The sequence below is a fragment of the Alosa sapidissima genome, chromosome 5 (genome assembly GCF_018492685.1).
Source record: "Alosa sapidissima isolate fAloSap1 chromosome 5, fAloSap1.pri, whole genome shotgun sequence".
In the NCBI taxonomy this organism is placed as follows: Eukaryota; Metazoa; Chordata; class Actinopteri; order Clupeiformes; family Clupeidae; genus Alosa; species Alosa sapidissima.
The window spans coordinates 23941806-24005462 of NC_055961.1; the positions used below are offsets into that span (position 1 = coordinate 23941806).

The window sequence follows — 63657 nt, forward strand, 5'->3', positions numbered from 1 at the left end:
TTTTGAATTCCCTAATGTTTCTATTCCAGGTCACACCAAAACAATCCGGAGATAAATCACTCAGCTGTAGAAAATATTGTTTCTCTAAATGCAGGTCCAGTCTAGTTATCACTAACAGGATCTGCATAGGCTACATCAAATTCGAGTAGGCCTACTACAAGAGTAGCCTAGCCTATGACAAGAAAGAAAAATAAAACGAATATTTAGGCTGCAGTGACAAAAATATATATTAGGCTACAATGGCCATTGTGTGTTACAGAAGTGTACAATTGTCAAACACAATCCACCTCTACCAACACCCAATAGTAGTTTAACCATTACAATTAGGCAACATGTATTATTTTGTAGCTGTATTCATTTGTTTTATCCAAAGCGACTAACAGAAACTGTTCTACCACTCTATTGAAAGCGACTCGCATGTAGTCTACCAACTGCATGGGACAGTCTCCCTGGGGGAATTGGTCAAGTGTGCTCAAGGGAACAACAGCCAGGAATCGAACCCATGACATTTGAGTAAAAACTGCATGTTACCAGTTTCTTCTTCACTATAGCTGCCTCAATTGTTCAATGTTCTATATGAAATAGGCTACCCCTAAATATTATTTCTTAGGGGAAACTGTTGTCCATAACCTAGGAGCGTTCAGCGTGTGATGTGGTCTTATTGCAGAAGCTTACCACAGGTCCAGCTAACTTAAAGAGTTGAACAACCTCGTCCTTAAAACCTATGGGTGTCCACCGTTGCAGTCGACTCCGGCAACTTCCACAGACAATCTGTGAGCTTGTGGATCCCGCATCATCGGATTGTTTGTCATCACTTTTGGAGTCTCCATTCGCGTAAGAGCTTGTTTTAGTGACCTCCATTCTCAGAAAAACGTAAGTGGTTAAACACTGTCGCACTGCGCTGGTCTCTGCCCAAATTCTTCCTTCCACAGAAGTGCTGTCAGGCTGACTGTATAGCTACATGTAGATCTTCTTGTAGCGGTACACAGGGAAACCGGCAGCTGTGATTTGGTCCTGCCCCTTCTGCCCACGAGGTAGGTACTTACTCAGACTTGAAGTAAAAACCGTCTTTGCTCTCGGCTAAGCTCGGTGCGCAAATGGGACAGGCAATCATAGCTGACAGATAACTGTCCGCGTGGCTTTGCAAGAACACTTGGTTAACATTTTACCCATCTCAGATCGCTTAAGGTTGTTGTACAACCTAATGTCCCAAAAATAAATGACTCGCAGCTCGACAGAGCAGCTGCCAGAATATTTCATCACCCATTTGATCATCCGCCTGTCCTTGCCGAATCACCAACCTTACATTATAGCACGACACTATTTCATCAGAAAAGCTGTGTCGATATGCCATTGTAAAGATAGATGACTACAACTAGGCCTATATGGTGGCTTAGAGGAAGATAAAGAAGAATTTACCGGTACAAACACGCAGACATGTTAGAATGTTCACTTAGTAGGCGGTAGCCTATATTCCTTATAGACAGGGTGAAGCCCAGTGGCGATTCTAGACATTTTTAACAAGGGTGGCACTAGTGGGGCACTGATTAATTCAAGGGTGGCATGAAGCAAAACATACAGAAACAGGTTCAAGAGGTTAAATTAGGACAAATACATTAGGAAAACCATGCAGCAAACACCATATCATCAATTGAAGGGCAAAGACCATACCGTCACATAAAATGTATTTGTATTTGAATAAAATGCAAATACAAATAAACAAACATATTACATCTAAGTTGTCTATCAATGGGTTATGCTGTGCTAAAACAAATTCCATCATGGAGACATTAAAATATATTCTATTATATTATATGGCTATCTATGGCCATCTATTTTTGTAGCTGTTAAAATAATTTGACCTACTTTTTTTGTCTGAGCTGGCAAAGATCTATAACAAAGTCATCCAAAATCAACAAACACCTCTCAACTAAGTGCTTAAAATACTTTTGTATGAAAAATGAATTAAATAAACACCAATTAAAGACTAACCTTAATCTAAACATAATGTTACATTAATAATGCTACAGACCCTAAGGCTCAATCCCATTTGCCATTCTTCCCCTTCCCCTAGCCTACCCCTTGTCCCTCGAAACAGAGTAGCAATACATAGGGATAAGAATATTCTCCTTGGATATAGGACACCACTAGCTATAGGGGACAGCTGGGACGATCAAAATACTTTTTAATTAAACGTTATTTACAAACAGACCACACCGAAAGTTAATATTTTGTCACTAGCAATAACTTACATCTGTCTTTTTTTAAATACAGTTGAACTTTCAGCTCTGAACAAAACCGTTCAGGATATATTTAAGCAAAAGTGGAATGTGCGCAATATTTCATTTATCCCTCCTGGTCGGGACGAATAAAACAGGCATGGGGGACGAAAGACACATACAGTTTAGCCTAAGCTACGTAAACTTCCCAAAATTAAAATATTTCACAACAAATCCTTGACTGGTTGAATGGTCACCAGAATTCATATCGCTACCTGTAGCCTAGCCTATGCGACGAGTGTTTATAATGAGTGAGCTTGATGAACAGTACACTGTACGAAACATGACAAAAACATGAAACATGACATATTACATAGAACTGTAAATCATCTGATTTTAATATTTACAAATATCTAGGCTATATTTAACATTTATTTTTTATTTGGCCTGCTTTATGAAATGTAAACCCCAAAGTGGAGACATGGAATGGCTATTTGTACAGGGGGATGCTTTACACCTTTGTGTTCGGTAAGGTCCGCTGTTTATTCTGATATATGTTTGTATGTATTGTTTGTATATGGGAAGAGTTCGCAAAGCATTTCACCGATATGAATAGGTAGGGAGATGGGCGCAGAACTGTATAATAATATGATTAAATTAAAGATACTTTTCTTGTGAACCTTTTACCACAGCAACTAGTGGCTAACATCGTTTAAAAGCCGAGAAAAAGCTCTTTCATGTGATTAGATGTGATACATGTAATGTCTGTGTGATGAGTAGGCTACTTCGCGAGTACTGTAGTTCAACAGAGAAGAATGGGTGGATGGACGCTCTTTCTTTCTTGTCGTGCGCTGTCACTTTCTCCACTGCGTAAAAGACCAAATTAATTTGCGCTGTGAATGCTAAGATTATTTTGACAGGCCATAGGTTAAATGAAAATCGCAATTAGTCGGATGCAAAGAATATTGAAAGAAGGGGGCACAAGGTTACAGCCTGTGAACCTCCGATTTTCAAACCTTGATTAGGACAGTATTATCATTAGCCTAAACGCCTTTTAGGCCCACAGTTAACAATTAATGAGCTAGCAAATGTTGGCTGGGTAGGCTAGGTAAAATAAGCAGGTAGGAAAATTAGTCTAGGATGATGTGATTCAACAGACGCAACTTGTGTGTGTGATTAGATAAATAGGCACTAGCAGATGCGATAGTAATATATATCTTTGCGTGTTGGCACAAGCAGTAACAGACCTAAACTCACATGCTAAAAACAATAAGTCATGTATAATGGCAATAAGCTGTTTGCCACTTTCCAGTGTCTGTCTGACATTTCAAACTAGCGCTGCAAGTGCATCAAGAAAGGTACCGCCTTAGACAGTCATAATGGCCAACCGTAGACTAGGATTTTGGGGTGGCACCTGCGGTGGCCAATCGAATTTCAAGCCACCCCTCTGGCTCCGCCCCTGGTGAAGCCTACAACGATCTGATTAGTCAAAGTCAAAGTCAAAGTCTGCTTTATTGTCAATTTCTTCACATGTCAAGACATACAAAGATATCGAAATTGCGTTTCCTACTATCCCACGGTGGAGACAAGACATATTTTACCAATTAGGTCCACAGACAAACATAACATTCAAGTAAACAATATAAAAAGTAAAAATAAGAAGGCACATACAATGAAGAAATAAGAGCAGCAAAATTTGGTAGAAATTGTGCAATTGTGCATACAGTAGACAGTCAATATAATAGTGCAAAAGTCAGGCCATTAAATGGCTGAGGTAGTTTTGTTTGACCTAAGTATGCAAGTGGCATAGTGGTGCAAGTTATGTAAGAGCAGCAGAAGTGTGTTCAGAAGTGTTCAGGACAACAGGACAACAACAACAAGTTGCAGGTGTGCAAGTGTACAAGTGGAGTAGTGCAAGTGGAGTAGTGCAAGGCAGCCATTTTGGGTCTAAAAGTCCAGGATGTTATGTAGCTGAGGGTGGAGGGGGGAGAGAGTTCAGGATCCTAACAGCCTGGTGTATGAAGCTGTTGGTGAGTCTGGTGGTGCGGGAGCGCAGGCTTCTGTACCTCTTCCCAGAGGGCAGTAGATCAAACAAATTGTGAGCGGGGTGACTTGCATCACTCACAATTTTGGTCGCCTTGCGGGTGAGGTGGGAGGTGTAAATGTCCTTCAGGGAGGGGAGAGAAGCACCAATAATCCTTCCAGCTGTGTTCACTATGCGCTGCAGGGCTTTCCTGTTGTATTCAGTGCAGCTTCCGCCCCACACAGCGATACAGCTGGAGAGGATGCTCTCAATGGTGCCTCGGTAGAATGTGGTCATGATGGCTGGTGGAGCACTTGCTCGCCTGAGTTTCCGCAGGAAGTACAGGCGGCGCTGAGCTTTCTTCGCCAGTGATGCAGTGTTGGTGGTCCAGGAGAGGTCTTCACTGATGTGCACCGCCAGGAATTTGGTGCTGCTCACTCTCTCCACCACAGCACCATCAATGGTCAGTGGCAGGTGTTGGGTGTGACCTCTATGGAAGTCAACAACAATCTCCTTGGTCTTGCTGACGTTCAGCAGGAGGTCGTTGTCCCTGCACCACGTGATCAGAAGGTCGACCTCCAACCTGTATTGAATCTCGTCGCCCTTGGTGATGAGACCCACCAGAGTTGTGTCGTCAGCAAATTTCACTATGTGGTTGTTGCTGTAGGTTGCAGTGCAGTCATGCGTCAGCAGGGTGAAGAGCAGCGGACTGAGTACGCAGCCTTGGGGGGCCCCCGTGCTCAGTGTGATGCTGCTTGAGATATTGTTGCCAACACGTACTACTTGAGGCCTCTGACAGAGGAAGTCCAGTAGCCAGTTGCAGAGGTAGGTACTGAGTCCCAGTTTGTCAAGTTTGCAGATGAGTTGTTGTGGTATTATGGTGTTGAATGCAGAACTGAAGTCTATAAACAGCAATCTCACATATGAGTCTGTTTTTTCCAGGTGGGTGAGGGCTGGGTGGAGGGCAGAGCAGATTGCATCCTCTGTGGACCGTTTGGCTCGGTATGCAAACTGGAAGGGGTCCAGGGTGGGGGGGAGAATGGATTTGATGTGTGACATGACAAGCCGCTCAAAGCACTTCATGATGATGGGTGTCAGTGCCACGGGGCGGTAGTCATTGAAGCAGGATGGAGCAGTTTTCTTCGGCACAGGTATGATGGTGGCAGCTTTGAAACATGATGGGACGATGGCTTGCTTCAGGGAAGTGTTAAAGATGTCTGTGAAGACATCCTTAAGCTCCTCAGCGCAGTCCTTCAGCGCACGACCTGGGATGTTGTCTGGGCCTGCTGCCTTACGGGTGTTGATAGCAGCAGTGTCCTCTTCACGCTGTCGGCAGAGAGGCACAGGGGCTGCTCGTGTGGAGGGGGAGGGGTCTTCTGTGGGCAAGTGCTGTTTTGTGCTTCAAAGCGAGCAAAGAAACGGTTCAGATTGTTGAGCAGAGGGATGTTCTCACAGCTCTGTGGCGCGGGCTTGTAGTCCGTGATGGCCTGAATGCCCTGCCATAGGCTTTGTGCGTTCCTGCTGTCTTTGAAGTGGGTGGTTATCTTGCGAGTGTATTCCTTTTTTGCTTCCTTGATGCCACGGGACAGGTTGGCTCTCGCTGTTCTCATGCCAGCTTCATCCCCAGCTCTGTAGGCTTTGTCTCTGGCCCTTCAGCAGCCTGAGGACATCCCCTGTCAGCCATGGCTTCCAGTTAGCCCGAGTGATGATGTCTTTTGTGTGGGTCACATCATCAATGCACTTGGTGATGTAAGAGGTTACAGTGTCTGTGTACTCCTCTATGTCTGTCTGATTGTTGTAAGTGGCTGCCTGCTTAAACATTTCCCAGTCTGTTGTGTCAAAGCAGTGATTAAGGTCATTAGCCATTAAACTTTTTCAGTTGTCTATGGTTGATCCTATGTCTATGGTTGAGGCTTAGCAACTTTTCGCGCAGAATCAATTTCTGCTTGGGACACTTTTGTAGCCTACTTTTGTATTGCACAGTTAATGAGATAATTTGCATATTTGAATAAATTAGCAAAAATAAATATATCTCAGTAGAGATATATCTCACAGAGACATGTGATAATTTGACTGTAGGTAGACAGAACCATGTCTTCTGGCCTCAGTATATTTAAATGTTATCGTAGGCCTACAAAATGATGGTTTTCATGTGTGTAGCCTAGACGCACAGCTGCAGTCTGGTTTGTCAGGCTAGTAGGCTTGCAGATACAGTATGCAAATTAGTGAAATTTAAATGTTATTTAAATGAATGAGTTTTATAATTAGGGTAGAGTGAGGGGAAACGCTTAAGGAATAGGTTATGTGATGAAACAAAAAGCTAAATAGGCTATGTGTAGAATATCCTAGTTTTGAGTGACAGTCATGAATTATAAACCAAATATTTATTCAGACTCATTACTTTGTGAATGAGTCTGGATATTTCCAGGCTAGCATTCCCCCCCTGTATCGTTTGAAACATGCCCCTTAATCACGTTCGAATGGAGCAGTAGGCTATCAGACTCAAATTCTGACCATTGCATATGATGACATCAGGCTAGGGCCTATGATGTTAAGATGTTGGTGATTTCTAAATTGCAGATTTTTTTGATATGTTGTAATGTGCTGAAATTGTAAACGTGCTAATTACCAACCATTTCGTTCGAAAATGTTTAAAACAACAATGTTTTTTTAATACTTCAAAATAACATTTGCTAATGAACCTTACTTTTTTCAGTAGCCATAGTTGTGTAGATTTGAACAAAATCTAGTTTGGTATTTACCGGGGCTTTTACTGCATGAACCATCCGATTTTGTTTACCACGCTCGGATTTTAGTGCTGGGCTGGTGGGTAGGCAACTTATTCCCAACCTTTCTCACGGCACATCAACGGTTAGGCCGAGAATTCTCGTCGCAATTCAAAATTCCACTGGAGCGCCAAGCGGATTTGTGCAGCCTTACAACACTGTTTACAGCTCTTCGAGTCACGATAAAATGTAATTTTTGGTACATAGCTAATTCTTGGTGTGGGTGCTTGCGTTAGGAATCCGCCATCTTGGTTTGTATAGAAATTAATATTAAGTGACACGTAGTAGGCCTACACGTAAGAGGTTGGGCATACCTGACGGTTTGTTCCGATACATACCTCACCACATAAACAGGAAATGTGTGATAAATTTGCCATGCATTGCTTGGCATGGCTCAAACCGTTATTAATTATTTATGGTAATGATGATGGTCACATGCCCACAATGCATATTGGCACATCAACATCTGGCAACAGATAGAATGGCTTTTAGGGGCACCACTTTGTACATAATTCACAGCCAGCCATTACGTGTTCACTTGAATGGTATTGTTGTAGTCACAGCCTGCGTTTTATCTGTTGAGTTGTTTTGTACTGTTTACTGTGTCGTGTTCTGATGACGTTTGTGGCGCGACTTGTGTGTACCTTTAAACTGACACATGCGAGCTAAGTTTTCGGTGATTAAAGTTTCCCCGAGTTCGGGCTTTTAAACCTATTCGCTGTGTCAGTGTCTCCTCATAGTGTCGGCTCCTTTACAGGCTATTACACTAAAAATTGTATCAGATTTGTTTCACATTTGGTGTATGAGCACGCAGGTGTCCTGATTTTATATTGTGGTGGGGTGATTGGGGGGGGGGGGGGGGGGATAATGCCAGGTAGCACACACAACAGGTACCGGACAAAGGCGTGGTGATATTGCTGATTGCTGATGACGTTCACATGCCCACAATGCATATGTGGTATAGCGCCACCATCTGGCAACTGAAAGAATGGCCATTACACTAATGATCAATTTTGATGCATGTAGCGAAGGGAGAGAGCAGTGACCCCACCTGGTCTTGAACCCGGGTCTCCAGGGTACTAACCCTGCAGCTTGGTCGCAACGCCAAAGAGACAGGCCCGTTGGTATGGCGGTCAGAGCGCATTCTTGAATTTCCCCTAGGGATCAATAAAGTATCTATCTATCTATCTATCTATCTATCTACTCAACTGTAGTGATGGTACTCCGTCACACTGCCCTCCCTTTCGGGAAGCTTGTCCATGCACTTCACGTACACTGCCATCTCTCCCGCAACCACCAGCCGTACTTCTCCCATCCCAGGGTGCCCCACACACAAATGCTTCACCCACCTCTGGGGTCCCTCACACCAGGGTCAACCTATCCTGGGGGTCCCTCATACGGCTCACACACTGGGCATGCTTCCGATGACCTCACGGCAAGTCATCCAACTTCTGACACCATATGTAGCGATGGGAGAGAGCAGTGACCCCATCCGGTCTTGAACCCGGGGCACTTAACCTGCTGCTTGACCGCAACGCCAAAGAGCCAGGCCCGTTGGTATGGCAGTCAGAGCGCATACTCAACTGTAGTGACTGTACTCAGTCACAACGCACTTTTCCTTGACGGTTCATCCGATTCATGTCAGATTTAGTACATAATGTCAGATGTATGTAGCCTGATGAGCGAGACCCACATTAAAATGTAGGGTCTGGGCACTCACCGTTCGCAGTGCTCAGTCCGAGGGGCGGGATAATCGGTTGTCTTTCAAATTCCCTCTGCACACAATAGGACAGCTATGAGTCCCATGCGTTTCCCACCAGCGGAGCTAGTTGGCTAGTTCAAACTTTTGCCAACTTAATAAAAGCTTAATTCGTGTCACACTGTTCGCCAACAGCAACATCCATCTTATTTGTTTTCAAGTAGCAGTGAATTCAAGCCAAACCGTTGCAACTCTGCCATCAATCATTATGTTAAGCCCGCCTAACGACTCTATACACGATTTGATTGGCCTGATAGAAGTTTAATTTTTCGAACTCACAAGCCAACGGAGAGTTGCTAGACTAGCCCTGGCAGCAAATGTAATTGTAATTGTAATTGTAAATGTAATTTGCTGCCGCAAGGGTGCGTCTAGATTTCTAGGCTAAGATGTATGTTCAATGTGAAGGAATTGTTAATATGTTGAAATGCGTCAACATGGTGATACAATTAATTAAAAAATCTTATTGGTAATTGGAAATGTGTTGAAGAGACACAAAACATATGGTTGATTTGGATAAAAATTCCCAGGGCTACTCACATGCCGTTTACAGCTATATTTGTCTTATGTCTTTACTTGCATTATCTGTGATGGTTGTTTTACATTGTAAGGCAAAATCCACTCTGAGAATGACACATTCAAATGTAAATGTAAATCAGGTTTCTCGGCCAAGTATACTTGCGTATACAAGGAATTTGGTCTCTGCATTTATCCCATCCGTGAATTAGTGAACACACAGTGAGGTGAAGCACACACTTACCCGGAGCAGTGAGCTGCCTTGCTACAGCGGCGCTCAGGGAGCAGTGAGGGGTTATCTGTCTTGCTCAAGGGCACTTCAGCCGTTCCTACTGGTTGGGGATCAACCGGCAACCCTCCGGTTACAAGCCCGAAGCCCTAACCAGCAGGCCACGACTGCCTTCTAGTAGGCCACAACTGCCCCCTACCCCCAAATGAATGGACCATGCTATTATTTTAGCCCTGTTGGCCAAAAGGCAAGTCACACCACTGCTTCCGATCATGAACTGTTTGCCTGTATGGACTGATTTTATCATGAATCCAGGGCCTGGCCACAGTGCTGCTAATGTTCATGCATCCTTTTATCATGTGGCTCAGCCATTCTCCAGGGACACAGAGAGACTCAAGATGAATATTTAAAAATCGTGCAGTTGTACTGTGTATTAATGGAACATATTCATGATTGGTCTTTAATTGATCATGTTATGTGGGCAGTATATAGTCTGATCATGGTTTCATTATAATTTGATATAATGTATCATTTATATTTATATCCCAATCTCTGCTGGGCCTGGATTACTGGGGGGTAGAGAATGTATGTTGTATGTTGTTTCCCAAATGTTGTTTGCAAACTTGCAGAACTGGGGCCTATTGCACAAAAGCAGAATTAAGACATCCGGGATAAGTTACTGAGCTGCGCTCAATGAATCCAAAACAAGAGCGTACAGGCTTAATTGGTTGCACAAAGACCAAGCCAAGATGAGCAGACACGGATTCATCAAGCCAGGTGAACCGATCCTGGATAAGTGCGCGCTCACGGCTCCCTCAAATAGACCCCGCCACCGATCACAGATTTACTGATTTACCATGGCAACTAGAGCGGCTTCATTGCTTCTTCTCTGCTTCTTCTACGGTGTAACGTAGGTAGCGCGACCACCACGCGCGAAATGGTTACGGCGCTCCCATGACGTCACATTGTGGCATGACAGGTCAGGAATGGCGAGTATGTAAAAGTTAATTAATGATCACAAACGTTTAAATAATGACAGTGGGTCTAGTTATATGTGATAACAATGTGTAGTGGGCAGTGGAATAACTATTGGTTTCCCTGGTGACTGCTGACTGAGATAACCCAGATAGCAATTTCCTTATTTGGGCCGGATCCGCATAAAAGCCTTTAGATCCGCCTGTAGTGGACATACGGTATCTGACTGTGGGCCAGGTCTGCTCCTGATACAGGTTTCAGCTCTGCTAGCAATGCTGTTTTATCACCGGTTTACAGATTTGTCCCAGGTCCAATTTCCGCAACTCAACTGGAAGTCAGGAGATGCGTTTAAAATACAAAACACTGATTTGGCCCAAACCTGTGATACGGATATGAGCCGAAGGACCATTTTTTCACAGCAGAGCCAGGTGGTAATGATATTAATTAAGGTGCTGATTCTGCTAAATTGACTGTCCTTTCCCTACTTTATTGTCAACTGGCTGCTAAAGAAAAAAAGGTATTTTGGAATGGCACACATTTAGAACCCATGGGGGTGCACTATGTTCCCATGGCCACTTCATTTCTACAGTAAGGCTGGAAAAGAAGATATAGTTGGCTCAATATTGATCATATGTTCGTTTCATTATTTTTATTATTACCTAGCAGTGGTAAAAGTAGTTCATTGTTGTTTGTGTCAGATCTAACAGTGCTATGAGACAACCCCATATTCTTGCCACGCATGCAGAAGTCCAAGCAGTAACGTCAATCAAGGATCTTTGGTTTGCTCAATCTTTTGACATGATTTGCCAGCCTGGGGTTGAACTAGGACAGCCCAATTTTTCAAGGTAGGCTATCTGCTTTTTATCTCTGTTGGTTTATTCAGAGACAACAACAAGCAACCGAGCGATTGATAACTTTACTGTAAGGTTATACTATTATTTTCCAGCAATATGGGCTACTAGCTTAGCTTAAGCAAAACAGCCATCACAATAACTATTTTGGAAAAAACAGTGATAACGCTAACAGGAAAAACGAGTGCAATTGTGACTTAGCCTGAATATCGATGGGAACAGTGGAATTAACGCGACTTAAACTTGGTCTGGGATTGCACTTCTACAGCCAGGTTGTTGAATAAAAAAATAATAAGACACTTATGTGTAAAGTTTTTTTTACCCCCCTTGTGTTTGTAGCCTAGCTTATGTTTATCAGTTGAGCTGTTTGGAAAACGTTACAAACTTTAGCCTGGGTAAATAACGAACCTGTTAGCAAATGTGTAGCAAACATATTTTTCAGGATAATTAATTACCAATCACATTTCACATGTCAAATAAAGCCAGCTGATATCTGATAAACGGGTCCGTACCACACACAATAAGCGGACCCGTATTGCATATGATAAGCAGATCTGGAACACGTCAGTAACACAGACTACCATACGGAACTGGGCCAGTCTTAGCCCTTATTGGTACCAGATCCGTCAAACGGATCCAGACCAATTTTGGACGTCGGATCAGGTCCATTATGCAGATCCGTGCCGGACGTTGTGGTAGGTGTGGCCCAGTTCCGTCCCAGTGTATGTTTGCTATCTGGGTTGTATTTACCAGCCTATTCAGTTTAAACGCTGCCTCGCAAAAACATGATTTGCAGTTGGGATGAATTTTATTGACAATTTTAACCTTTTTTGGAATCGCAGGGAATATTTCAGACCAGATAGCACAGAGCTGAGTTGGACTGGGGCCCAGATCTTAACTGAAAACTATCACCTCTCTCTCCTGCACCCAACATTTTTTCTGCTAACCTTGAGCCGAGCCTCTGATAAGCGCTCAGTAGCCATACAAACGAAACAAGCGGATGACATTAACAACTCAGCTAAACCAAAACACTCTGCACAGGCTGAAACAGAGATATGCACAACCCCCCCTGCTGTGGGGCTCTCTGGTATACCCGCTAGCCTCCACTGAAATGCAGACCTTGGAGAAACATAAACAACCAGCTCAACAATGCCCAGCCATGTCCACTGGACAAGATAAGTTCAGATAGCAAAATTATTATGGCTCAGATTTGGCCCAAAATGGCTTTGCCCGTGGGGTGTACTACGAATCTCGATTAGTGGGTTAGCGAGGTATGTTGCGCTCAAAGCCAGGCTATGCTGTGACACGAAAGTGGATCTGTTTTAGTGTCGCTATATCACCATGGTATCTTATGCTGTCAACCAAACCTGGTCGGGAGGAGGTTATGTGCTAAGTTATAGCTCAAATAGTGTAATCTACCGCACACTGACCAATCAATTGTCTTAAAAACGAAGTTCTCACGTGTAGGATTCTGTCATATATCTTACAGGTGGAGCTCCGCCTCTACTAACATTTTGGATCTCGAATGCTTTTAATAGTGCTGTGCGTGCAAATATCCCACTATGGACGTGCATACCATACAACAACTGATGACAATTGATTTATTTGATGTTATAGGTTAGACACAAAAAATGACCACAGTGTAGATTAAGCTATCGCTCATGAACGCGGAAGTAATTGTTTTTAAATAGAGGCGGTCTTGTGCGTCTCCACATTACACGATTGGCCAAAGTCATCCCAACACCGAGAACGCGCACAGATCTGAGCTGAAAGCCTAGTTTGACAGATATATCACATAACTGCAATCGTAGTATCACTTAACGTATACCCCTGAGTCAAGGCTTTGTCAAGCCTCGATATGTCTACATAGCCTAGATATGTCTAACGTGCTTCGTAGTATACCCCACCGCTCTTCGCCCATCTTCTGGCTGTCCATAAACATGCCAAACAGACCGTATGCGTCATCAGATGCTGCCCCCGCTCTTAATCTAACGCTACGGTTGGCCAGAAATATGCCATAATTCAGCCATACACTACTGGCGCCTTCTTATCTGTTATGGCTGCCCATAATCATGCCAAATTGAAGCCAAAAGTTTTGGTCTGCCAAAACAAAGCCCAAAATCGCCAGATGTATGCCAAAGTGCTGCCAGAAAGTCTGCTATCTTTGGGTGCTGCTGAAATGCCTCAAAGTCAATCACTGGGGTCAAACTCCTTGGAATCTCAGCAAACAAATGGATGTAATGAGCACGAGGAGATAGCAACTAAAGCTGCTGAGAGGCTATCAGAAAGGAAGGGTCATGTTGTAACACCCCTCCCCACCTCTGTCGACTCCCTGCCACCACAAAGACACAACATGGAATACACAAACAAGTTACTAGTGGGGTATACTATGAATCTCGATAAGTGGGTTAGCGAGGTATGTTGCGCTCAAAGCCAGGGTATGCTATGACACTAAAGTAGATCTGTTTTAGCGTCGCTATATCACCATGGTATCTTATGCTCGCAACTAAACTTGGTCGGGAGGAGATTATGTGCTAAATTATAGCTCAAATCGTGTAATCTACCGCCCACTGACTAATCAATTGTCTTGAAAAACTAAGTTATCTCACATGTAGGATTCATTGTAGGTCATATATCTTACAGGTGGAGCTTCACCTCTACAAACATTTTGGATGTCGAATGCACTTTAATAGTGTTGTGAGTGCAAATATGCCACTATGGACGTGCATACCATACAAAATCTGATGACAATCGATTTATTTGATGTTATAGGCTAGACAGTAAAAATGACCGCAGTGTAGATTACACTATCGCTCATAAATGTGAAAGTAATTGTTTTTTAATATCGGCGGTCTTGTGCGTCTCCACGTTTCACTATTGGCCAACATCATCCCAACACCGAGAACGTGCACAGATTTGAGCGGAAAGCCTAGTTAGACAAATATATCACATAACTGCTATCGTAGTATCACTTAACGTATACCCCTGAGTCAAGGCTTTGTGAAGCCTCAATATGTCTACATAACCTAGATATGTCTAACGTGCTTTGTAGGAGTGCTGCTTGGGTGTTGAGATGTGTATTCCTCTGCTGCTCTTCAGTTTGGAGATCTAAAAAGCGTTTCTGAAACAAACAGTAATTCTGAGGCACTCACAAGGAATATAAATTAAAAAGCCTTTATTTTAAACATGGCTATCCATTAAAAAAACATGCCAACATGTTTCGGCCTCTGTGGCCTTCTTCAGGGCAAATTCAAAATGGCAGTCCGTAGACTGCATGCTGCATGTCTGCATGTGGTCACATGACCTAGAAGCACAGGTGCTCATCTGCAAAGGTGTCACCTCCCAGATAGCAAACATACACTGGGACGGAACTAGGCCACACCTACCACAACGTCCGGCACGGATCTGCATAATGGACCTGATCCGGCGTCCAAACGCACATCGGTCCAAAATTGGTCTGGATCCGTTTGACGGATCTGGTACCAATAAGGCTAAGACTGGCCCAGTTCCGTATGGTAGTCTGTGTTACTGACGTGTTCCAGCTCTGCTTATCATATGCAATACGTGTCCGCTTATTGTGTGTGGTACGCACCCGTTTATCAGACAGCTTTATTTGACATGTGAAATGTGATTGGTAATTAATTATCCTGAAAAATCTGTTTGCTACACATTTGCTAACAGGTTCGTTATAGGTTTACCCAGGCTAAAGTTTGTAACGTTTAAGCTCAACTGATAAACATAAGCTAGGCTACAAACACAAGAGGGGGGTAAAAGATCTTGACACAGAGCTAAGTGTCTTATTATTTTTTTTATTCAACAACCTGGCTGTAGAAGTGCAATCCCAGACAAAGTTGAAACAACACAAAGTAAACATTAGCCATTTATTCCTTTTATAAAAAAAATATAGGCTAAGTCACAATTACACTCGTTTTTTATCATCAGTTAGCGTTATCACTGTTTTTTCCAAAATAGTTATTGTGATGGCTGTTTTGCTTAAGCTAAGCTAGTAGCCCATATTGCTGGAAAATAATAGTATAACCTTACAGTAAAGTTATCAATCGCCCGGTTGCTTGTTGTTGTCTCTGAATAAACCAACAGAGAAAAAAAGCAGATAGCCTACCTTGAAAAATTGGGCTGTCCTAGTCCAACCCCAGGCTGGCAAATCATGTCAAAAGATTGATAGTGAGCAAACCAAAGATCCTTGATTAACGTTACTGCTTGGACTTCTGCATGCGTGGCAAGAATATGGGGTTGTCTCATAGCACTGTTGTGCTATCTGACACAAACAACAATTGACTACTTTTACCACTGCTAGGTAATAATAAAAATAATGAAACGAACATATGATCAATATTGAGCCAACTATATCTTCTTTTCCAGCCTTACTGTAGAAATGAAGTGGCCATGGGAACATAGTGCCCCTCAATGGTTTCTAAATTTGTGCCATTCCAAAATACCTTTTTTTTTCTTTAGCAGCCAGTTGACAATGAGGGAAAGGACAGTCAATTTAGCAGAATCAGCACCTTAATTGATATCATTACCACCTGGGTCTGCTGTGAAAAAATCCTTCGGCTCATATCTGTATCACAGGTTTGGGCCAAATCAGCGTTTTGTATTTTAAACGCATCTCCTGACTTCCAGTTGAGTTGCGGAAATTGGACCTGGGACAAATCTGTAAACCGGTGATAAAACAGCATTGCTAGCAGAGCTGAAACCTGTATCAGGAGCAGACCTGGCCCACAGTCAGATACCGTATGTCCGCTACAGGCAGATCTAAAGGCTTTTATGCGGATCCGGCCCAAAGGAAATTGCTATCTGGGCACGTTAGTCTCGTAATGTTAGCACAGGATAGGTTGAAGGTTAGTGAACGAGTGCAACAGGTTCATTATCATCAACTGATCAAGTTTAGATAAATATAACATGATGTGCATGTAAAACAAAACGTAAATCCATGTCAGGTTTAACAGTCCCTGTTCTTGGTGACATGCTTATCAAATGAGTCACGATTTCATGCGCTATGCTTCTGGCCTACGTTAGTTATATCCTCATCATTTTTTAGCTGTTAAGGCTTACTGTCCAGCTAAATCCCAAATAAGTGCTAGATATGCCAGTCTATTTCAATGAAATCAGTAATATAGTATCTTGTTTCCCAGCTTCTAATACAGAAATATGTGAACCATATTTATAACTTTTTGTTAGTGAAAGACTTTCAGACTGTAAGTGAGTAGGCCTATGGCTGTCTATGGGAAACATGAATATATAATTCTTAATGTATCATATATTATTTGAAAGAGCAATTTCTAATCTTTAAACTGAAAGAAACTTACAATTGACACTTTTCATTAGATTTTCAGTTATTCTTGGTTATTTGAAATGTTTCTCAAATTGCCCTTTTCTCTTAGAATTCCCAGGAATCTGGGGAATTGTTGTAGAATTCCACTGGGGTATAGAGGGTTAAATAAGACACCCAAATTGTTGAAATGGACCAGAATTTGTTTTGTGTGTTCAGATGCCCCATGTTAACAGTCATGGAGCTATAACAATATTTTTGAGAGAAAAAAACATTCACATAACTTACATAATTTACCAGTTACATTACTCCTGATGTGCCATGCCATTGTGTCTAACATGTAAATGTAAATTAGGTTCCTAAGTATACTTGCGTACAAGGAATTTGGTCTCTGCATTTATCCCATCCGTGAATTAATGAACACACAGAGCACACAGTGAACACAGTGAGGTGAAGCACACACTAACCCGGAGCAGTGAGCTACCTTGCTACAGCAGCGCTCGGGGAGCAGTGAGGGGTTAGGTGCCTTGCTCAAGGGCACTTCAGCCATGGATGTGGGCATGGGAGAGCAGTGCTCAACTACTTCCCCCACCCACATTTTTCTTACTGGGTCGGGGATTGAACCAGCAACCCTTCAGTTCCAAGCCCAAAGTCCTAACCAGTAGGCCACGGCTGCCCCCATTTGGTATATAAACTGTTTAGAAATATTGTAGGTTATTAACTTGACATGCATGAACCTTTCCGTCAGATGTTTTCCGTTGTTGGTAACATTTTAACAACATTAATAGTATAATAAATCTAGAGTAAGTACTTAGAAGTCAGGCTAAAAGTGTTGTAGTACAAATAGAATGTAGCCTAATAATACAGTCTACACCCCAGAATTACAAGAATAAGGCTTTGTTTATACAAATTTAGACAGTCAGACTAGAATGGTTCAGATAATGGTTCAGATAATGGTTCAGATAAAGCTGTTACACTTCACAAATAACCTCATTGGTAAAAAAAAACATTATAAGGATGTCACAGCAATATACAGTACATCACAACACACTGCACGGAACACCAGATTTTGAAACATACACACACATATGCATAACATCACACAACATGGCACCGCTCATGATACAATGCACTGTAGGTCTCTGCCACCTAATGGTAATTTTGATACCACAGATGAATGACAACCCAGTCTGATAAATGGCAGGAAAAATCAGAAACAGTTTTATTTACTATGCACTTCAAAAGAAAGACAGCATTACTCAGAGGTGGAAAGTAACGAAATACATTTACTCACGTTACTGTATTGAGTATTTTTTCTGTGTATTTTGTATTTTAAGTAGTTTATAAAATCGGTATTTTAAATTTTACTTGATTACATTTTGAGTGAAGTATTGTAGGCTACTTCGCTACATCAAAAATCCCATCCGTTACTTGAGTAAAAAAAAAAAGTTAAGACTAACGAAAACAGAAAAAAAAATCGTGCCCTAAACCATAGCCTAGTGATAATGATCAGCATGTAGCCTACAGAACATGAATCAAGCTGGCGCAATGCAGTCTTTCTGAAAGAGATGGAGCTGGATCAAGAGATGCATCAGATTAGCCAAACCTATGAAAGTGTATTTTCCGCTATTCCAATGGGTTGTCTCAGTTCGTTTTAGCACCAATGATTGCGGAGATATTCAAGCAAACACCATGGGATTTCGTGTTTTGACGTTTGTGCTCACCTTTCTTTGGAAAGAAGTTTATTAGCAGTTGTTTCCCCTCATGTTGATGTCTCTGTTGTTCTTGTTGTGGCCTTTGTTTTTAGTAACCTTACTTGGCTTTCTTGGAGAAAGACATTGCACCAGCAGCACAACAATTAGCGGTCCACTAGCGATGCTCAACTAAATAAACAAAAGATAGACTACCTTATGAATCGTGCAGGTGGACTAAACCATTTAGCTCTTTAGCAAGGGAGAGTGAGAGTGACCTTAGACCAGTGTTTCTCAAACTTTTTTTCTGGGGACCCACTTTTTAAAAATGACAGAATATCTCGACCCAACTCGTGACTGTGGTAGTTAACAAACTAGACAGTTTTCACTATGTTTTGTATACAAAATCCAGTCAAACTTTACATTTCGTCTGACATTCATTTTGACATTTCAATTTTAAGTTAAAATATTCAGGTAAAATAAATGGTGGAAATAAGTATTGAACGCTTTTTTGTTTTTCAGTTTGTTTTTCAAATTTGTTTTTCAGTAATTAGCCTAAACTTCCAGTGAGTATATTCGAAATTTTCGAGTAGGCTACTAACCAAGCTTATATTAATTTGCACAGATAGAAAGGATAACTACTCTCTAACTATTTACAGATTCCAGCTTGTTCCTTCCCTTTCCTTGCCTTAGTGCTTTTTCTTAGCGTGTTCAATACTTTTTCCCTGTGTTATTCCACTTCATTACACATGACTCTACTTATGGAGTTGTTTGGATTTTTTATGTGTGGATTACCTGAGTTATTACTAATGCCTGGTGAAAATGTTGTGCCCCCTGTATTCCACTTTTCAAGGGCCCTCTCCTCCAATTGGGGCCCTATACTTCCCACTTTCCCCCACCAGTTCGACACCCTTTAATCTGCTGAACCTTCTGCTCATTTCCAAATATAAAAAAAACTCTCTGCAACTCAACATTGGCCTGCCTGCCTCAGCTGCCTGTGAGGGGCTTTTCAGTTGTGCTGCAGGGTTGTGCACAATTCGAATTGCAATTCTGCTTCCTGTTTGCTACCTCAATTGAAATGAAAGAGAAATTCAAGAATTGAATTGGAATTTAAGAGCCAGTTTCAATTCAATTCTGGAATTTTGCACAAGCCTGTTGTGCTGGATTACTGTTCACTGCAAAGCGACCCAAGGATGAGTGCAACTAACTTTGAAAATCAACTACTGCTCAAACTTAAAGGAGAACTCCGGTGATTTTTCACATAGATCTCCATTTCTCAACGTCCTTATCAGGCAAGTACCTCCACTCGGCGGCCATATTGCAACACTTTTTGGGCACTTATCGTGCATCTACTTCGGCAGAAATGTGTGTGCGTAAACCTTCACGACACCAATCTTGCTCCAGCAGCGAGATCACAACAGATGATTGGCACGATGTCTTCACAGCACACCACTTGATTGGTTCAATGTATTTTACAACACACCACATGATTGGCTCAATGTATTCACATGTTGACGTTTTGCCATATTGGCGTTACAAACTAACCCCATGCATTAGGCCTACTATGGAGGATTTTTTGAGTGCTGTATCTCCTCATTAGAAAGTCTCTGGTAAAACTAGTTGTTCTGGTACCCCCCCCCCCCCCCCCCCCCCCAAAAAAAAAAAAAGTAACTAAGTAACTTTTACTTAAAGTACATTTTAAATGAACTACTTTTTACTTTTACTTGAGTACATTTTCAGATCGGTATTTTAACTTGTACTTGAATAATATTTCATCAAGGTATTGGTACTTTTACTTGAGTACAATATTTTCGTACTTTTTCCACCTCTGGCATTACTTCACCTAAAGATTCATCAGCTGCTCTAACTAGTCAAGGAAATAGTTAGGGTTTAAGTATCCTTTCAGGCTGATGGGAGATGGCATTGGTCATCCCATCTCACATGGACTACACTGAATCAGGCTCTGATTAGTGGCAACCTGGCAATCTGGAGCAGATGAACAGTGAAACACTGCAAAGTCATAATATTCCCGCTTATCTCTCGAAATACATAGGGCGACTAGGGGTGTCACGATTCTCCAAATCCTCGATTTGATTTAATTTTCGATTTTAAAGTTACGATTCTATTCGATTTTCGATCATTTTTTTAAAATTACTATTAATGCATTCCTTACATGTTATTTACTTTTTTTGGCCTTTTCCTTTTCTGTTTCGGGGGGCTTTTATTTAGAAACCGCTTTTTATTTTGAAACCGTTCCAACCGCGAGGTTGTATACGTGACCATAGTGAAATGAAACAACACATAATGATAGTTTGATTGTTTCAGCACACTCCGAAGAGACCTGTTCATGGAATATGTACTTATCAATGTGCATTTTAAGCTTTAAGTAATTTTGAACTGTAACTAGATCATCTTTTCACTTGCTAAATTGAGTAGGCTAAGTTAGTGTTAATTGACGTGAATGAATGACAAATGGCAGTTCAGCACATACGTGTGCGTTTGTGCATCTTGGCATAGCCTACATGCTGGACGTGACATTGGGGATGTGGCTGCATCGTCGATTCTACTTTTGAGTTCGAAGATCGAGATTGAGATGTAATTTGGATCGATTTCGATATAAAATCGAAATCGTGACACCCCTAACATAGACACACACAGATATACACAGGGACAGTACAGGAACAGAATGAAATATCAACAGTCATCTCATATGTGGAAGAACACATAACAGAAACATCAGGACATAAACCACTTAAGACTATAAAAATATAAAAAGTTATGAATCCAATACTCTCACTTCAAAAGGCGCACACAGGCGAGATATGTGATGATGTGTTTAGATCCAACACCTAAGAACTGTTTTCACATTAGGTTTTTATTTGTGATTTTTGTCTGATAGGGACTTAGCCAAAATTTTAAATGTTTACAACTCTCATGCCCCTCCTCCACTACCACTGAGCACCCTCTCATCGAGTTTGTGCTCGTCAATGCGCACCAGACTGTGTCAGATCTCACACAGCCCTGCTCTGATTAGACCAGAAGAACCGGGAGCTGTGGATTTTTGCAAAACAAATAACAGGCTCTAGGTGGAGGTAGAAGTGCGGGTTTTTTTTCTAAAACTGGCTGATTTATGTTGTTCTGTCGGAGCATAGTGTCGGTTTCAGTGAATATTATCAAAATAATCTTGCCAACTGCAGCTTTAATAGGATTTGTTACAGAAGCATCTGGAAACTATCTGATACATGTAAGCATTTTGTACAGAATGAATGAGAAGTATAGCAAACATCTCTCATCATTTGTATCATAATCCCAGGGAGCCACTCCCCCACTACAAATGCACAAACTCAGTCACTCACACATATGCATACAGACTCACACACACAAGTTTGTACAGACACACATACACACACCAATGGTAAAAATGTAGATGTACAGCACTCCTTCAAAATGGTAAAAGTATATGTGTGCAGTTCGGATACAGACACATATTTAAGTCATCAAAGAACTTTGTTTGGGTTTGGTTGCAGACTCTGTACGGATGCACGTAATGCCTACACACATGCACACACACAACATTATGGTATTATTTCACAAATTGGCTGATTGCCATTCTTGGAAGTGATTTTTCCATCTTGGAGATCTCTAACCACTCATAAGCAGTACCTCATTCTCATGTTATGGTCAAGTAAGGGGTAGCTCTGTATCCTTTGCAAGTAATTTGTTATCTGCCTGAATCTGGAACTGAAAAGTATAGGGATACTCATGCAATTCAGTTTAGTTTATTTTCAGTGTTCACAGACAAACTTGTTATTGCCTTTGGAAATATACTTGAACAAAGATTTTAAATAGAAATGTAAAATTTGATGAATTGTGGAAATGGAAGGGCTGAACACTTTTGCATAGTATATCAAAACATTAACATGTGTAAATGAATGCTTGGAAGAGGGATCTGATGCTGATGATTTGTAATGCTAGCAAGATGTGCAAAGTCTTCTCTCTCAGTATAGCTCACCAGGTCAGCATAGAAGTAGCTCTCTTGCCCCTCTTGTACATCATTTCTATGTCACCTCCTGTTATTTTTGAGTGGTGAGGTTAATTTGATATTGCAAAGAATCTGAACTAACTGCCAAGGATTCACAGATGGTCTGAGGTTTCTCCATTGCATGCAGTACATAGCCCATAGCTGACCTACGTGAGACTTATACAACATGTAAAAAGATTGTTTGATATACAAAATCTCTTTAATAAGTGTACAAAAGGGTTTTCCACATTTTACAAAAACAACTGAGGGTGGCAAAAGAAATGAAAATGATTACTATGTCACTCCAAACTGGCAGACATCTTGCATACCACAAATTACTGTTACTACTTTTAGAAAGACTTAAATTCAACCATCAGAGCACTTCTTTCAGGCTCTCCATGACAAATTCCACAATTTAACGTGAATCCATTTACTTCACCCAGACCCCAGTCTTAAAGCTATTTGCTTTTGTTGTGTCCAAGATCTTACACCAAAGAAAAAACTAAAGGCAAACTTGACTATTGTTGCATGATGAGCATTGAGCAATGCCACAGGTACATCTGTCCACAGTGTAAGCATCCACCCACTGCCATACCATCTCCAACTCTTATTCTTTTGTCTTCTCTCTATTCCCTCCATGTGTTAGGGAGACGACCTCACCTTGATGCTTTCAAACACCACCCAGTTGTCACTGTTCATGAGAGTGTCTTCTGAAGCAAGACAGTTGGAATGTTTCTCTCATTCCCCTCTCCTTTTCCTCCTGTCTCTCTGTCTGTCTGTCTGTCTGTCTCTCTCTCTCTCTCTCTCATCCACACACCACGTCTCACTTGGCCACGGCGTTGCTGTGGGGGAGCTGCTGCTGCAGGGCTTGCTGTTGCTGCTGCTCCACCAGGGCCTGTTGCAGCCGCGTGCGCTTGCGGGCATAGTGCTGCCAGTGCAGGAGCTGCTGCTCGTCGATGAACTTGGCACACTGGGCATTGACCAGCTCCTTGCGGAAGTGCTCATACTGCAGGAGCTCCAGCATGGGCAGGCAGTGGGGGTATCTGGTGGAGAGTCACGCAAGAAAAGAAAGTCAAACGATACAGAGATTATTTCACTCATGTGTTAGTTACTTAGCAATCCAGTCAAACATGCAGAAGTTTTAAGAACAGAGTGAGATAACCCCATCTCTGGCTTAGCGTCTTAACCCCTAACATGCACAGAGATGCCTTTAGTGTTGATAATAGAACAGAGATTACACTCCATGAATAAAGAAATTAACAACCATTCGACATGACTTAAAACTGATGCATCAAGGAGCAGTGGTGAATGCTACTCTTTGAAATAGGGGAAGCTGTGATAAAATGAGTCAATTATTGTTTTAGCATCATTAGGCTACTACTACATTGTCCTTTGTGGGCTAAAGCAAATCCCCCCTAAACTCAGTTTAAACCAACTGAGAGTTTTCAGACATGGCCAACAGTTGGCTACATAACCACAGCACTTCCAGCCAGTTCTAGGAGGGTTAAAAAGTCTGGTTATTTGATAACCTATTGCCTGGGTTATTTCTCTGTGATTTTTCAACTAAATCTATTCTGGGTGTGAATCTGTCTTGCTGTTTTATTCCAAGTATCTTCTTGTAAGGAATACCCTCAAGTGGCTTTTAAAAATCAGGTAAACAATATTAGCATAGTCTAGCAGCCACTTTCCATAGCTAGCAAGCTGGCTGGCTAGATTTAGCCTCTACATAACCAACCTTATATACTCAATGGAAAAGACAGTAAAGTAAGTAACAAACTCTAGAACCATGTATTTACAGTAGGCCTAGGTTATGACAAAGACAAATAGAAACAAAATGTATTCCTTGCAAATAAATGAAAATGAGCAGCAGCTTGCCTCTCGTCTTCACCTACCAACACTTATAACTTGATGGTCCTGACAGTACATGCTGTTAATCAAAAACAGGTCCAGCCCTTTTGACTGTTCCTCCAATTCGCCTTATTCACCCGGCAGCCATTACGAGGCTAAAGGGTACACTTGCCATTACACCTTAGTCCAGCAGATGGTGGTGGTAATGCATTCAGTTTGCGAACTGCCAAAAAAAAAGCTCACCGAAAAAGGATGGTTCACTGGCCTGTTTTTTGCAGTTTGCAAACGGAGTGCATTACCACCACCATCTGCTGGACTGAGGTGTAATGGCAAGTGTACCCTTTAGCCTCGTAATGGCTGCCAGGTGAATAAGGCAAATCATACACAAGCCCAGCATCCTAGCCAGCCCACACCCCCATTTACTCTCAGAGAGGCTGAGCTTCCCTGGAAATTATGCTTTTGAAACATTTGTCTATATTCTGCATAATCTGAAAAGCATATTCTGAAGTGTGATTGAAGTGTATTGAAGCTGCATTTCAATGGGCTATGCTGCAACAGTAGGCCTATTATAAAGAGAGAGAGAGACAGAGAGAGGAGGAGGAAGGGGGTTAAGGCTATGGCTCTCTACACATGTATTTGTTGTAAACTCAATTTCAGTACAGCTCATTATTGAATGTCTTTATACCACAAAACACTTACTTTAGAAATTTGGCATATTCAGGTTCCTTCCAGTAAAGCAAGTACTTCAAGTAGTTCACAAAGGGCTTGTCTCGGAAGTAACCTCTCTGAGCCAGAACTACAAGGAGTCATTAGATGACATAAAAATACACCTTAAAAGGTTAAATTGAGAAATGAATAAATCACACAATGTTAATGTGGCAGAAAAAGTTCACAATAATGTAATTTCATGATTTCATGGATAGGCTACTTACAATTGAGGTAATTTGGATTTGCCAAACACTGTACGAATTCCAACTCCGATTGGAAACGGTTCCTCGCTTGTTCCTCTGTTGATCAACGACAAGTATGTAATAAGCTCAGCAACAATACAATGTCAGTTTATTTCACTTCCATGTAGAGCTAACGTTAACGTTACAAGATAAGTTAATTCTACGTTAGCTAGCTTACCCGTTTCCATCACGCCAGGTCCACTATAATGTCAGCCAAGTAACGTTAACGTTTATAATGCTTCTAGCCTACTGCTGTAACCTTTCAGTAAGACTATCGAGGTAAGAGTAATGTTAAAGGCACAATTATAAATCCACGCAATTATCTAAACGCCTTTGTCCCTTCACGTCCTTTGCGTAGGTAGCCATTGCCAGAGATTTTGTTTTGTGTTTGCCGTATTTCAGTGACACATCGCTTGACGTAAAACAAGCTCAATGCCTGACTTGGGATCAGTTTCGATTCCCCCCACCAACAAGTATTAAGCACGAAGGCCACTTTCAGAACCGTTCCAGGATCAGTGCGCCCTCGTCTCGTGAAGGTTTTCTTCTTTTGCAGCTGTAGGGATATTGTGCACCGTATCTTAGGCTAATTTTGTAACATTGCCCCCATTTGGAGAGGAGTGGTATAATATTTGTGAAAGAAATAACCCCCCCCCCCCCCCCCCCCAACCCCATGCTTTATTGAAAACTTGATTTAAAGCTCAAATATTTTTCCAGTAAACAAAACAAATAGCCTAGATATAGAAGGAGGATAAAGGAAAAATCAAAACAATAATACGACAAATAAATCCACAAAAGTGGAAGTTGAATAGCCTGACGAGCCAGACCCACATTAAAATGTAGGGTCTGGGCACTCACCGTTCGCAGTGCTCAGTCCGAGGGGCAGGATAATCGGTTGTCTTTCAAATTCCCTCTGCACGCAATAGGACAGTGCTGAGTCCCATGCGTTTTCCCACCAGCGGAGCTAGTTGGCTTGTTCAAACTTTTGCCATCTTAAAACAAGCTTAACTCGTGTCACACTGCTGGCCAACGGCAACATCCATCTTCTTTGTTTTCAAGTAGCAGGGAATTCAAGCCAAACCGTTGCAACTCTGCCATCAATCATTATGTTAAGCCCGCCTAACAACTCTATACACGATTTGATTGGCCTGATAGAAGTTTAATTTTTCGAGCTCACAAGCCAACGGAGAGTTGCTAGACTAGCCCTGGAAGCAAATGTAATTTGCTGCTGCTAGGGTGCGTCTAGATTTCTAGGCTAGAAGTTGAACAGTATGCCTAGAGAATATCAATTAGGGTAGCCAAATACTTCAAGTAGGCATAGCCCTGCATCTGACATACTGTATAATAATAAATAAATACATAACACACATATTTCTGTTTTCCAGCAACATATTAGGAAGCATAGGCCATTTTACAGCATTGTACAATATATTCAATGAAATACCAACATGCTGCATTAAATGGATCCATAATCCAGTCATACTGAGCACTGCTGGTTGGGAAATATTTTTGAAATAAACTTTGCAGGGATGTGATGTAGGCCTACTGTTTAATACATGGGATCACAAGAGTGCCTCCCAATCAGACGTTTCAGCGATTTCGCTCAGAAATCTCAAAGGCATAATACTGTCGTGATTGAGGCGCCTGTCCCATACTCAAGTTTCAGGTGAATGCAGTAATCTTATTTGCTAGGTGAGGTAGGTGCTTGTAACTGGACATTTAACTCAAATGTATCGCTATAAGATATATCAAATATATCGCTAATAGTGGGGTACGAATTGTATTTCCGTAGGATTTTTTTGCTAAAATTTATATTTTTGTTTTATTTGCTTTATTTGGGGTCCTACTGTTGTAAAATGATGGGGTGCAAATTTTCTGACCCTGTTTTGCCCCCCCCCCCCCTCTGGGGGGCGCTTTGTCACCTTGGCCAGGATACTGACCACACACGACATCTACTAATAATGATCACATTTTCACAATCTTGGTGTCAATTTAGGGGTTATTGAGGATGCTGAGTCCATTTATGACAGTTTCATTGTGATCAGAAGTTGTTATGACTCATTTTTTGCAGTAATAAAGGCAAATCTAATGGGGCAAAGTCGCCAAACAGTAAGTGAGCTCATATTTTGGGAACACTTTGATGTATGTTAATGAAACTTGGTCACATGACAACTGACCCCCTCCCACGGGTACACAACAAATTTGGTGTAATTCGGCCACTGGGGGCGCTATAATTAGCGAACCTGCGTTTAGGGGTTACAGTATATCATGATGACGTAGGGTTAGCAAAAAAAATCCAATGGCTAGTCATACTCTTCATACTCATATTGATGATCATTGCAAATTTTCCCCACTCATTATAAACAATTGGCCATTTTGGATTTTCCTTAAAGAGAAAGTAAATCATCAGCAGTCACAACTTTATTTGGCCCCCTCATTGCTGCTTGCCAATTTTTGTCAAAGATAACTATTTCAACACAAGATATATGTGTTTTAATTCTGTCTAATGACACAAAGCTGAGAATCACATTGCTAAGATACAGACAGAAGATACAAGAAGACAAAATTATTATTACTTGGACCAGTCTTTAAAGGACAAAACACGCAAGAAAAGAGCAGCAACATCAAGGGAGTTTGAAATTCATCTGGAGATGAAACTGTCTCTAAAGGAACTTTTGAAGAGACAGATACACTTATTGCTCATCAAGCAATGGTGTGTTCAGCTGAGACTGGCTGGAGTGAAGTTAGAGTTTGGTCACCAGATACTGATGTCCTAATCCTTTTGCTTGATCTTATTGCTGGTATGCAACTTGGACCTCAAATGTTATCTCTGTCACGAGCTGCCTTGTTGCCTCATATCCTTCGTGCCAATTACATTTCCATGCATGATAAATCCTACATTTCAAACTGTCCAGTTCTTCCTCAGATTGAAGAAAATGGTTGGACTTTCCAAGAAGGAGTTTATGTTCCTGTGACATGTCTTACACTCCCTGCCCCTAGAGCTGTGATAGAGTTGACAAAATGTGTGTGCAAAACCCAGTGCAAAACACTCAGGTGCACTTGTCACAGACTTGGAATTCCCTGTACTCCTTTTTGCAAATGCTTTGCTGGTGACTGTGAAAATGCGACCAAGCATACTACAAATGAGGATGATGCTGATGAATGATCGATTTATGTAGAAGTGTATTTCTAAGATGTTTTATTTCCTGTTCATGTTTATGCAACTTTACATGAATAATTAGTTCATTTATCAATTAGTTCATCAATTAGTTCAGTACTTAGTTAATGTACACTGCCATTGCAGTAGAGCTACAGTACATTTTGTATTAGTTTTATTTCAAAGATGTTAAATGATTGATTGCTTTATTAGCTATTGTAAAGGAAAATATCAGATTGTTCACCAGATTGTTAAAAAACAACAACAAAAAAAGTATCTAAACACATATCTGCTCACTGAGGCCTTTAGTCTCTAACTCTTTCTAAAGCCGCTATATCTAACAAAGTTATTATTATTATTATTATTACTATTATTATTATTATTATATAAATTACTCTTCAAGTTTATACTGCGTATTAACTTCTTGAGTGCACATAACTTAGAGTGTATATAATCAATTTGACCAAAAAATATGATAAAATACCCTAGAAAAGCCTAAACCACTACCAAAAAATGAGACATAACAACTTCTGATCACAATGAAACTGTCATAAATGGACTCAGCATCCTCAATAACCCCTAAATTGACACCAAGATTGTGAAAATGTGATCATTATTAGTAGATATATGTGTGCAGGTCATTATCCTGGCCAAGGTGAGAAAGCGCCCCCCAGAGGACGGGCAAAACGGGGTCAGAAAATTTGCACCCCATCATTTCTCAACAGTAGGACCCCAAATAAAGCAGATAAAACAAAAAAATCAATTTTAGCAAAAAAATCCTACGGGAACATTATTTCATGACAATTCGTACCCCACTATAAGATAGGCCAGCTTCGTCAAAAAATGTTCATTAGTGAACGTGCTTGCAGATTCAAACATGCGCTCTTCCTCCAAGAAAAAGCGACTCGGAGCTCAAACACGCGCGACAGCACTTTACCTCGGAAAAGCCACCTTGCCTCGTTGTAAAACAATACAGCCTTTTGGTCAGCTACCATCTCTTCGCAAAGTGCGGAGAATAGACGCGCTTTTAAGGGCCGGGTTTTGATGAAATTCACCACTCTCACAACAACGTTCAAAATCTCATGTAGGTCGGGACTAACTAACCTGCCTTGACACGAGCGCTTCCCTGTGAATAACACAGTGCGTCCATTGCGCATCGGATGCTACCTGGGCCCAGGCTACAGATAAAAAATAAATAAAAAAAAACCTCCTGTTTTTCACGTCAGTTCGCGCCCCACCTGGCATGTCTCCGCGACCCAGTAGTAGGTCGCGACCCACAGTTTGAGAAACGCTGGTTTAAGCAAAGTCCTCTAAGGCACGTGTTTAACTGAAACATTTGGTTTAATCCCCAGAAACAGGTAATTCACGATATGAACAGTAGATGGAAGTAATGTATCAAATACTATTCCCAATATTACATGAAAGAAGGTCTTGAAAGGCTTAAAAGTATTGTATTGTTGTCATATTATTGATTGAATGGACTTTATTGTTTATTATTGCTATTTTCCTTCATTTTCATTGTTTATTTCATTAGGCTATTGATTGAATTGACATTGTTTATTATTGCCATTCTCCTTAACCACATGATTCCCAATACAAATTTCAAGTTTTTGCCTGAAATTGCACTGTGCCTACTTACAAGGGCATTGTTCCCACCTCTTTTGGGGCCTACCATCAAATGTCTGACCTCTATAGAAAGCTGAGAACCTGTCGTTTTCGTAGGAAACAGTCAGAATAACTGTGTGATGTACTGACACAGAGTTACAGAGGCTAGAATATAGTTTTTTCTCTCTGCCGGATTACAAGCATCTCTGAACTGACCACATTTCAGCCCTCTAGGTCACTTGATATCACTTAGAAACACAAATGAGCCCTAGCACCAGGTCTTGTGAAGTTGTGTGCAAAAGTAGATCAATATAGAATGAAAAGAGTGCTTTAGACCTGGGGTTCTCAAACTTTGTCCGGACCCCACTTTGAGAACCAATGCTTTAGACCATTATTTGCCAAGGTATACTCATGCCTTTTGTAAAATGCCTATGGAAACTCCCCATAGGACTTTTGGTTATCCAAAATGCATACTGACAATCAAATGCTTACTGCACATGAACCCCTTTGTGTAGAAGCATAATCCTGGTCTCAAATGAAAGGTAACACTTTGAGGTTTCTTGTGGACTATTTAGATTGTATGACAGGTGTTCTGATATAGACTGACTACACAAAATATGGAATAATTACACAGTCTCCATTTTTTGGTTCAATGAGTGTGTATAAGACTATACATCTGTACAACTAATATTGGATTATGCAACATGAAGATTCAATTTATATGGATTCCTGTGAATATTTCAAGACCCAATATGCAGCATCTACTTATTAAGTCTGACCAACATCTTAAATTGTTCCCTGTTAAATGTAAGTATTGTTTTGTATTTGTATGTCGCTTTGGACAAAAGCTTCTGCCAAATCCCATAATCATAATTATAACCATAAAAGGCTACAACTGTCTAGCTATTATTGGCTGTAATTTAAAGTTTACTACATGTAACAGATGACATAAAAGAGGTAAGAGAATAGGCTGTACCAGTTTGTTACTGCCATGCAATCTCATTCTTGTACTGCCAGGTTAGACTGTAAAACAAATTATACAAAAACTGAACTATTTGAAATGAGACTCATAAAGGTTATGCATTAACACCCTTGACAGAAATTACTTTAAGGGACTTTACCCCTTGCCTCTCTGTCTTCCCTGTGTTTCAGCATATATTTCACCTCATTGAAATTAGCCAGCTGTTCTCAGTTGACCAATCATCAGCCACACTGACATTAGGGGAAAACAGTTAAGAACACAATTATTCCCCAGGCAAATATTAATGTAATGTTTTTTTGCTTGGCCAATATGTTTGTTGTGACTGAAAATTACACTGACACATGAAAAAAGGTTGTAAGAAAATGTGGTAGAAACGCATAATCAATGAAAACATATTAAACCTCAGTGAGGCCATGTCTATTTCAAGTGTGGGGGTAAGAAAAAAATATTCTTTTGGGATGTTTTTCAACCAGGAATAGAAAATGACGTTAGTCCGCACACTGAAAACTCCTTATAAAAAAGATTTAATCACCACCTGTGACGTTTCGGGCTGAATGCCCTTCTTCAGACATTCATGTTTCAGACAGACATGTTTTTCAACCAGACCTGGTGACCTTCTCAAAGTAAATGGTAACACTAAAACAAGGGGCTACATTAAGATTCTGGAAGAAAAGATCAGGCAGTCTGCCGAGAGACCTGCCCCAATAGGCTGCATTGGATCATTAAACCACACAATGATCCTAAAGATATAGCCAAACAAGGCAAGAAATGGTTAACAGAGAACAATATCAACATTTTAGAGTGGCCCAGCCAGAGTCATCCATCAAAAAAGTGAGCACAAGGCTAGAGTGATGACAAAGAATCATTCATGCCTCAAAACTCGGATTGCTGCTAAAAAGGTGCAGTCTGGAGACATGAAGAGGCTTGGTATTATAAGAAAGCTGTGAATGCAAATAAAGGTGTTTCCACTGATTCCTTAAAAAGGGTATGAATAATTTTGGACATACAATTTTTCGTGAAAAAGTTAAATAAGAATAAAACGCTTATTTTATTTCATGTTTCTACACGTTTAACACATTGTCTTACAACCTTTTGGCATGTGGCAGTCATTTTCAGTCAGAACAAACATATTGGTCAAGAGAAAATAAACATTAAATCAATATTTGCCAGGGGTATGATTTATCATTTTGTTCTTAATTGTAATGATGGGGCCTTAGTTTAGTATGAATACCTTCTATCCCACATAGAGGTTCCACAGATGTTACGAGGATGTTACTGGTTTGCAAACAACACTGTTTTTTGAAAAGCCCTCTCTCCATATTCTGTGGCAAGTTGTTATACACTAAGAATTTATGCCAAGAGTAGGAACTCTTTAAAAACTGAACCTGTGCATTTACTATGTGATTTGGTAGTCATACCTTGGTACATGGTGAGTAAATATATACCTAAAATTCACTTTGGACCACTGTGGAGATAACCTTTGGTCAGGTGCATACTGAATAAGAAGCGTTGTGATGAAACACTGGCATGTTTTGCAATGGACAATCCACTGCGGCATGGTCACCAACATGATATAAAACCAGCTAACAGGGGTGTTAACGGTATACAAAAATCACGGTTTGGTGTTTACCTCAGTTTTGAAATCACATAGACAGGCGTCAATTCTCACCACACGCCGCATGCGCGAGACAGATGCGGCAGCATGTCACGGCCTTAAGCCTGTAGGTACTGCTAGCCTAAAATTCACTGACAATATTGCTGATGCGCAATGTATATTTGAAAAGGTGTCAAATATTTTTTTGATGTTAATTGACTAAACTGATATATGGTCTGCCACTTAATATGTTTGTGTGGGATCTCGAATTTGGAACATGGTTCGCACGCAAAAAGACAACATGTTGATTACTTTTAAAGACTGCATTCAGTACGTCGGTACACATCAGTATTAAACCTAACGTCTTGTACCTAAATGGTTCGGTAAGAATATGTGTACCTTTACACCCCTATGAATTACATGCAATAAACAACCTTAATTGCACTCTCAATTTTGAAGTTTAATTTATTACTTTGTGTCATCAAAGTTCATAACAAGATAAGATTAGACATATTTTACAGTACATTAAAAACTGATCACATCTATAAAAATATGAACTTATCCTAAAATTATCCTGAGTATTAGGCCTACTACAGTACTTACATATGCACAATAAATCTTATTCTACACTCATGTTGATAAATAGTAATTTTATAACAATTTACTTTGCTTTGTACATAATATAATACAATAAGACTTTCAGTAAAAAAAAAAAGTGTCAAAAGCAGCTGTCAAAAGCCACAAAGGGCACTAAACAGTGGCCAATACATTAAGGACACTGTTAGCAAAAAGTACTGGAGTATCCTGTAGCACACAGTGTAAGGCATGCAGCAGCGATCCTACTGAAACTTTTCACAGGGTCATCCATCATGAATAAGGTGGAGTTGCATTGGTGCGAGCTGTATCCCTTGCCTTCTCTCTCCATCAATCTCTCTCTCTCTCTCTCTCTCTCTCTCTCTCTCTCTCTCTCTCTCTCTCTCTCTCTCTCTCTTTCTCAGATTGCAGTGGAGTTGGTGGTAGTGTTGGCCCAGCTTGGGAAGGTGTCCAGGTTGAACATGGCTCCACCCCAGCTGTTAATGGCCAAAGAGATGCACAGGATGCCGATGATGTTCATCACCAACCCTGTTCTGGCCTGTGGAATAACAAGGGCACTGCTTTTGAGCCACAATTTGAATGTATACTGTAAGTACAAATATAGCTGTCATTTCAAAATCATAATAGTCTCCACAACATTTATGAGTCTGAAAGCTATAGTGAGAACAGAAGCAGATATATTATATATTTCTAATGGACTAGTTGCACAAAAGGTTCTCGGTGAGCTCGTTTGTTTCCTGTGGAGCCAGGTATGTTTGAAACTGCCGCTATTCTGAATGTAATTAGTGTCTACACATTTATCGTAACGTGCTGATAGGTGCCACACCCAACCGGGTCCATGTAGACACTAATTACATTCAGAAACAAACAAGAAACAAACAAGCTCACCGAGAGCCTTTCATGCAACTAGTCAATAGCTCATGATGTGAAACAAATTACTTGTCTATACTGCATTTAGTTGTTTGAAATGTTCAAATGTTAGAAGAGATCCTTTCTTGTCATTCATTATATATTGTAGGTCAAAATCAAGTAATTTGTACTCGAACATAAATAACTGCACTGAGCAACAGTGCTGACTCTCACCATATCAGACACTTTTAGGTAGCCGTAGGAGAAGACGATGGCGTTGGGTGGTGTGGCCACTGGCAGCATGAAGGCGAAGGATGAGCTGAGGGTGCAGGGGATCATCACATACAGAGGGTTCACCTTGATGGACTTGCACTGGAAAACACATGGCCCGCAAAACTGCTTAGCACCAGTACAACTGCAACAGCATTACAGTTACTTTATGAGTACAGTTTGCAGCATCAATATGACACAGTGCCATGGTTAGAGTAGAGTACCAGTTCTGAAAGAGTGACGTAGGAAATAATAAATAATAAAAGGAAATAATATTCTAAAGCAAAGGGAAAGGAAATGGAAAAGCAAACTTCAGCCAGTTTAATACAGCCTTAATCAATTTCAACTCAGCGGCCAATGGCAAAAGGTCTGACTTTTATACAACCTTCTTTGATGTTTTCACATATCTAAGTGACAGGCTTTTCAATCAAGAAATGCACTCCATCTATTAACAAAAGGCGAGGCATGTTAAGTGCATAAAACAACCCTAGAGGCTGTACATTTCCCAATATAAGTGAACTGGAACCTACATACCAAACAAGTCTTTGGGCTAAATTTTGAGAGTCTAAAACGCATGGTCACTGGCGAATAGTTGAAACAAATTTCTGGGTTTGTCCAGTCCATATTGGGTGTGGTTTAGTTATGAAACGTCCGGCGCATAGCGCAAGAAGGTGGGCCTTATGTTTCTTAATCAGTCATGGGTGTGTTTTGGGAGTCATCCAAGGTCAGGGAAAAAGATCCCAATAAAGGGCATCATAACATGTTCAACCACTGGAGTGATTTATCTAATGTCCATGTGGGAAAGTTTATATAGGGAAAACAACGCGCCAGCTCAAACAACACATAGCGGAGCATAGGAGCAAAATTAGATGCAGAAACAACACATACCCGTTAGCATGTCACTTTATTTAAATGGGACATACTGTTGCCTCATTGTTACATTGGTATTGAAATAGTTGAGAAACCTCGTCGGGGTGGTGATTTGGACAGAATCCTTCTACAAAGAGAGGCTGAATGACCGCATTCACCGAATGACCCTGATGAAGGCGCATGCCGAAACGTTGGTCTAATAAATAATTGCATATTGAAGTTCTGAGTGTGCCACGACACTTCTTCTAAATTCAAGTCTTATTTACCATTGTGAGCACCTCACAAGGTGTGCGTTTACCATCATCAAACAAATGTGTTTTGGGAGTAACATCCTTTAAACCAATGAGAGTGACATCTGTCTTTCCCTTTAACAGCAAGCAGCGCGACTTCAAACAACGCATCGGTATTTTGCTGGTCACCGGCGCATTTGAAGGAATTTGCTAAAGCCGCCCTAAGATGATCAAAAGCCCCCCTAAAAATATATATAGTAATATGACTCCAAATTCACATCCATTATAGATAACGTTGGACATACATGAAATTTCATCATTCTGCACACAGCGCTTCGTCCATTTCCACCCTCTCTGTGGTATATCTCACGAACGCTTCACTCAACACATGGCAAACGATATATTAGAATAAACAGCAGACCTTACCGGACACGACAATATGAAGCATTCTTCTGTACAGTAAGCCGTTCCCGAGTAATTAAAAAAAAAATGAAATTGCAGCAAATTTCTACATGGTATCCAACTTTGGGCTGAAATTCTAATGTAATAGCAGCCCAAAAAATGTACTTGTTTCCATATTAAAGAATCAAAAGTTGATCATGGCATGCACAGATCAACTGTGCTTTTGATATTTCTACCATATATGCTTCAGGTGACATGAATGCAACAATCATGAGACACAAAGTACTTTTCCTTGACATAAAGGCTTACATAAGATATTTGCAAGTGATCACATCATACTTTCCCAAATATAGGTAGCATATAATGTCTTGAAAACGATAGCATAATAGATGGCCTTTACAATGACCAAAGAGCTTAATAGTAAAATTACACTGAAAATAGCCTAGGCCTCAAAGGACTAATATATGTCTTATCTGGTTAAAAAGTGGCAGAGGAGTTGCTGCTTATATCTTGTGACAGTGCGTCTTCAGCTGTGCTCCATATGTGCCTCTCGCCTAATTACTTTTAACCGTCATTACCAATTTGCAAATGATGGTGATTAACTACTCATTGTGAGACGTATTTCGTATCTTTATTATAGTGGATGGAATCCACTGTCTTGAAATCTCCTGGCTTCTTCTTCTTCTTCTTATAACCTTTTCTTTTTACCTTTTCAAGAGTGAATGCGAGGAAGAGTTATTATTTCAGTTTTTTTTTTAGTTTATACTTTTTGAGAAATAGGGGATTAAAAATGTTAAAAAGCTAATTTTTCCCCCATAGACTTGAATGGCTGTGATGTCATAATGGCCTAAAGCCAGCTGCGCTCGTTAAGCTCCCAGAGTAGTTCCCGGGCTAATCAGAACACTGGCACAGGTGTCACCTGTGAATCCAACTGTCTCAGTCTTTTAATGCATACAATCTGGCGCTCTCTAAAACTACACATCCTGTTTAAGTGTTTCCCGTGTATCAAAATACAGCCATATCTCATGCTTTGCGCATTATATCTCCAGAACGGCTTGACACATATGCTTCAAATTTGGTACAAGTGTTTGTATGGACTCAAAGATGAAGTGAGTTGATGTTGGAGGTCAAAGGTCAAGTCCATGAATACTCTGAGCGTGATATCTCAAGAATGCCTTGACATACATGCCTGAAATTTGGTATGAGTGTTTGTATGGACTCAAAGATGAAGTGAATTGATGTTGGAGGTCAAAGGTCAAATGTCAAGGTCAAAAACACCTTGAGTGTTATTTCTCAAGAACGCTGTGACGCACAAGGTTTTTTGGTACGAGGGTTTGTATGAACTCAAAGATTAGGTGATTCAATGTTTTTTTTCCAGGAATCTCCCCACCAACATTAAGCCAGCAGTTTTCCATCCACTATTGTAATTCCTCTGGCATTACATTTCTAGTTATAATTATGTTTCCTATTATAATTGTGAACAGGGTGTAGTTGTGCACCCGCCCATATCACTGTTGATAATGCACTCTTATAATAACATATAAACAACTTGCCACGGATTTCTGACCAGGTTTCCCTTGGTCAGTAGCACAATGCGTTTTAGATAGTGTACGATAGCGATTTTTAGATAATGCGCCAGACCCCTCCTTAGGTCGTTAATTGCCACACCACTTGGCGTGTTGCTCAATAAAAGAGACGGGCATGGCGAAAAACTCGAGTGTACTATAGGAATAAACTTTGCCTCGGGATAATAATCAGCTTTGCGCCAGGTTTTGCGTCGCGAAAATAGGGCCCTTTGAGTTTAGAGTTTCTTAATGATCTACATTATGATGGAGTTCTCAAATAAGGACTATTATGCCATGTCAACAAAACATTAGATATTTCAGGTAGCAGCAGCAAACAATATAATAGACATAGATGGGTATGCAAGATTCCCAGAGACCTTTGCTATGTTAAGTCTAATGTTACAGCGGGACACAGAGGGACTACTTGTGTGTGAGACAGCACACAATGGCGTCACATAGCAGGGAACAGATGGAGCGAAAGGGAGAAATATTCAGGCCATCTTCAAAGCTTGGCCAGGTTAAAGTGATTCTCCTCTTAGACCTGTCACACTCGCCAAAACTCATTGCAGCAGTATGAACCATGCTAATATAAGTTTCTCTTAGTTCTTTAGTATCTCTCTCTCTCTTTCTGTGTCCCTCTGTCTATTAATCTCTCTATTATACCCCCCCCCCCCCTCTCTGGCCCTCCATTGATTTGCCCTGTGAAACAAAGGCATGGCATAGGCACGGCTCTCTCTTCTGGGCCACTTCAGCTTTGGCCTCTTACAAATCCCCCCATTCAAAGGGACTTTTTAGCCCAGTCCAAGTTCATCAAGTGGGATGTGCTGTCTGCCAGGAGTAGGACAATACCACAGAGTTAGGGGGATGGGGGTGGGGGTGTGTGGGTGGGTGGCAGTGGAGCTTGAAAAGGCAGGGGATGAGAATGTGTGTTGGCTTGTCTGAGATGGATGGTCATCGTAATGATACTGATAGGTGACCTCAAAAGGAGATAAAGGCCGCATTTGTTAGACTGGAATTCCTTTGGCAAATGGCTGGCAAAAAGCATTGAGTGCATGAGAGGATAGACACAGAGAGAGAGAGAGAGAGAGAGAGAGAGAGAGAGTACACAGGGAGAGAGAAAAGGAGAGACAGATGAGAGAAGAGGAGAGGAAGAGAGAAAAAGGGAGAAGGAAGAAGAGGGAGGAGAGACAGAAAGGGGCGGGAGGGTATATGGAAAGAGAAAGATGAGATAGAAGAAGAGAGGGAGAGGGAGAGGGAGAGAGAGGGAGATAAAGGGAGAGAGGGGAGTATTAAAATGCAGATCTCATTTCTTAGCGTTGACCATAATGGCTGCAATGGATCTCTAGTGGTGGAAATGGGTATCCACTCAAAGCCTGGAATTTGGAAGCTAGCATGGGCACACTGAACTGCACCGGGAGCCAAAGCCTGTAAGGCAACCCAATAACCCAGACATTCCTACTGTACACCCATGCACTGCTGAGTGTAGGTAATGAACGGTAGAGCTTTATCTAACTGTGTTAAAGGACCAGTCACTAGTTTTCAAAAAACGATTGACCGAATGATGGCATATTTGGGATGGAATGAAAATTAATGTGATCCAGGGATGATATGTAACTGGAAGTCCTAACATGTATTATAAAGAGCCAATCACATTGTTGCAAATGGCATAACTGATGTTTCATCTCAAATTAATGTTCTGTTAAGTATTTTTCAGCCTTATTTGAGAAGTTGGGGAAAATGTTCACTCTGTTTAAATATCATATTTAAACAGATGATTCATGTTTGACAATTCTGTGTACTCCACACTGGATATCTTTCCTCATCTTTAAAGCGAGGGTGAACAACTTGCTTGTTGACATCTTATCATGTATGGTATTATTTCATGATCTTTTGATTCTTTTTAATGTTGTCATCAGTTAACATTAAACTGCGCTTGTATGTAGGCTATTCCGTTCAGTTGTGGACCTTCGTAAATAGCGGTAGGAGGCAGAGAAAGGCGCAGATTACACCATGAATTGAAAGTTTGATAAATACGATGTAACCTTGGGTCTGACAGCGTTCGCAATCTGTGATTTGTCCATGGCGCTGATAACGCTACGTTCGCAAATGTATGTACATCTGGCCTAAAACTGTGTCTAAAATATGACCATCTCCTGAAGCCTAATTCTTATTTCTCAGACTGAATTGTGAACAGGTACGCCAAATATGGCACAGAACCTTGTTTACATAATGAAGAGACCTCAAATAGCACAACCGTTTCAGGAACATCTCAAACAATGACTACTGTCAGGGATGTGCACTAAGACTCTCTTTAACTGAGTATGTGGTTACCATGGAGGCGAGGATGGGGAGGAACAGGGTGGCTGTGGCCACGTTGCTGGTGCACTCGGTGAAGACGGCAATGAGGAGGCAGAGGATGATGGAGATGGCCCAGGGGGGGATGGTCTGAAGTGGGGTCATCTGATTGCCCAGCCACGTGGACAGACCTGAATTCTGGAGAGGGGGAAAGAGACACTTAAATTCACAGTGACACACAGAGACCCACAGAAAAACACGTCTTAAAACATCTGACACACACACACATTCACAGAAAAACACATCTGAAACACACAAAAACACACACTACATTACCCCCGCCCCACACACACACACACACACATACACACTCACAGGCACTTATCTGAGCCTCTCACCTCACTGCCCTGGGCCAGCGCAAAGCCTCCTCCCAACAGGAGCACGATGCTCCAGGGCATCTTCTTGTGCGTCACCTTCCAGGTGAGGAGGGCAGGGTTGGCTTCACGGGGACACTGAGAGTCTGGAGCCGTGGAGGAAAAAAATCAGATCAGGTCTGGTGAAGCCATCGTTACACATCACACAGATCCACAGATCTCCATAGAAGACCATCAGATGAGAAGACATGTTGCAAATGAAGTTTAGTTGTCTTTCATGAGTCATAGGGCGTCTTAAACTAAAGTTACAACAGCTCAGTGAGGCATAGTCATCAGTAGCTTTGCTTATTTAGAGCTGACCCTGTGACCTTCCAACCGACTACAGAGATTACTAAACTGCTACTTACTACTTTCTATTCACTGGCCTTGGCCTTACAAAATGACTTCATAGCAGGCTTGTCATTGGAAACACCTCTACAGTACATGTGAATGGCGCAGTGATACATGAATCAGAGTGGCCTCTGACAGAGAAAAACACATATTCACAGGTGGAGACATGTCTACGCTCATACTATAGTAGCAGAAGGTGCACGCACATAGTACAGGTGCAAAAGTAGATCCGTGACATAAAGAAAAAGTACCCGCACTGTTGCTGCTGCTCCCGAAGTGATTTATTACACAACACCTGATGAAGACCAACATTGGTCGAAACGTTGTGTAATAAATCACTTCGAGAGCAGCAGCAACAGTGTGCGGGTACTTTTTTTTTTATTTTATGCTCATACTATGGATGCATTCAACCTCCCTCACGTACACACTGTAACTTTTCCAATTTAGTCTAAATATTTTGTATGCTGCCTATGTAAAGTGTGTACAAATGACATGTTTCTCCCTACTGAATTAAGATTGTTTATATTCTTACAACGTGCTTTGGTGCATTTTTTATTTAATTGAAGTTCTGAAAGGAATTAGGAATGTCCAGTTTTTCAGTCATCCAGATAAGACTACAGATTGCAAGCAAACATCAAACACACATGCACACACACACACACACACACACACACACACACACACACACACACACACACACACACACACACTATAAACACAGTTCACCAAGTTGTTGTAAGAGCGTGATTTCCCCACTACGTGATTTCCATGCAGTTTGGGTAACCCACCAAGGTCAAAACTGCGTGATCCAAAACAGAAGAGGCGGGGCGGTTTGGAGGGCAGGACAAACAGCAGCACGGCCACGAACACGGCCACCGTGGCATCTGTCACATACCTGCAGAGTTACGCAGTCAAGACAGGGCCATCAGGTCAAAGAAGGCACACAAGCCAAAGAATATGTGGTAAAATGTGACAAAGGTCATATATCGTAAGTATCACATGTTGGCATACACTCCCAAAACACACATAGAGGCTTATGAAATGACTCACGACAACAGTGACATGACATCTGGCAAAAGAGTTTGACCCCTCATACTCACAGGCCTGACAGGCTATTTCGAACCTCTAGGTTTATTATATGTGTATATATGTATATTTTCACAGTGACAAACACAATTAATAAACAAATAATTAATTACATTTATAAACATTGAACATCAAAAAGTTCTCCAGGGGTAATACGAATACCAATTCAGACGCTGATCAGGTGAGGAAACATTAAGCAGTGACACAAGAGAATGTCCTTCCCTGTGTGGAATTCCGTTTCCTCCCATATCATGGGCAGGTGAATATGAGAGTCAGCTGATTTCTGTTTTGTCTTTGATAACAGGCCTCATTCACATGATTTCAGTCATTGAGTAAGATCAATGAGCCAAGAGCAGCTCATTAATGTTCAGCTCATCAACTCAGATGCAGTGGAACTGGAATAATCTGTTCCCTTTTCTCACTCTCACGTGTAGTTTTCTGTGAGGTCTTACTACCTTATGTTTGCTTTGACCACTGAAAATCGGTCTTTCACTCTTCCATTCACAAATCTGACACGTGTGTAAAAAAAAAGACCTTGGCCACTCTCCCTGATAAGACCAAGCACAACACACAGTTTGCCCCTTGGCACAGATCAATGTTTGTCTTAAAGGACCAATCACATTGCTTTTCTCTGAGGTAGCATGTTTATTACTGGCAGCCATGGCACAGTGTGTTGTTATTACCAGTCATGGCACATCCATGCATGACGTAATGTTTTTGTTTGTTTGTTTTCTTAGGACACGTTTCTTACCAACTAGGAAACTGAATTTTGTGCCATGGAAATTTTACCACAAGCACACAAACAAACACACACACACATCTCCACCACCACTACCACTTGCTACCACACAACCTACTACACAGTTCTCTGTTGCCTCCATACGTACTCTTTCTCGGAGTTAAACAGGTTGGTTGCCCAGCCATCAATGAAGCCTGGCTCCCGCGTGAACCACAGCACCACCAGGAGCACAAAGAGGAACAGAACGCTGACCTCGCCGAACGACATGGTCCCTAGCCTCTTGTGCTCCTCACGGATCACGTTGTAGGCAGCCACCTCCTTCTCAGACTTATCCACTCCACAGCCCCACGTCTTCCTGAAACTGAGAGGAGAATGTACATTACGCTTGTGTGTGAGCTTGTGTGTGTGTGTGTGTGTGTGTGTGTGACATTGTTGTGATATTGTGTCTGTTGGTGCGTTCCAAAGGAGTGGAGGGGAGTATGGTGAAACTCACTTGAACCCTATGAAGACACACTGCAACCAGAGCCAGGCAAAGATGAGCATGATGATCATGTTGGGAAAGGCGAAGGCGAACCAGGAGGCAAAGTTAAGGACATCACCGTTGTCTGGAAAGAGTCTAGGAAGGGAAGGGGCGTGGGTTTACAGGTGTGGAGAGAACACAACATCAATGAGATCCTCTCTCTCCACACTGAAGCTTAGTGAACCCCCCCCCACACACACACACACAAACAGAAAAGCCAACAAACAGAAAGACACACAAACACACACACACACACACACACACACACACACACACACACACACACACACACACACACACACACACACACTCACTCACTCACTCGAGTCAGTAATGATGCCTACTGAGTGGTTTAAAGCATTCTCATGGTGGTATCATGGTGTTTTATAGTGTTCCACTAACTGAGGTAAATCAGCAGATTGGATAAGTAACTAACTAACTAACTGACTAAAGAGGTCTGTCACCAAACTAAAATAAAACAGTTTGCAAAGCAAAAAGATCATTAATTTTGGAGAGTCAGTGTAGACACACAATTTAGTCATGGAAAACAGGGCAGAGTTAACATAAGGACTAGGGCTGTCAATCGATTAAAAAAATTAATCTAATTAATTACATACTCTGAATTCTAAATTAATCGCATATATAATTTTTGCTGTGAAAGTATTTTACATTTTTAAATTCAAATAAATCATTGAATAATCAGCATTAGTGACATTAAAGTTCAAAAACTCTTTTATTATTATTTTAATAATGGCCATAATAATCTATGATAGGACCTAATATGCTAAGGAAATAAATTCAAAAGTGCTTTGGGAAGAAGTTGTTTTTCACATACAAGGTATTTCAGGCCACAGATATAACCTAGGGGACACAATGAAAATAAATTAACACTTCCCTCAATGTCAACTTTGCATTGATGTGCGACTTTAGAGTTGATGAACTCCGGTGATATGCAAATTCCTTGCTGCAGACATTGCAGAGGACTTTATTTTAATCAACACTTTATTTTTATCAACACCATCAGGCCGTTGTTTAAAAGTAAATGTTCCAATCAATGATCTAGTCAGCACATTTTCTTCTCTCTCCTTCATTTTACATGGTTACTGACTACAACGGCTCAGGGTCATTAATCTGCGTTATTTTTTTTAATCAGTTATTTTTTCTCAAATTAATTAATCGAAATTAATCAGTTATTTTGACAGCCCTAATAAGGACACATTAGCAAATGAGCTATCTATAAAACTAAAATCATAGCAATTATGTTGGGAGAGTCCGTGAAAGCTCATTGGTTGTGTGGTCAGTGAGATGAGGGTGAAGGTGGTCTCCTACTGGCTCATCTGGCCGCTGAGCACCAGGTTGGGGCCGGTGCCCGTGAGCGTGGCGGTGCCGCCGATGCTGGCCGCGTAGCATACACACAACGTCAGGCCTTTACACATCCTCAGCTGCTCCTCTTTCTCCCTTTGCACCTCGTGCTCCATCTCCATAGACATCCCATTCATCACCACTAGGGGAGCCAGAGAGAGAGGGGACTTCATTTAAGTGATAAAGATAAAACCAGAGACAATTTATAACAGTAAGGGTTGTACACGCCATCACCTATCAGGTATGAAAAACTGAAACTCCAAGAACCAGAGGTGGACATCTCGGCTTCAGAAAGTAAAGGTCTTGCCATGTATTCCAGGTGATATCACTAATAATCTGATCTACCAACATGAAGAGTTGTGCTAATTAGGATTAGCTGGTTTAGCGAATGGTTAGAACAATTAGGTGTTTCAAGAAACACAGACAGAGAGAAAGAAAGGATAACAAAAAGTTAGAACAGAAAAGTGAGGGAGAAAGAGAGAGAGAGATATAGAGAGCGCGAGTTTGAGTATGGATTTACCCATGGAGCTATTATATAACTGGAGAGAGGGACTAAGTCCCGCCCCCATTCATTTCAATGGCCCATGCTAGGCTAGCTACTTCAGCCAAAAAAGCATGAAATCTTCCTTGTTGTTCACCGTAGCAGGACTGTTGTTATCCTGTTAAGCCCGCCTTAAGACTCTCTAACAAAATAGAGCGCTGTGATTGGATGACGTCCACGGCGTCAGCCAATAGAAATCCCTATGGTTTGATACTAGACGTACAGGCTGAGCAAATTAATTTGCTGCCGCTAGGGTGCGTCTAGATTTCTAGGCTAATGTAAAGCACCAAATAAACACCAAAACGAGGCTACACGGTACTCTTAAGTTACTAATGGCACCTACAGGTGAATGCATAGAACATAACAATCCTATGGTTTGTGTACCCTGTAGCCTCATTTTAGCCGCCAATGGCCGCCATGTGAACTAACAAGCCATGTTAGCGAATTGAGAGTGTTCTTGATTGAGATTGAGTTTTCCTGATGAACAAAACAATATTTCAATACCATCCCTGACCATTGCTGATTAGCCATTGCTGTTCTTTTCTACTGCAACAATATTGTAGCAAGGCTTTAACTTACACTCTTATTTAATTACTTCAGGCCAAAATTGTTTAAAGGGGAGATTTTCTTTCTTGTTAATATACAATTCAACACCAAGTAAAATCTATAAAATCTAAAGTCTATCTATAAAATATAAAGTTTGCAAGACTTCACATTTCCTCATCAAAGTAACGAATCAGAACAGTCTAGATATTGTTCTTATTTCCATTTGTTGCCTCATCCGCATTTAATGAAAACATGGTAATTTTGAGTTTTACAGACAACTCAGTTTTCCAATGAGCAGCAATACTGTGTGTGCTCATGCAGGAGGTCTGCGCATCTGATAATGACAATCTGGAGGGGGCGCTTTTGTCTTCAGCAACAGATTGTATAAGGTTGACAAGAGGTTGCGATATGGTGAGGGACAGGTCGTGTTGCGCTATGAAAGAACATGCGTAGCCTACTTTCTGAGCGCAAAAACGGTCAGCTATACATAAACGTAGCCTACCTCTGTCGTGGTGGCTAGTTGCACCAGGTAGGGAAGATGTCCTGAAGTGCACGAATGTTAACCTTATGGCGGTCTTCTGATTGTTGGCGTGCTAAAAACGTTTTCCTATTGCATCCATAAACAATTTTCTTGCAGCAAACCGCGCAATAGCAAACCCCTGGCACTTTATTTTTTTACACCATGGCTTGTTAGTTCTCCCCCGTTTCCAACAGCCGCCCATCTCCATTTATTTTTTTATTTTTGAAACCTGTGCCTTCCTTTAGCAACGCATCCATGACAGCTAGTGGCCTTGCCAAATAGACGCACACAAATCATGACGCTAATATGCGAGGTTCTGGTAGGCCTACTGGTTATGGTTTTGTGCTATACATTAATAATAGCAAAGTTTTAAGTTGACTATTTTAATTGCATGGTTATTTTTTGTCAACATACGCTCACAACCTACTGTCGTTAAAAGTGAGGCCTAAGCAAAATAGGCTACAAGGCTGTCTGTGCGTCACAAACACGACTGACCCCCTTACTCAACAGTTCGCTATATTATTATTTTATGTTAACACGCTCAGTCAAAACCTTCCGTCGCAAATTGTGAAAAACAATGTTGTACATGTCAGACGGGATAGGCATAGGCTACGGTTTATATTGTGTCGCTTTACACATAATGTTAGTTGCATTGATTAAAAACTGTAACAATAATAGTACATCGGGTGGCACAGCAGGCTGTTCAAGTCATAGGTGACACCCAAAATGAATGACCTTCCCAGACAAGAGTTCGCGATAGTAAGAAATTGTCTACATTGATGCACGGAAAGAACACAGCCTCCGAATTCGCACATAGAGCTCACAATATCATATCCAAAAAAGTTAAACGGATTGGGCAACCTCATCAGCTGTCTCGATTGTGTCACTATAATCCAACTTTTAGACCGTCCTCCAGACGTGTTCTTTTTTTTTTAAGCAACCGCCCCAGGCCAATGAGACAAGCGTGTAGCTACAACATAAACAAAGCGAAACTCATGGAAAAGAAAAGCAGTGTTTCCTCTATGTTTATTTCAGCATGGCGGCCCCCCACGGTTTAATTAATACCGCCACGGTATCAGAATCAGGGCAGACGCACATTTGCTTTTTAAATAATCCTGCGACGGATCCTCCCCTGTTGGCTGCCGCTCACATTGCAATTTAACAATAAGTAGCCTAAACTAGTCAGAGGTTATTATGGCCCGTCCAGTTTCATTTCACATATTATATATTGTATTGATGTAGCCTATTTAAAGCATTAACTTTCTTCTCAGTGTTTCCTCTTCATTTAGCGGTGCTCGCTCGCAACAACAGCAAAAATGAAACTGGAGAGAGGATGTCTCCGCGAAGACACCGCTGTTACATTAGATGCGCACTTAATCGCGAATCGACGCAGTAAAAAAACGACTGCTGGTAGTAGCGAAGGTAAATTGCAAAACATTTTGTATGCACTCGCGGTGATGGCCTAGTTGCCTAATGTGAATCGCGGACTATAAAGTAAAGGAGATTTGCGCCAAATAAAGGCAGTGTTGTGGGTTGTGTTTTTATAACGTGTTGGCACACAACTTAATTTCTGTCATAAACGAAGTAAGCTAAGCGTTTCTCCATTGTCAACGTGAACTACCGGTATATTGTTCAAGCGTTCAAGTGACAATGTGGTTTAATGCATGGGTTAACCTGACGTGAGTCAGACAGAAGATGGGCCTTTTTTTTCTTGGGGGGGGGGTGCGCTGCGCTGCCGCCACTGTTTAAAAAAAATCTAGCGGAAACACTGAAACCCCCCCCTCCTATTTTTTTCTCACCGGATCTGCATCGATCTCAAATATGACATTTCTAAAATCAAATTGACGGAAATACGTCGTACGACGGAGAACTTTAATCCTTGGCCAAAGTGTATGGTCATATTCAGTTACTTTAAGGTAATTGGCCCTTGCCACTTAATCTACTAAACCCCTCTTCTACTGCACTTTTTACCCCCCCCCCCCATAAATGCACAAATAGACACCAGACATAATTTCACTGCATTTCTTACTTCCAGTAACTATATGCATGTGACAATAAACTTTCTTGTATCCTTGTATCTTGTATCCTTGTAATTGGCACCCCGCACGGCAAATAATCCTAATATGACAACATTAACATTTTTCTTTTATTTACCACAAAGTCCGGTAATACAGCCTAAACCATTTAGGCATTAAGTCAAGTATCAGTAGCTTAATCCAAGTAGTTAGTAGTTATGAGCTGTCATCTACCAATCAGCATGTAAAAACTGGTGCCGGAAGTTGCAACCATGTAACGCCATGTTTTCAAAAATGTCGGCGGCCAAATGCCATGCTAAGTGGCTGAAGCTAACCCTTCAAATCCTGACCCCCTGGTCTATGCTTACGGACTTTTGACCCTAATTTTACTGCCTTTCTGAAGAGCCAATCAACACATTGCTTACTGCCAACCAATCAGCGTTCCCCACCGATCACCCAGATTTTGCTGCTAAACCACATATCTAGTTATTAAAATTGGTGGTAACAGCAACGGCAGATAGGTCGTAACATTTCTAAATGAACACCCATAAGTATTTCTGGACTAAAATATTGCAAAGCGATTTGGTTACTTTATTTGTCATGCTTTTATCAGTTGTAACATAGTCAAAACGTTAAGAATATCATACCAGAACATAAAATAATAACTGTAGCTGCCATAGCTATCCTAGCTGACGTTTATCGTAGCTCATAGTGCTAGGGCTAATGTAACTCGTCAGTTTGTACGTTGCCCAGCGAATAAATAGGCTTAATTCTTACATGTCTTAAGTTAAAGAATTGAAAGAAATAGGAAATAAAGAAAACGCTTGAACGGGTTTATCCATTTACATTCAGATCTTGCCATAGACTTTGCCTAAGCGCTTGCTTGCTTGGTAGTCTACCGTCCTGTTCAGTCTGACGAGATAACCATGTGGTTGAAATACTTCCCAAACACAAAGAAAACAAAACAAAATTTACCTATGTAAGAAAATGGGATGTTGTATTCCAAACAATAAACCAACAGTCCTGGAAGGGCATTACTACGGTTAAATCTCACTATAATCTCCTAGCTGTGGATGTCCCATTACAACCCATTCATTTGATTCGTCTTTTTTGCCGTCCACTAGGCTATTATTATAGGCTTGCAAAGGGTGATAAAACTAGATGTACCGCAGAGCGGTACAAAATATGACCGCCGCCCAGTCCAGCACATTTTTTCCACAAAAATAAATCATGCTTAAAGGCCTATATGATTCTAACTGTCTCACTAAATTGCATTATCCACACTCAATTCTCACTGGTATCTGCTAGACAACAAGTACCAAAACATGATTAGTTCATAGATTTCACATGTAAAATTAATTTTATACAAGCCCACCTCCATCTTGCCTGTTCATAATTCTGAGAAATTCTTGAATTGTGTGCATGTGTGCATGTACATGTTTATGTTATGTGTGTGGGTGTGTGTATGTGTGTGTGTGTGTGTGTGTGTGTGTGTGTGTGTGTGTGCTTGTGTGTGTGCCTGCGTATGTGCCTGTGCATGCATGCGTACATATGTCTACTGTGTGAGTATGTGTCATACGTATGATTACTGTGAATGTATGTGTGTGCGTGTGTATCTGTTTGTGCACATGTGTGCCCATGAAATGGGTTAACATGACCCCTGGAGGCAAACATACGGAAAAAATTGGTCATCCTAGGCCCTACAGTTCTCAAGATATTCACAGAGAACTGTGTCTGCCCTACCCTCCTTTCGGGGGGTCCAGTCCAGCGGGGGGGCTACAGATCAAAACGAAAAACGACGGTTCCATGCTATCCATGTGGGGTTACATGCCCACCAAGTTTTGTGTACCCCGGTCTTTCAGTGTCCCGGGAATCCTTGTTGGTGTACGTCACTAAATGTACACATAAATTATTTTATTGTAAGGCCCCCCATGAACGAAAGTACACAAAACTTCGCATGCATTCGGAGGGTGTCATAATGATCTTACACTTTTAATTTCGTGCAGTTTTGACCATGTCAGCCAGAGATATTGTGATGAAAACACCTAATTTTTTGCTTTTTAATTTTTAACTAGGTGGCACTATACATGAAATAAGTGGTAATGGGATGGGTTGACATGCCCCCTTAAGACCAACATACATGAAAAAGGTGGACCTCCTAGGCCCTACGGTTCTCGAGATATGCACAGAAAACTGTCTCCGGCCACCTACAGGCCAGTTGGTGTATAGTAACATAAATTAATTTATTGTGTGGCCCCCCATGAACGGAATTCCACGAAACTTGGCGTGCATACAGAGGGTGTCATAATGATCCTACACTTCCGTGCAGTTTTGACTATGTTAGGTCACAGATACCTGCGATTACAACATCTCATTTTTACTTTTTTGTGTTTAACTAGGTGGCGCTATACATGAAATGAGTAGTTATGGAATGGGTTGACATGGCCCCTTGAGATCAACATACAAAAAAAATTGTCCTCCTAAACCCTACGGTTCTCGAGATATTCACAGAAAACTGTGTCTGCCCTACCCTCCTTTCGGGGGGTCCAGTCCAGCGGGGGGGCTACAGATCAAAACGAAAAACGATGGTTCCATGCTATCCATGTGGGGTTACATGCACACCAAGTTTTGTGTACCCCGGTCTTTCAGTGTTCCGGGAATCCTTGACGGAAATTTGGGCATGCGAAAAAGAAAAAAAAAAGAAAGAAAAAAATCTGACTAAACCTATATGCGCGGCGGTCATAATAAACGTGTTCTCATATTATCAAATAATAATAGCAGATAAACATAAATGTGTGTACGGTATTACTGTTTATAATCATGAATAACACCACTGAATCACCCTTTCGGAAATGGAATGAATAATTCAACTATTTCGTCAACATTACTGCTAGCTAGAAGCTAACCTATAACGTTACAGTCTAAAAAGCGGATGGGATAGCTAACGTTAACATTACGGCTCCGCTTCAACCCTTTTTTCACAGTATAAATTGAGCTACCACGTCACTATTAATTAAGTTATAATTTTGCAACCCCAATCAAAGAGTATACCAGATAATTTCTAATAAGACATTATAGACGGGCTCTGAGTATACTCTTTGATATAAAGCCAATCTGTTTAGCACCAAAATCTGGGTGGTCAGTGGGAAACGTTGATTGGTTTGCAGTAAGCAATGTGTTGATTGGCTCTTCAGAAAGGCAGTAAAATTAGCATTGCAAATCAGTTTCACAAGCTCGTACTTTCAGTGTTGCGCAGGAAAGCATCGCGTAGCGTCGCGTGGGAGATTCACACACGTACAAAGTATTTGTGCAGGTACATATTTTTTCCACACGTGTACAAAATATTTGTACAGATCCCCTTTTCCCCCCACATATGTACAAAACATTTCTACAGATACACATTTCTTTCACACAAGTACCTAATATTTCTACAGGTACATATTTTTTTCACACATGTACAAAATATTTCTACAGGTACGAAATTTCTTTGCACATGCAGAACTCCTTTTGCACAGCTGCAAAACTTTATTACACATGTGAACATCTTTTCACAAGCTCTCAATATTAAAGACCCTATTTTGACTCCATACATAAGAGTAACATGACACTGTCATGAACGTGTCATAAACAAGTCATAAACGTTTATGACATAACGTGTCTGTTATTAAGTGACATCGGTTTTTGTCATAACAAATTAGGATTAGGATTAAGTTTAGGTTTAGAGTTAGGGTTGGGGTTATAGGATTAGGGTTAGAGGTTAGGATTAGGGTTAGGGTTAGGGTTAGGTTTCATGTGTCATGACAGTGTCATGTGTTCATGACAGTGTGAAGTCACTCTTATGTCGATACTGTCAAGTAAAGTGTTACCGTTACATCATTATACTCTTTGATATAAAGCCAATCTGTTTAGCACCAAAATCTGGGTGGTCAGTGGGAAACGTTGATTGGTTGGCAGTAAGCAATGTGTTGATTGGCTCTTCAGAAAGGCAGTAAAATTAGCATTGCAAATCAGTTTCACAAGCTCGTACTTTCAGTGTTGCGCAGGAAAGCATCGCGTAGCGTCGCGTGGGAGATTCACACACGTACAAAGTATTTGTGCAACCACCTCAACTACAAGGCTTGCATCTTCCTTCCAACTTGAAAGATACGTAAGTAAGTAAGACCACATTTCCCTCATCAGCAACTTGACACCACAACCGCCCACCCTCCAAAGACAGAGAGAGAAAGAGAATGGGGCACATCAGTTCAGCATACCCCCAGGGGTCGGGGGTACCCCTAAACCCAATCCCTCCACATTTCACCAGTCAAAATATTATCATCCTTGGTGCCAGAGGAAGAGTGCGCCGACCTGAGAACACTCCTGCTGGGAAGCAGCTTTCTGAAAAACGCTGGGGGTCAGACCCAGTGCTCGAATTACGTGGGAGCCAGAGGGAGCCAAGCTCCCAGTGAGGACTGGCTCCCATGAAAACAACAAAGTAAAAAATCTGAGGGGGTCTCTCATATCTGAAGGTGTCTGGCATTGTAATTTAATCTTAAACAACGCTCATTATCCATCCCTGTGCGATGTCTTACCATTAAAGACGTTAAGTTAAAATATAGGATACTACTGGACACCTACCCTACGCTCTTGAACACAGCATGACTGCACTTCACCACCACACCACTAGACTATATATGAGCAAACCGCATACGATCGATTTGACAGCACTCGCAAGTCCGAAGAAATCCCCCTGCTTTGATGCGAGTGTTCTGTCTATTTACATAGGCGTACATTGGGCTAGCCTACATGGTGTGTGATACGTGCTGAAAAAGTCCTGTTTGCTGTTGAACTTGCGCTTCGCCTCTTCTATGTTTATTGACAAAGCCATAAATTATGGCCCATAATACAGCCTACTTCAATTATTGTGTGAATTGATCTGTAGCTATCCTCTGCCATTCAGAGCTCCGGAAAGTTCCTAGATATTTTGAAACACCTGTTAGCAATCTCTGATGGTGAAATATTCAATGGCTACCCGACAACATCTCAGTGCAAATTCCAAAATTGTTCGTCTATTTATTTCCACGGTTCAACACACGAGACGACTGAACACCCAGGTGTTAATATCACTATGTGTACATTAGCCTATAATACTAGAACATAGTTTGGCTGAAATGGCTTTATTAATTTCTGCCAGTTAGTGCATTTTCTGTGTGTATAAGTTAAAGACTACATGCATTATTGTGTTTGACACGTGGATAGCCTAGCCGGTGGTCTGGTTCAAATGAGTTACGTTGTGAAATTGAGAATGGCACTCCGACTAAATCGTTTAGTCTATTTCTTTGTATTGTGAAATTGAAATGAAATATGGACTATTGCAATCAATAATATGTTGAAATTAATTAAAAGGAATCATACTGCACAAAAGCGCCACTCGCGCCTAGGCGCCCTGTGCCAACTTTTTGAGAGACCCCCTTAAAGACAAAAACATAATTCGAGCCCTGGTCAGACCATATTTACACTCAGGGAACTCCTGCTGAGAGTCTTACCTGCCAGCACCACATGTCAAAATGGAGCATATTGATCCGTGTAATTTCATAATGAAACATATTTTGAGTAGAGCTTACTTTCCTTTATAATAATAACAATTCTAAAAGGTTATGAAAAATGACTGTCATTATCAAAATTGTTATCTTTGTAGTGAATCCATGAACTGCTGAAGGTCATTCCATGTTCTTTTCTTTCCTCTTTCTCTCTTTTGTGTCCTTTTCCCCATGTATTGTCTCTCTCCATTAACAAGTGTGTCCATATGGCCTGTGGTAAGTATCCCTTACCTTGTCCATCGGTCTCCGCTGGCTTCTCTCCGGCCTTGGACAGGGGGGTGCTCCTCTCCTCTCCCCCCTGGGGTCCACGGTTCAGCTGCTCCAGCACGGCCTGCACGATGGGCACCATCATGGCCGTGGTGGCCGTGTTGCTGATCCACATGGAAAGGAAGGCCGTCACACCCATGAAGCCCAGCATTAGTCTGGGGAAGACATATGTTAGAAACACATTTAGTCCTTCAGCAGATGGTTTTCACCCAGAGTGATGTGCAGTACAGGCCAGATACAAATCTTCAATCTAACCAGTTCAGCTAAACACAAGAGGCACACGAGAGACGTGTGTGTGTGTGTGTGTGTGTGTGTGTGTGTGTCGGTGTTGCTCACCCAGTCTTTATATTGTTAATGCTCTCACTGTCATAGGCTACTGTCATTGATGTCTTGGTACATTGGGCAATAAATATAAAGGGAAATATCAACAAAACAGAGAGATAGAGTGATATAGAGACAGAGTGCTAGAGACAGAGGGTAGAAGGCGTTTTTAGATAGAAATCGCGCAATAGAGGCGTGACCAATAGTAAAACTTAACATGACCGAGTGCAGTTTTTAACACAACGCCACAATGACATTGACAGCGATGGAGAGGAGTTGACATAGGCGTCAGTGTACCTGGGGATTTTTCCATCAATAATTTTGTCCTCACCACTTGTGATAACTGAAAATAAAATGCGATACAATGAAGCCTATTGGATTTGTTAATCGCCATGTTAATCATGTAGCCTGTTAATCAAATTAATGCACGAAAATAAAGTTGTGGGTTAGTGTGAGAATTTTTACCACACACAAGGGTAGTCACGTCGACCCCCCTTTTCACCTCCGTCTATGTAAAAAGGATGGGCGTTCTGTGATAAAGGTGCATAGGTGCATTTGCAGGAAATCCGGCAGTGTAAAAGGGGCTACAGTGACAAAAAGAGGGAGCGATAGAGACTGCCAAGCAGAGATCATTGTTCAAAGACTGGAAAGTCAAGCAAGAGAACTTTTTTGGACAGCACTGCTCTGTTTTCTAGTATTATAGCCATAGGAGTAGCAATGACAGGTATTACGGCCTAATTAGAACCTTTTGAACCTGAAAGGATTATCTGAGTTCTTTTCAAGGCCACTTGGCAGTATTTGATGCTGAAAACAGGCACATGTTGTTATGTTCTAGTTTCTCTTCAGATACCCTTTTGGAACAACTGAACAGAGTGGCCAAAAAGTATGCAGATAAACCTGGTATGACATGTCACAATAGTGCAAACACTGATATGCACACAACATGACAGTGATTAGGGATTTAACGCATCCAGAACTACTGAGCCAAATATGCGGCTAATGCTACCAGTAATAAGATAAGTATATGGGCAGATGACATAAGCCACAGGTACTGTCTGAGAATCTAAGACCCAGAGAAAAAACAGATCAAATGACTACAACACAAATATACTCTTTCTGAGACACACATGCTTTGCGCTTTGAGGTGCACTTTTTGCATAAAAAACGTGCTGTATATAAAATACTTACTAACTTATATGTTCTCCTTATATATATATATACACATACATTCTCCTTATATATATATATATATATAAAATACTTACTAAGTTATATGTTCTCCTTATATATATACACATACATACTGAGCCAATTTTCAGATTGTTTCTTACAAAATTGTTTCTTACTAAAGACAGTAGTCAAAATAGGAAATTGAAAATACATAGAATAATGAAGTGGCTCTGATAACAGTCCCCTATGCACTGTATACACTTTTTACTGTTTCACGCTTTTTGCCCTGATTTATTGACTTGTCTGATCTAGATTAGCCTAGAAATCTAGACGCACCCTAGCGGGCTAGTCTAGCAACTCTCCGTTGGCTTGTGAGCTCGAAAAATTAAACTTCTATCAGGCCAATCAAATCGTGTATAGAGTCGTTAGGCGGGCTTAACATAATGACTGATGGCAGAGTTGCAACAGTTTGGCTTGAATTCCCTGCTAAATGAAAACAAAGAAGATGGATGTTGCTGTTGGCCAACAGTGTGACACGAGTTAAGCTTGTTTTAAGTTTGAACTAGCCAACTAGCTCCGCTGGTGGGAAAACGCATGGGACTCAGCGCTGTCCTATTGCGTGCAGAGTGAATTTGAAAGACAACCGATTATCCCGCCCCTCGGACTGAGCACTGCGAACGGTGAGTGCCCAGACCCTACATTTAAATGTGGGTCTGGCTCGTCAGGCTAGATCTAGATATGTCTAAGCTAAAGAGTAATTCTCAGCAGTTATCATCAGCATCTGCTTTCTTATTGCACTACCACAACCACCTCTAACTAACCATCTCTAACTAACCTCTATCCACCTTCACCACCCCTGAGCTCTGGGATTTCCTCCCTCAACCCCTCTGTGTCTGCCTCTCTTTTCCTTTCTTCAAAGCTCATCTCAAGACGTATTTCATGTACACCTCCTCCAACACTGCATACCACATTGTTTTTTCTTATTCCCTTCACTCTTGTTTTGTTTTACTTTGACTCTGGTTTCAGAGAGAGCTATATAAACAAAACATATTATTATTATTATTTTTATCATTATTAAGTGCCTGCGCTTTAAAGGTCCAGGGGAGGGGAGCACTCACAGCGCCGGCCGGACTCCCACCAGCAGGAGGACCCGCAGGGCAATGCGCTTGTGAAGGTTCCAGTGCTCCACAGCAACGGCCACCATGAGACCCCCCACAAACAACATGTTGGTGTCTTTCAGGTACTGCATGCACACCTGAAGGAGACATATGCACACACACACACACACACACACACACACACACACACACACACAAACACACAAGCATGCATACAGACGGAAAGGAAGTGGAAATGAGATAACACAAGAACACTTATTATAAACTTGATGTATAAATGGCATCTGTATGTGAAGTAAGCGATCAAACAAATGGATATGTGACACACGGACACACGACTGGAGTCGACTGGTAAAAGAGTTTCTTATTTAGGAAGTGGAGTACAGAACTGGATACAGAAAACATTGAGACTGTGAGTGAATTCAAGTGAATAAGGTTGGAAAAGAAGATGCTATGAGTGATGTGAGATGTCAGGTGAGGTAGGACAGGTAGGACAGGTGGGGCTTACGTCTTTGGACTCCATGATGCCGAAGAGAGGGAAGAGAATAACTGGAAGTAAGGCAGTGACGGCTAGCGGCAGCACCTCAGTGCACCAGTACACCGCCATCAGTGCAATGATATATCCACAGGCTGCCTCCTGTATGCACACATATACACACACACACACACAAACACACACACATACATGAAGTTGCTAGACCTGCTGTATACTGCTAAGGTGTATGGTATTGTTTTTAATGCTGATATAGACTTTAATTCTGATACAGTATATGCTTATATTATATAGTAGGCTATATGAGGCATTTTTGCATCTGATTGTCAACTTAGTGCCTGTGTAACTTTCTTTATTTCTGCAGTAGCATAGGGGAGTATCGTGTCTCATACAGTGCAGCTTCCTATTGGAGCTCACACCGCACATACTCTCACAACAAGGTTGTGGCAATCTGTGGAGACCTCACTCCTCTGTGATTGGGTTGCACGTGTGAAACTCAATTTAGAAGACAAACCGCCTAGATAACACACACCAGGTTCAACAGCTGGAGCACATTATGCTTTTCAATAAGATGCAAAGGTCCTGTCCTCCCTGCTGGTCAATCACTCGTTCACATGCCAAGGTGAACAAAGAACGACAGACAGACTGGACATCATATAAATATATAAATAATATAATATAAATCTTTACATGTGTTAACAACATCCCCATATTTACAGGGCATACAGGTATCTTATCAAAGGAGCCTTGGGTGATGGTATTATGGTTATGACAATGGTTGTGAAAAAGAGTTTTGCATTAATGATAAACTTTAAGACCATGCCAAGTTTATTTCACTGTGGGGTCAACTGAATCTGGATAAGAAGGTTCCATTGTTCAGCCACCTACATAAATGGGAGCTGTTGCATAATAAGGGAAAGGTAAGATAAGGGTAAGAGCAAAAAAATGGCATCACAAAACACAACCTTTCTCCTGTAATTCAACAGTCAATATCCATAACTATAAACAGCCAGCTAGCAGCTGACTGAAGAGCAGGCCTGGCCTAGTTCTGGCCCACATCTGACATGAGTCCACACCAGGCTTAGCCTAGTAAGGCTAAATTACATTTGCTTCCAGGGCTAGTCTAGCAACTCTCCGTTGAGCTCGAAAAATTAAACTTCTATCAGGCCAATCAAATCGTGTATAGAGTCCTTAGGTGGGCTTAATGATTGATGGCAGAGTTGCAACGGTTTGGCTTGAATTCCCTGCTACTTGAAAACAAAGAAGATGGATGTTGCTTTTAGCTAACAGTGTGACACGAGTTAAGCTTGTTTTAAGTTGGCAAAAGTTTGAACTAGCCAACTAGCTCCGCTGGTGGGAAAACGCATGGGACTCAGCGCTGTCCTATTGCGTGCGGAGGGAATTTGAAAGACAACCGATTATCCCGCCCCTCGGACTGAGCACTGCGAACGGTGAGTGCCCAGACCCTACATTTTAATGTGGGTATGGCTTGTCAGGCTAAACCAGGCTGGTTCCTCACTGGTTTCTCTCTTCAGTCACATTCACACAAAATGATGCATCAAATCGTAGTTTAATTTTAAGAGGTGGTTCATGGACTGGTAGAAAACTATTTACAGTTTTTCTCGATTGCTTTAATGCTTGTGTCAACTCTGACATCACGTTTTCAAAACAATTAACTCAGGAGCACTAAACATAAGCACTCTGGCCAAAATGCCACATATTGCTGGCAAAAGACTAACGCTCTCAAAACATTTAACACATGCAGCAAAAAGCAATTTTGCCTTCAAACATTACAGCTAGTCAAATCACTGTGTGATGTCAATCAATCATTACACTCTGAACAACAAAATGCAAAACATAGTTCTCAAAATGAGGAGTTTAAGCCTTCATTCTTGCTGTCTGTGTCATTTCTTTCACATTTTTCTGGTATCAGAAAGACTGTGAAAATACAAAATGTACCGAATAAAAATGAATTGTATTCATTCATCCCTGTAACTGCCATTGGCATGTCCTGCTTGTTAGCTTTTGTACTGTTTTCTTCACCAAATAGGCAATAAAGTGCTTTCTCTAATGTGCCTTAGATCCATACTTGCAAATAGCAACACAGAATGGTATCTCTTATCGATAATAAATGATTGCTGATTGAAGAATTGTGCAAAGGAGATTCACACATTGACATTACAAGTTCACAATTTTGCAAGCAATATTTATTAGCTATATACATGTTTTAATGTTGTTAAACCACTGACTTTCAAAGGACACTTCTTCATACCTCCCCTAGGCTATATGCTATTTTGCTGATCCTTACACGTACCACCTGACACTTAACTGACACTGGACTGTTTAAAAACAGCACTCACTGATGCACTTATTCTTATACTTTTTAATAAAGTTCTAGAATTGTTGAGAGAATTGCTTTAAAAAGCTTAATTAAACTGTTTACCATGTTGTCAGTCGCTTTGGTTAAAAATTCGTCAGTCAAATGTAATGTAATTCACTGAATCCCTATATGGATCCTGTGAAAATGTGGTCTCTTATTCTTGCATGATTTACAAATACGGCGGTACTGACAAAAAGTAGGCTAGAGGTGAAAAGTTCCGATGGGGATCGATGAGTTTTGTGAATGACCACAACATGAAGAGAGACCATCATGATTCTAAGATGAGCTCAGACACTGCTTTGGCTACTTTTGGCATAAATGTATTTGGGTCTTCAATCGAGAGTATGGCTGACGTATGAGCTTAAAGCGCCCATGCAGAGCGAAGGTTCTCCCGACCGACCCCCGATTCACACTGCCGTCGCGGCGACAAAGGGTTAAGACAACAAGAGGGCCGTGGGGGGCATTGAGCGCCAACAGGCAAAGCCTCTGTGAATGAAAGAGGAATGTGTCACCCCAGTGTCACGCAAGGTCTCGACGTAACCCTTCATCCTGAAGACGTTGCAGGCTAAATGTTATTGATGGAGTTCTGGAAACGGAGGCACTAACACAAGAGCAAAGTTGAATTGGTATCATAGACACGGGATCAACTGGACAGGCTATCAAATTTGTGTGGCCTCTCGTGGGTCTATATTACGCAATTTTACACACCATTAGACATACTGGATTTGAGTTTGACTTGTGTAAAACATAGCCTGCCCATTGCAAAAGCATCTCTGACAAATTACAGCAAAAGTGCAAATAAAGAAGACTCTTACCTTGGTCTCGATGACCAGAGGAAGAGGTAAGAACACTAATGGAGTGAATAAAAGAATCAATCCATTTTTCATCTCCCAGAGCGCTTTCAGTGCCTTTGCTGCCATCATTTTCTGGGGAGAGATCTCAAACATGCAACAGGTTCCCAAACTCTAACTAAGTGCAGTGAAAGCAACGTTGAGAAATCCCACCTCTGCACAGAAAGTGTAGCCGATTCGCTCCTCGGATGCGCCACAATGGCACATGACAATCCCTCTTTCTCTACCCTCCCTAACACACACACACACACACACAGAGGGAGAGAGAGAGAGACAAAGATAGAGCGCGCGCGCAACTTTGTGTCTTGAATGCAGGAACACGTGCGCCTCTTAATATACACAACACAATAAACACAACAGCAATACCACACCACTGTGTTCTAGACGTATTTACAGTGGTAAATGTACAATAATTAACGACGACGACGCACTTTAATCCACTTTACATTCCTAAACGTAACTCTATAAGTTTTCAGAACTGAAACTTTTTCTTAATATTTACCTCGAGGAAACGTTTTCAGTTCCTTCAGGCTCTTGAAAGGGTAATTTCTTAAAAGTTAAAAGATGGGATTTTGTATCGGTTTGTCATTGAAAGATACATAATTTGCTGGGCAGTGCATGTTGAGGTAATGTTGAGCTAAATGAACATTGAAAATGTTTTGTGTGTATGTGGAAATATTGCGTGAAAGAGAGAATCAATTGCAATTGCGGGAAAACCTTGTATTTGTGTGCACGAGGAACGCAGGTGTGCACGAGGAACGCAGAATCCTGAAGGGACTGATTTGTTTTACTTGTATTGTATTGCTCATAGTTGTAAAGCAAGCGCAACAGCTTATTCAAACGGCCTACATGCGAGAGACCTGGTTACACCAGCGGAATGATTCTTGTCAAGTCCTCCTCCTCCACGTGATTGTTTGAGCTAATTATTAGTTGTTTTAATCATGTTCCTCCAATTTAATATGAGAAGCAGATCAGAAGTAGGCGAATGTGTTTCATGCTGATCAGTAAGCTCTTAATGGCTGTTAACTGACCACAAACCACTTGCACTTGGAGACTTATTTTTCTGTCTCTTATTTTAACCTTTAGATAGACAGATAGATAGATAGATACTGTGGGTCAGAACTATAGAATAGATGGCATGGCATGTGTCCTGCCATAGTGTTACACATTCTTATCTACAACTCCTTATCTGTGTGTGCATGTTTGTATGTGTTTGTCTGTATTCATATGAATGCATGCATACATTTTATATGGGTCTAACACACTTAAATTTGTTTTGTGGAGAGAGAAAGAAGAAGCAATCAGCCATTCAACTGGTCACCTAACCCAACTGGACTGACAAGGGGGCAATTAGCCCTCCAACCCCACTCCCATCCAACCACATCCTTCCTCACTGAAACTCTATCCAGTGGCGGAGGGACGGCCTGCTGACATATCTGCTGAGGTGGGACAATGAGGGCCTGTGTGTGATGCAAAGGATGAGCTCTCCTCCACTGATTGTATACAGGACCTCACATCACACCACCACTATGGCATTCCAGCAAACAGTAGCCCTAACAGAAGGGGCTTCTGCACTTATTTCACAGGTTATCTCTCGGTATGTATGTATGTGTGTATGTATGTTTCTGTGCCTGTGCCTGTGCTCATTAAATATGTTCATTTGTGTTTTCAGAAAACAGCAGCAGTGAATAACATTACTAAAGCAGAAGTTTTTACCCAGTGGTCCGCGAGGACTTTGCTAGTGCTCCGTGACCATGAATTCAGTAATGTAGTTTCAATGTGGGAATCAGTAGGCCTATTTTTATTCAGTGGTGGTCCTGGGGTTACATATTTAGTCAGAATGATTGGTCCCTGGTTCACAATCAATGTGTCTGTCTTATTAACCTGACTCTCGCCAGATGAATTTTGTTCTGCCTAGCTCCACTCATCCATCTGGGATCGATCCATTAGAGTGGTGCTTCAGAAGGCTGGGCCTTATCAAAAATCCTTGCATATGATTGGATAAGCCACTTGTCCTTCATCTATTGACGTTAATTACCATTGGCAGTGCTCAATCCGAGGGGCGAGATAAACAGTTTTCTTTCAAATTTCCTCTGCGCGCAATAGGATAGCGCTACAACTCATGAGTCCCATGCATTTTCCCAACATCAGAGCTAGTTGGCTAGTTGATCAAACTTTTTTCAATTAAATTGCAATAAAAAAAAAAGCTAACCTAGAGTCGTGACTCAGAGACCGCTGTTTGCCAGCAGCAGCATCTTCTTTGTTTTCCACTAGCAGGAAATACCGCGTAACCATCGCCGACTCTATACACGATGTGATTGGCCTGATAGAAGTTTCATTTTTCCAGCTCGCAAACCAACGGATAGTCTACCCTGGCTGCAAATTACATTTGCTGCCGCTATGGGTGCGTCTAGATTTCTAGGCTACCTGTCTTAATCTAATCTAATGAAGCACATAGGCTCTTGGCTCTTGTAGTGCTTTTATGAAGCCATTACCTGTGGCAATGACACTAGGGCTTATTGATTGAGTTGTTATCAATTTGTTATCAATTTTTATCATTAAACCACGTAATCAACCTAGAAACCCAAAAATGACACTCTGCCACCCTGTGAGAGACAATAAAAATAAATGCTTGAAGTCTTATAATTGAGGAATAGGACTCATGCCTATTTTTCACACCACACACAAGTGTGTTGGAAGCGTTTCCATTCAAATCAGTGAATCTGCTTTAGTCAGAGTTGTAAATGACTTTAGAATTGCGACTGACAATCACAAAATGTTGATTCTTGTTCTCCTTGATCTAAGTGCTGCATTTGAGACAGTCGACCATTCTATACTTCTTCAACGTCTTCAACACTCAGTTGGTCTTCAAGGTACAGCTCTTGATTGGATCTCATCCTATTTAAATGGGAGATCTTTTTCTGTTTCTATTAATAACCTCTCTTCTGATGTAATGCCCATTTTATATGGGGTACCTCAGGGGTCAATTCTTGGTCTTGGCTATGTTACCTCATGGGTCTGTCATACGGCAACACAACATCTCTTACCACTCATATTCTGATGATACCCAACTTTACATTTCTATCTCCTCTGACCCCAGTTCTCTGAATGACCTCACTTGCTGCATCTCAGACATTAAAAAGTGGATGGCCTAAAATGTTTTAATGTTAAATGATGCCAAGACAGAGATTCTGGTTGTAGGCCCTAAGGCCATGAGACATCACTTTCACTCAATTCTAACCTCCCACTTGGTAAAACCGTGTGAGGATGTTAAACATTTAGGAGTGACTCTTGATGCAGATCTTAACTTTCAAAAACATATATCTAACATTACAATAACAGCCTTCTACCACCTTAGAAATATTTCTAAAGTCTGTGGCCTCCTGTCCTTTCAGGATTCTGAAAAATTAATACACACATTTATCTCCAGTCATTTAGATTACTGTAACGGACTGTATGCTGGTCTAATAAAACAGATGCTAAACAAACTTCAACTTATCCAAAATGCAGCTGCTAGAATACTCACTAGAACATCAAAATTTAATCATATCACCCCTATTGAGTGGGCAGCCGTGGCCTACTGGTTAGCGCTTTGGACTTGTAACCGGAGGGTTGCAGGTTCGAACCCCGACCAGTAGGCACGGCTGAAGTGCCCTTGAACAAGGCACCTAACCCCTCACTGCTCCCTGAGCGCCGTTGTTGTTGCAGGCAGCTCACTGTGCCGGGATTAGTGTGTGCTGAGTGTGTTTCACTAATTCACGGATTGGGATAAATGCAGAGACCAAATTTCCCTCATGGGATCAAAAGAGTATATATACTT

At 41.3% G+C, this 63657-nt stretch overlaps 3 protein-coding genes across 3 annotated transcripts in view; all 3 read right to left on the reverse strand.

Annotated features, from left to right (window-relative positions):
* The window catches only part of LOC121708961 (multidrug and toxin extrusion protein 1-like), a 15593-nt gene extending 14341 nt beyond the window's left edge, over positions 1-1252 (reverse strand). The window contains exon 1 of the mRNA XM_042091952.1: positions 676-1252. Within this exon, the coding sequence (XP_041947886.1) occupies positions 676-861 (186 nt within the window). The 5' untranslated portion in view covers positions 862-1252. The remainder of the gene's footprint in view (positions 1-675) is intronic.
* A 20847-nt stretch (positions 1253-22099) lies between these two features.
* On the reverse strand, positions 22100-25674 carry LOC121708973 (mediator of RNA polymerase II transcription subunit 31-like). Its single transcript, XM_042091977.1, has 4 exons — positions 25334-25674; positions 25138-25212; positions 24905-25001; positions 22100-23400 (listed from the first exon to the last, which is right to left on the reverse strand). Exons 1-4 carry the CDS (start codon positions 25341-25343, stop codon positions 23181-23183), a joined length of 402 nt encoding a protein of 133 aa, XP_041947911.1. The 5' UTR covers positions 25344-25674; the 3' UTR covers positions 22100-23180.
* A 7708-nt stretch (positions 25675-33382) lies between these two features.
* slc13a5a (solute carrier family 13 member 5a) lies at positions 33383-60067 on the reverse strand. Its single transcript, XM_042091955.1, has 12 exons — positions 59802-60067; positions 56622-56750; positions 56114-56250; positions 53469-53659; positions 44004-44178; positions 42648-42770; positions 42303-42515; positions 41118-41224; positions 39964-40085; positions 39602-39763; positions 34168-34305; positions 33383-33622 (listed from the first exon to the last, which is right to left on the reverse strand). Exons 1-12 carry the CDS (start codon positions 59931-59933, stop codon positions 33485-33487), a joined length of 1767 nt encoding a protein of 588 aa, XP_041947889.1. The 5' UTR covers positions 59934-60067; the 3' UTR covers positions 33383-33484.
* Positions 60068-63657: the final 3590 nt, after the last annotated feature.

Excerpts from the sequence above, each read along its gene's own strand:
- LOC121708973 (XM_042091977.1), bottom strand. Across the intron at positions 25,002-25,137 it reads AAATCCAAATTACCTCAATT|TTCTGGCTCAGAGAGGTTAC; the intron begins GTAAGTAGCCTA and ends GACTCCTTGTAG. Across the intron at positions 23,401-24,904 it reads GAATATGCCAAATTTCTAAA|ATACCCCCACTGCCTGCCCA; the intron begins GTAAGTGTTTTG and ends ACTCTCCACCAG.
- slc13a5a (XM_042091955.1), bottom strand. The coding sequence starts at position 59,933 with ATGTTTGAGATCTCTCCCCAGAAAATGATGGCAGCAAAGGCACTGAAA. Across the intron at positions 56,751-59,801 it reads CTCTGGTCATCGAGACCAAG|GAGGCAGCCTGTGGATATAT; the intron begins GTAAGAGTCTTC and ends GTGTGCATACAG. Across the intron at positions 42,771-44,003 it reads CTCAGCGGCCAGATGAGCCA|ACTCTTTCCAGACAACGGTG; the intron begins GTAGGAGACCAC and ends TTCCCTTCCTAG.